The following is a 72,089-nucleotide window of genomic DNA, read 5'->3' as shown; positions in this document are numbered from 1 at the left end:
AACATCCTAGGCATAGTGATCATAATCCCAAGTACATTTACATGTCTATCTGCTCTACCATCATTGCATACGTGGAGCTTAATGCCATACATCTCTTTTGACTACATACACCTCAAGTATCATACATGGGTACCATAAGCATTGAAAAGGTGTCCAAAAGGGGTTAATCATCAGGAGTGGTGGTGAACATAGGAGGGATACCTATACCTACATATAAGTATCGGGCTCTAGATCACCAGGAGGTGGGCAATGTTCCCCGCGGGCCTGGTTGTGCACCCCTTCAAGGTCTTAAGTAGTAAGGGAGGGTCAAGCTTACCACCTTGCATGGCATCAACCTTTTTCCTTAGCTAGAGTATACATGGTAGACATTTTTACTAAGCAAACAACATGAGATGCATTGGAAAGGAAACATTGGACCGTTTCATGAGATGCAAGGATGAACAAGAGCTTGGATAAGGATTACCTTGGCAATCTAGTGACTCACTAGTTACTACTTACCCCTTTTTACGGACTTATTACTCACTTGGGATTAATATAAAGAACACAAGATCAAGCAAGCGTTTATGTCAATAAATGCAATTGATTTAGGAGTAGTTATGATGCATTGGAAAGCAAATGGGACATGGATTTTAGTGGCCCATACATACAATGAAGGATTGAACTAGTAAAGCCTATGCAATTGTAATCTGCCCAATAAAAGTAATTAAGATCATCAATTGGATTAATATGAGATATTAAGATCGGATCCACATACCTCTTCAGTGTTTGGGGAAGATAGTTGAAGCATGATCCGCCACGATGCCAATTTCTCCATCAAGCAAGTCTAACTGATTAGAGTACTCCAATGGATGTGCCCACAAGAAATCCCTACATGTTGAGGTCCATGTCTTTAATCCAAGTAAGAGAGGTCAAGAATGGCTGAAGGAGCTCTTGAGGGTTGATATTTCAAAGGTAGAAATGCTTGAGCTTAGCTTTAATGGTGGCTGAGATAGCTCTAGGTGAAGAATCCATGGCTACCCAAACTGTCCAGCTGTTGTTGCTGTCCATCTTCCAAGGTTTGCTTTAAGGCCAAGAATGCTAGGAGGGGAAGGAAGAGAGTGCTAAAGGAGTGCCCAAGGATGGCCAAAATCTCTAGTGGTCAGTAGGAGAGCAACAAGAGGGCTGGGGTAGGCAGGAGCAGCTAGCGTAAAATGTGTCAAAAATTGTAGGGGCTGCCTTGTAGGCCTCAAGAGGTAGCAAACCAACCACTCCACTCCTTAATCTTAACCCAAAGTACAAGGGATGGAGTTCCAATGCTAGATGATGGTTTGGGGTAGGCTAGAGTAAGTTTTTGGAGATTACAGGGGCTAGTAGCCATGGCAGCTTGCAAGACAAGAGAGAGAAGGAGGAGTGAGATAAAAAGTAACTGATATTTTGCTCTCTTCTAACACTTGAGTCTCTAACCTTGGTCCTAAAACCCCTAAAATTTGCATGAAAAGGAGTGAAGAACTACTAAATTAGCCATTTTACCTCCAGATATGTTTGAATCTCTAGTCATAGCTCCCGCTTGCTCCAAAAAGCTAAAATTAACTATGGTCCTTCCTGCTATAGCGGTACCTATGACTTGAGTAATCAGGGTTTCAGATTTGAAAAGGGACTAGATGGAGAAAGAGAAAAGAAGAAAATGACCAAAGCATGATGCTCTGATACTGCTTGAAATGAATGAAGTTGAGAGGAGAGAGGAGAATGAGTTGAAGAGAGAGAAAGAGACAAGGAAGAAGAGAAAGAAATATTAGAAGAGGAGAGAGAAAGGCAAAAAAGAGGGGAGAAAGGAGGAGGAAGCCATGGAAGCTTGAGACGAAGGTGAAGAGTATGTCCTTGATAATAAACTAGATGCCCTAAACTTGTACTCTTACACCTAATATACCCCGATCAATGTGACTGGGTGTCTAACCCTCCTAGTTCCCATGTATTCCACTCGATACATTTTTGGATGATAGAGATGTGAGCATGAATATACTTGATGTTGTGAATATTGATGTTTGGAGGCCTATGTAGAATATATCTCCTAGTGTAGTAAATATTTTATCATATTTATTAATAATTTCTCAAAAAACTATGGGTATATTTCATGAAGGAAAGAGTGATGTATTTGAGCACTTCAAAGCTTTCAAGGCTGCTATTGAAATAGAAACATGCTTGAAAGTTAAGTGCTTGAGGTCAAATGGGGGGGGAGAGTACCTCTCTAATGAGTTTAGTGACTTCTTTTAAAGTCTCATGGGATAAAGAGATAGTTTACTTGTAGGTATACCCCACAATAAAATGGGGTTTCAAAAAGAAAAAATAGACATATTGTAGGAGTTGCATAGGCATTGATGCTTGAAAAGAATTTTCCATAACAATTTTTTTTTGAAGCTACTCATACTACTTTCTATATTATGAATAGAACTCCCACAACTGCAATGGATTATAGGTAAGAAGCCCCATATGTCACACTTGAAAGTGTTTGATTATATTGCATATGTTCATGTGCCAAATAAGTTGCGAAAGAATCTTGATCCAAAGGTTGAAAAATGTATTTTTCTTCTTCAGAGCAAAAAAGGATATCATTGTTATAGCCCTATCATACGTGAGTTCAAAGTGAGTAGGGATGCTATTTTTTATGGGACGAGCAGTTGATATGCATGTAGTGGTGATGTATTGGATGATGATGATGATCATGATAGTTATATGAAAAAAGAAAAACAAGAATCATGGAGTCTTAGTGGACCAAAAACATTATCTAGTACTACATCTATATTTAGCTCTTGGCCTATGAGATTGACTAGCCCCACATCTTCAAGTGCATCTACAAGTATTGCAAACAAAGACAAAGGGAATAAGAAAATGCCATATGGTAATAATGCATCTACTATAGCCATTTAGGGTTTGATAAGGTTCCAGTGGTTTAGAGAGTTTGGATGATGAGCTTGGTATTCCTTTATTTAGGACACCATGTATACAAAGAGTACATAGTAATGTTAAGGCTCCATTGAGTGATCCAGTGGTACTCAAGTCTAGTAGGGTCGAATACCTTTTTAAAGATTTGGTTTAAAGGTTATGTAGCTCACCATTATGCTTATATGGTAAAGGTGGCTGAGGATGTTGAGCACACTTTCTTTGAGGATGTTATTGGTCATACTCATTGGGATGCAACAATGGATAAGGAGATGATTGCATTAGAAACCAATAAGACTTGGGATCTAGTACCATTGCCTAAGGGAAAGAAAGCTATTGGCTGTAAGTGAATCTATAAAGTCAAGTATAATGAAGATGGTTCTGTTAGTAGGTATAAGGTTAGGTCAGTTGCAAAAGGCTATACTCAAACATATAGCATAGATTATAAAGAGACATTGAGTCTAGTTGCTAGGATGGCAACTATTAGATGTGTGATTGCTTTGGTAGTAGCTACAAGTTGGAGTTTGTAGCAAATGGAGGTCAAGAATTCCTTATTGCATGGTGAATTGCTAGAAGAAGTATATATGGAGCAGATAGCAGGTTATGAGGATTTAGAGCATCCCACTTATGTGTGCAAGTTAAAGAAGGTGCTCTATAGGGCGCTAAAGCAAGCACTTAGAGCATGGTCTGATAAGATCGGAGAGTATCTTGTAAATTTTGGCTTTTATATTTTGGATGTTGTTGATCACTCACTTTATGTGAGAAAGTGAGATGCAGGTTTGGCTATCATAGTCATCTATGTGGATAACTTGATCATTATAGGTTATAGTGACAATGGAATCAGAGAAGTCAAGAACCATTTAAAGAAGAAGTTTGAGATGAAGGACTTGGGTGAGCTAAGGTACTTTCTTGGTATTGAGGTGATCAAATGTGATTATGGTATAGGTCTATCCCAAAGGCAATATGGCTTTCGGATATGGATTGGAGCAAAAAGTGAAGTTGAGTATTGATGTTGAGGATGAGATAGAAGACCCTACTATGTTCATAAGGATAGTAGAGAGTTTGATTTACATGACTATCACAAGGCCAGACTTGAGTTATGTTGTTGGTCTTCTTGGTCATCTTATGCAGATGCCTACAAAGCATTATTTGGATGTATTTAGACACATATTAAGGTATACCAAGTCCATTTTGCATTATGAACTTTTTAATTAGGTAGGTAAGGATATATCGGTGTTTGAATACATAGATGTAGATTGGTAACATGTCCGTGATAGAAGATCTACCAATGATTTTGTGTTTTTCCTTGATAGTGCAATAGTTTCATGGAGCAATAAAAAGCAACCTAGAGTTATTTTATCAAGTACAGAGGGCTAAGTATATAGGTGTTGCTATGGTAGTATATGAGATGTTATGGCTATAAAAGTTATTGGATTTTGGATGTGTAGGAAGATGGTCTAGTTTTCATTCACTGAGACAACATGATCAGTATACAGTTAGTTAGGAATCAAGCATTTCATACTAGGACAAAATATATTGAGATGCACTACCACTTTGTGAGAGAGGATATACTTGCACGTGAGATTGACTTAGTATATGTTAGCACACAAGATTAGATAGTTGACATATTCACAAAGGCATTGGGTGCAAAGAAGATTAAGAAATTTTCAAGCTTAGTTGGAGTTGCAAAGATACAATTGAGCTTGAGGGAGAGTGTTGAGATGACAAGCTCAACATTTGTAGAAATTGATGATGGACTGCTTGGTTAGATGGGTCTGCATGTCTACACTTAGAATGTCAATGGTCATTATAATCTTCACATGGCCCACTAAATTATCACTTATTATATTTAGTTTATTGCACCTACCTACAGTTGGTATAGTTATAGCCACAAGTTGATTAGTATAATTAGTTATGCACTGTCTGACTTAGTAGGCAACTTTTCCTTATGTCGTATCTTATCTATACTTTGTGTACATTGGATTGTGTGTGAAAGAAGAAGAAGAAACCAATAAGGAAATGCTTTGGTCTCCATCTCTCTTCTTATGTTATTGAGTGAGTTTCCTCTTGTGTATATGGTGTGTGTTTGGTGCAACAACTCAAGCAAGTCCCCCCATCACGTGATTCTTGACAATGTTCATAAAGGAAGCCTCTAGAAAATGCTTTAGTATCCTTCATACTATAATTTCTAGGAGGTTCTTGGTACATTGGCGTGGAAAAGTATAGAAATTGGGCAAGAAATCCTTCGTTACTAACTGCACTTCATATCGCTCCCTCTCTTGGTGATTTCAACAAAGATAGTAATCTAAGTTTCATCATTGAAGTTGTCCTCAATGAGCATCTTGGGATATATACCAATGTCATTGAGGCTATATACCTCATAGACCTTGTGTTTAGTTATGCAAAAGTGTAACATGACCTCTGTCCAAGCACATTTTTAGTGGTCCAGTCTAAGTGATGCCGCATGGCACTCCCATGCAATGCCATAAGTTTTGTTGCCTAGGGTTTTCCGAGTCCGCCTCACAATGGAATGCTCACGGTTGAACCCACTAGGATCAACATGAAGCTTGGATCTCTAGTGATCAAGGTCTCCTATCAGCATTCTAATATCGGGTCATGGACATTCTACTTTGCGCAAAGATACCCAAGCTTGAAGCAGACCCATGCCATACTTGGTTCAAAGAGAATGGGAAACAAGAGGGATGCGCCGCTCAACATCTCTGCCCGTAGGGCATAGTCTCATTCTAGTCCCCTAAAATAGCATGAATTGGGTTCTAACCTACCAATTTCTAAAGGGTCAAATGACCTTATGAGAAGCCTTCTAGTTCTTTGGCACCACCCTACCAACCCGTTGGGATTCTACCCAATGGCTTTCCTTGATAGCTTTAGTTTTCTAATTAGGTCCTATCATAATTATGTTTGACATTTAAAATCAACTTTGTGAATTAAGCCTTTTAGGGAACAGGGTTCGTTCACGTAATTTATAGCACTAACGCGAAAATAAAGCAAGCAGTCTTTTTTTCAAACAAGTTATTTAACTTATCTTCAAGTTATCTTCGTCTCCTACCCATATAGGAGAAATTATAAGTTCCCTTTTGCCCTACAAAAGTACCTTGTCCAAATCACATGGCACCATAATTTCCATCCTTTATCTAGAATAGGATCTTCCAATGCCATAATCATTAGGCTCATAGCAGTCTTCAACTCCATTTCAGACTAGGCAAGGGGTGTCTAGAGCTCCACTTGACCCCAAGTGACCTAGGAGTGAGACATGACTTCCATGGTTGGCCTTTTCACCACTCGACCTTCGGCCTGTGAATCGAGCGCAATACCCTTCTCGCGTTGAAATGTGGCGCGACCTTGGAGAGGATCCACCGGCACAAAAATATCCTTTCATTAATTAATCCTATTAAGAATCAAGCACAATCAAGACAATCAGTCTAATATCATTTTCCAAGAAAACATTCCTTTACCCTCATGGCAATTTGTCATTACAGACCCTTGCCATGAAATTTTTTACAATCACAAGCACTTAGAATAATAATCCAAACGAAAATCCAACAACTGCTGAATGTAAAAGTATGTTTGAACAACCAACAAAACCAATTGTATTTCCAAACAATGCAAGAATAAACATGATAACATTTTCATCGCCTATTCGCTCTCCCCCTGGGGATCAAGGAGCGATTCTATGTAAAATTTACTTAACCCTCTCTTCCTTCGGCTAAGGCATTTGTTAAGGTTTCAAACATTATACAAGACATAAGTTCTATTAATCACTTACATTGAGTTGATAACCCAACCCTCTTTCCAACAAATACAAAAGTATTGGTCTTTACTTTGTCTCGGGGTTTCTTAATCCTTGAGCTCTCCACTTTCCATCGAGGCCTGGAGTTGTTGTTCGTGTCTGCTGCTCTGACCCCGAATTGGCTTGATGAAAATAGTAGTTATCAAACGGATCTCAGGACATCTTAGTTTTAATCTTTATGATTAATTTCTTGTACTAGCTCTTAGTCAAGCCATAAAGCAAACATGAAATTATTCCCATATATCAAGCATGTTATAGACATAACGTGTAAACACTTGTAAGATAAGTGCTAGATGATCTCAAGTAACTAGACTCCAATAGGCCTTGCATTGAGCTAGAATCTAGGTTTTCTTAATATTTCGTCTCTTGGACTAAGTACTTTTGAAGTATCCAAACTTTAAATTAGGACTTTCTATTCACGATTCTTAATGTTATATTCTTTTGGCAATTATGCTATTTGTAACCCTTGACTATGCTTTAACCTAGCACTTGTATGCACAATATTTTAATGTCATTCTTTTAATGACTATACCATTCATAATGCTCGACTAATTCTTCCTTGTAATTGTGCTATCAGCACATAAGCCGTATGCAACTAAGTTGGGTTAAAAGGAACAATCAAAATGCCAAATCATAACAATAGGAATAAATTCAAGCTACTCCTTTACATGAATTCATGTGCATGTCAAAGTGATATAGTCTATGCCTCACGAATAGAGAAGAAGGTAATTAGTACCTAAATATTCGGATAGGAATTATCCATAACATTGTATTTGTATTAGCAATAATACCCTAGCCGGTGACTCCATGGTTGGATGCAGGATTACTGTTGGTGCGTATCTCCCTCCGTTTGGGAGCCATATCTTTAGCTTATAAATCTCTCTCTCTCTCTCTCTCTCTCTCTCTCTCTCTGTCTCTCTCTTTCTCTCTCTCTCTTTTTCGTACAAAATCTCTCTCTCTCTCTCTCTCTCTCTTTCTCATCGAAGAGAATAGTGTGTCGGGGTGACTCTCTTCTATTGCGAAGGGGGAGGGGGGAGATAAACTCACGGAGATGAGACTAAGAGTAATTGCATGTGGTCAACCTCTAAGGAGGGGAAGAGAAGGATATCCTTAGAATATTCCTCCTTTCTCTCTCTCTCTCTCCCTCCCTCATAGCATGCCGTTCATCCATGCGTCTCCCTCCTTATTGTTGCTGCATGTGTTCTCTACCTTGCTCGCTAGCTACTTGGGCATCAAGGCCTCTCCATTCCCCCTCCCTTACGATGGGGAGGGGGGGTTTTATATAATGGGGGGTGGTGGATTATTACGGGGGGGGGGGGGGGGGGGGATGTGGAGAAAAGGTGGAGTGGTGGTGGCTGTGACCACTACCTATTTTGCATGGCGTCGAGGGCCCAATTTGGGTGTGAGTTGGGCATGCTGACCAAGGTAGAAGGACTGGTCGTTAAGTTCAAGGGGGAGGGGATGGTAGGCCACGTGGCCTCCCCCCTCTCGATCGTCATCATCTCTATCATTGCAGTCCTTGCCTTTTTCCTCCTCGTCACGTCATCTGTGTCGTCATCGTTGACTCCTTTCCCCCTTGACAGTGTCGTCATCTTCCTCTTCTTTCCTCCCCGCCACCTATCGGAGATGATAGTGGGGGGGAAAGGGTAAAAAAAATTGAAATTATTTAATTTATAAAAGGGGGGAATTCCTACACGGCGGGGATGTTACATCCTCTTCCCCTTAGAGAACTCGAGATGTCCTCATCTCGGAAGGAATGGGGAAGACAAGCATTAAAGGGGCTTAAGGTCTGTGGGTTTAGGACCCCCACAATGCATCCGCTACACTACTCTAATCACTCATAGGCATGCAGTCTTTTGAAACAAGAACTTATTGTATTAGATATAACCGAGTCGAGATTACAAGAAAAGAGTTTATTGTAGTTACATCTCATGGGTATCTTCTAGGTTGTTCCTAAGTATCGTATTATTTCTTGTAGGTTCTAGATTACTGAAGCTTGTACAACTTCATTTCTTATAAGCTCAAGTTCCCTTTTGAGTCCTATTGGGACAATTAACGTGGATATGTCTAATGTTGTGGCACTCGAAGTATCGGTGTTTAGGGTGCTTTGGACATTCCCTTTTGAAATGACCTAGCTCCTTGCAATAGAAACAACATGAAGCTTTATCACTTGGGTTCACAAGATTCTTGGTTGGCTTTGGTAGGATTTTCTTCTTTAGACCAAATTTCTTTAGGATCCTTTCAACAGACTGAATTGGTCCTTTATCGTAGAAACTCTGTTTCTGAATTATCCTATTCTTTTATCTAGGCTGAGGTCCATAGCCAATCAAGTTTACTTGTAATGTTAAGGAATACTCACAATCTTCCACATTCTGGAAAGACCCAATCTATATTAGTCAAGAAGAACACTTCAAAGAAATTCATGCAAGTTATAACTATCATGCCTTGCTAAATTATCTTTGATCACTAGGAAGTTCTATGCTCAAAATCGATGCAACTCATATTACTCCGGTTAACTATAGTTACAAGAGTAAAGGTTATTGTAATACAAGTTGTATTACATGTTGCTAATATTTCTAGGTTTTGTTTAATTGTCCTGAAGAGGTGTAGTGTGTTCTAAGTCTCCATCTTCATCTGATCCCTCTATATATCCATAGACTGTGCTTGTGTAGCTTCGTTTTCTTGGAGGCTCAATATCTTCTGGACTTAAGTCTCGACTTAAGTCTGGATAGGGCAGTATGCTTGGATGTGCCCTAGCTCATTGCAGGGAAAGCATCGATGGATGGGACATCTCCTACGGATATGCCCTATCTTTCCACATGTGTGGCATCTCTTGCCCTGATTCGGAAATCATCTTTGTCACACTTGCCCAGTTAAAGTTCTTGGAAGATTGGCTTCACTCAAAGTAATGAATCTTGCAAGTCCATTGGGCACATTGCTTTAAGTCGATGGTTTAGAGGAGTGCTCAAGACATGGAAAAACTTGGATACTTGTTGCGCAATATCCATAGGGGGTGCATATTTTAGTAGGGTTATAAACTTTAAGTAGTAAGCTTCCAAGGTCAATTCCAACTACTTTAGCTTGAAGACTTTATTCATCTTCAAAGTTTGGCAGGTTGATGAAAGGTATCACCCATGTATATCATCTTTCAGATGTTCCCAAGTGACAGCGACTTAAAAATACCTTGATCTTTACACCATTGCTTCCACCATATCTGAGCTTGGCCAACTAACTTAAGTTTGGCTATCATTGCTTGATTAGCAGAAGTAGTTCTCGCAGCAGCAGAGAAATAATCATTCATCGACTCAATCCATATCTCCGCCTCCGCTACGACGTCTATTCCTTCTCCACCAAACTCGAGTGCCTAAACTTGCTTGAGAAGGAATTTCTTCTCTTGCATGCCAGCACTTGTGGGTGTAGAAGGTGTCTGAAAATCAAGCTATACCACTTAGGTTATTCTATTTAAGATATGTCTACGAGCCATACATTAAGCAATCACATATCATTATATAGTTTTACTCTGATAACAATTGTAACATGCCCACCTATCGGCTGTCCAGACCACTTTTAGCCATCCATCGAGAGATGAGTCTAACCGATGCTGCCCGGAACTCCCATGGAATGTCACGGGTTTGTCGCGTAGGGTTTCCCATTGCAAAGGCCGCCTGGCAATGGAACGTTCGTGGTTGAACCCACTAAGATTAACTTGAAACTTGGGTCTCTAGGATCGAGGTCTCCTATCAACATTCTAGCGTCAGGTCTCGGACATCCTACTTTATGCAAAGATACCCAAGCTGAAGTAGACCCATGCTGCACTTGGTTCAAAGAGAATGGGAAACAAGAGGGATGCACCACTCAAGTTCTTTTCCCATAGGATATAGTCCCATTTTGGTCCCCTAAAACGACATGAATCGGTTCTAAACCTACCAATTTCTAAGGGTCGAATGACCTTGTGAGAAGCCTCCCGATTCTCTAGGACGTCTCTGCCATAGGAGGGATCCATTGGGGCCCACCACTTCCCTTGATAGCTTTATTTTTCTAATTAGGTCCTACCACAATTATGTGTACCATTTAAAATCAGATTCCTTAATTAAGCCTTTTAGGAAACATCGTTCATTCATGTAATTTATAGCACTAACATGAAAATAGAGCAAGCAATCTTTTTGTCAAACAAGTTCCTTATCTTATCTTCAAGTTAATCTTTGTCTCCTGTCCATACAGGAGAAATTATATGTTCCCTTCGGCCCTATAGAAGTACCTGGTCCAAATCACATGGCACCATAATTTCCATCCTTTATCTAGAATACGATCTTCCAACACCATAGACGTTGGGCTCACGGCAGTCTTCAACTCCATCCTAGACTAGGCAAGGGTGTCTAGAGCTTCAGAGACCCCAAGTGACCTAGGAGTGAGACACAACCTCCGTGGTTGGCCTTTTCACCACTCAACCTTTGGCGCGTGAATCGAGCAATGCCCTTCTCGGGTTGAAATGCGGTGTGACCTTGGAGATGATTCACCTACACAAAAATATCATTTCCTTAATTAATCCAGTTAAAAATCAAGCACAATCAAGGCAATCAGTCTAATATCATTTTCCAAGAAAACATTCCTCTACCCTCATGGCAATTTGTCATTACAGACCCTTGCCATGAATTTTTTTACAAAATCACAAGCACTTGGAATAATCATCCAAATGAAAATCCAACAACTGTTAAATGTAAAAGCATGTTTGAACAACCAACAAAACCAATTGTATTTCCAAACAATGCAAGAATAAACATGATAACATTTTCATCACCTATTCGCTCTCCCCCTGGGGATCAAGGAGCAATTCTATGTAAAATTTACTTAACACTTCCTTCCTTTGGCTAAGGCATATTTTAAGGTTTCAAACATTTTACAAAACATAAGTTCTATTAATCACTTACATTGGGTTGATAACCCAACCCTCTTTCCAACAAGTACAAAAGTATTGGTCTTTACTTTGTCTTGGGGTTTCCTAATCCTTGAGCTCTCTACTTTCCACCGAGGCATGTAGTTGTTATTCATGTCTGCTCTGACCCCGAATTGGCTTGATGGAAGTAGTAGTTATCAAACGGATCTCAGGACATCTTAGTTTTAATATTTATGATTAATTTTTTGTACTAGCTCTTAGTCAAGCCATAAAGCAAACATGAAATTATTCCCATATATCAAGCATGTTATAGACATAACGTGTAAACACTTGTAAGATAAGTGCTAGATGATCTCAAGTAACTAGATGTGAGGTGCCCCGCCCATCGGCTTTCCAAGCACACTTTTAGCGGTCTATCGAGAAATGAATCTAAGCATCGTTGCCCAGCACTCCCAGGGAATGTTTCGAGTTTTGCCGCCTACTAGGGTTTCTCGAATCCGCCTTGCAACGGAACGTTCATGACCAAACCCACTAGGATCGACTTGAAATTCGGATTCCTAGTTGTCAAGGTCTCCCGTTAGCCTTCTAGCGTCAGGTTTTGGACATCCTACTTTATGCAGAGATACCCAATCCGAAGCAGACCCATGCCGCACTTGGTTCAAAGAGAATGGGAAACGAGAGGGATGCGCTGCTCAACCTCTCTGCCCATAGAGCATAGTCCCATTCCGGTCCCCTAAAACGGCATGAATCGGGTTCTAACCTAACAATACCTAAAGATCAAATGACGATAAAAACTTGTGAGAAGCCTCCCAGTTCTTTGGGACCACCCTGCCGTAGGATGGACCCGTCGAGGGTTTCGCCCATCCGCTTGCCTTAATGGCTTTAGTTTTCTAATTAGATCCTACCACATTTATGTGTGACACTTAAAGTTAGCTTTATTAATTAAGCCTTTTAGGGAACAAAGTTCATTCACATAACTTATAGCACAGACACAAAAACAGAGCAAAGCAATCTATTGGCAAACAAGTTAAAACAAGTTCCTTAACTTATCTTCAAGTTAGTCTTTGTCTCCCGCCCATACAATTGAAATTATGTATTGCTTTTGTCCAACAGAAGTATCCCTTCTGCCCTGCAGAAGTAATTGGTCAAATTCACATGGCACCACAAAATCAATCCTTTATCTAGAATAGGATCTCCCAACATGCCCAGATGTTGGGGGCCACGGAGGTCTTCAACTCCATTCTAGACCTGGCAAGGGGTGTCCAGAGCTCCAACTGACCCGTAAGCTGTCTAGGAGCGAAACATCATTCCCGTGGTTGGCCTTTTCACCACTCGAACTTCGGCTGATGAATCGAGTAGTGCCCTCTCGGGTTAATCCGCTGTGCGATCATGGAGGTGATCCACCCGTGCAAATTATCCTTCCTTAATTAAATCCTTTAAGAATCAAGCACAACCAAGGCATTCAGCCCTAATATCATTTTCCAAGAAAACATTCCTTTATTCCCATGGCGACTTGTCATCACAGACCCTTGCCATGCATTTACTATAAATCACAAGCACTTGGAAATAATCATTCAAACAACAACTAACAACCAGTTGAATGTAAAAGCATTTAGGATGTTGTTCGATCAATCAACAAAACCAATTGCATTCTTTCCAACCAATGCAAGAATAGACGATATAACATTTCCATCGTATATTTGCTCTCCCCCTTGGGATCTAAGAGTAATACTATGCAAAAATGTTTCTTAACACTTCCTTCCTTCGGCTAGGGCATATATTAAGGGTTCAAACACCTTTCATGATGTAAGGTCTATAGGTCACTTACCTTGATTGATAACCTAACCCTGGATTTGGATTGGCAAGAGTCATCGTTATCCAATGGATCTCAAGACATCTTAGTTTTAACCCTTGTGATTAATTTATTGTACTAGCTCTTAGTCAAGTCATGAGGAAACTAGAAAATTATCCTCATATATCAAACATGTTATAGGCATAACGTGTGAATACTTAATAAGATAAGTGCGAGATGATCTCAAGTAATTAGACTCCAATAGGCCTTGCATTGAGCTAGAATCTAGTTTTTTTAAATATTTGGGTTCTTAGGCTAAGTACTTTTGAAGTATCTAAACTTTAAACTAGTACTTTCTATTCATGATTCTCAATGTCAAATTCTTTTAGTAATTATGCTATTTGTAACCCTTGACTATACTTTAATCTAGCACTTGTATGCACAATCTTTTAATGTCGTTCTTTTGACGACTATGCCATTCATAACACTTGACTAATTCTTCCTTGTAATTGCTCTACTAGTAGATAAGTCATATGTAACTAGGTACAATTATCTTCCCTTGATATATGTACTTCACAAACTCCATCTTTCGAGTAGGTGAGATGAAATTTATCCTTTCCGATGGCCTATACTCGTGCATCATAGTATGGGACCTAACGTATCTCATACAAGAATCAAAACAAGCATCTATCAATTTAAAAATACATTACTTACGACCCGAACCGCAATTGGATTGACAGTGATGCCTTTGCCCTTCAGCCTTGTTGTTGGTTGCAAGATTGTCATCCGCACGCGACATTCTTCGCTTGGAGACCATCATCCGTAGGTAGACTCAAGAGATTAAGAAGGTGGAATAGATTCAAGATGGGAGAGCGTAAGTGAAGATGGTTAAGTCGAGGATCGAGATAGAGGGAATTGAGGTAATTCTCTTCCTTGTAGCCTCTCGAGGCGACTCTTCTCTCTCTCTCTCTCTCTCTCTCTCTCTCTCAAGATCTCTTTCAAGCTCTTCCTCACAATCTCTTGGAGGGGTATCCTTCTCTCTATATCTCTCTACCTCTCTCTCTCGCAGCCTCTCGGGGTCTCCTTATGCTTCCTTATGCCTCTCCTATGCCTCATATTTATAGTGAATTAGAGAAGAGGGCTTGTGGTTGAGAAGTGGAGCTCTTTGTGGAGGGGGATCTTGGAAAGATCAGTGATCTGATGCTCAGATCATAAATCTGATGGTTCCATTGGCTCTGAAAGGGGGGTAAAACCCCAAGACACTTTCTTAGAAAGCTCTTAGTTCACTCCTCCTTCTTTTCTCTGTTCGAAGTGCTGTCCACTGCATATGTACTACGATTGTGGCACGCACGAATTTGCACATCCTCTCTTTATTTTTTTCTTTTTATAAAATCTCCAAAATAACTAAAATGTCACTTGTCTTTTCTTTTAAATGACATCCAGTTCTAAAAATCTCCATATCTTTTTTTAGAATAATATCTAAAATATACTAGTTTTGCCCAAAATCTAATATTTTTGGACCATCCAAACTATACACATTAACCTATTGACTAATATAACTCATAATTCTCGTTCATGTTGTAATTTACGTGAAGGGTGGCTATGGTCCTTTTCAATACGAGAGAAATATCGAATTTATGACTCTCAAATTTTCTAAATAAAATATTTTTAATTAAATAAAAATCCTTAATTATTAATGTTAATTAGTTTTTACCTTAATTAGTCTTTAGTTAGTAACCTTACTAACTTATTAATTGACTAACTAACTTTCGAACTAACCAACTAACTTTTATTGTGTAGAGATATTACATCCTCCTCCCCTTAGAGAAATCGAGATGTCCTTATCTTGAGAGAAATTGGGGGTATCATTTTGGAATATGTGGGTTATGGTCCCACCATGCTTTCTTTGTGTTACTCTGATCACTCACAGATATGCGGTTTTTTGAAAAAAAAAACAGCCTATTGTATTTGATATATCTGAGTCTTGATTACAAGAGAAAATTTATTGTAATTATATCTCATGGATATCTTCTAGGTTTTCTCTAAGCACTTGGTATATTCTAGATCACTAGAGCTTGTACAACTTCTTTTCCTATAAGCTCAAGTTCTCTTCGAGTTTTGTTTTGGGACAATTGGTATAGTTATGTCCAATTTTGGACATCCTACTTTACGCAAAGATACCCAATCTGAAGCATACCCATGTTGTACTTGGTTCAAAGAGAATGGGAAACAACAGGGATGTGTTGCTCAACCTCTCTACCCATAGGGCATAGTCCCATTCCGGTCCCCTAAAATGGCATGAATCGAGTTCTAACCTAACAATACCTAAAGGTCGAATGACTATAAAAACTTGTGAGAAGCCTCCCAGTTCTTTGGGACCACCCTGCCATAGGATGGACCTGTCGGGGTTTCTGCCCACCCGCTTCCCTTAATGGCTTTAGTTTTCTAATTAGGTCCTACCACATTTATGTGTTACACTTAAAGTCAGCTTTATTAATTAATCCTTTTAGGGAACATAGTTCGTTCACATAACTTATAGCACAGACACAAAAACAGAGCAAAGCAATCTATTGGCAAACAAGTTCCTTAACTTATCTTCAAGTTAATCTTTGTCTCTCGCCCATATAGGAGAAATTATGTATCGCTTCTCTCCAACAGAAGTATCCCTTCTGCCCTGCAGAAGTAACTGGTCCAATTCACATGGCACCACAAACTCAGTCCTTTATCTAAAATAGGATCTCCCAACATGCCCAGATGTTGGGGGCCACGGAGGTCTTCAACTCCATTCTAGACCTAGCAAGGGGTGATCGGATCTTCAACTGACCCACAAGCTGTCTAGGAGCGAAACATCATTCCCGTGGTTGGCCTTTTCACCACTCGACCTTCGGCCCACGAATCGAGTAATGCCCTCTCGGGTTAATCCGCGATGCGATCATGGAGGTGATCCACCCGTACAATATATCCTACCTTAATTAAATCCTTTAAGAATCAAGCACAAACAAGGCATTCAGCCCTAATATCATTTTCCAAGAAAACATTCCTTTATTCCCATGGTGACTTGTCATCACAAACCCTTGCTATGCATTTACCATAAATCACAAGCACTTGGAATAATCATCCGAACAACAACTAACAACTAGTTGAATGTAAAAGCATTTAGGATGTTGTTCGATTAATCAACAAAACCAATTGCATTCTTTCCAACCAATGCAAGAATAGACGATATAACATTTCCATCGTATATTTGCTCTCCCCCTTGGGATCTAAGAGCAATACTATGCAAAAATGTTTCTTAACACTTTCTTCCTTCGGCTAGGGCATATGTTAAGGGTTTAAACACCTTTCATGATGTAAGCTCTATAGGCCACTTACCTTGATTGATAACCCAACCCTGGATTTGGATTAGCAAGAGTCATTGTTATCCAATGGATCTCAAGACATCTTAGTTTTAACCCTTATGATTAATTTCTTGTACTAGCTCTTAGTCAAGTCATGAGGAAACTAGAAAATTATCCTCATATATCAAATATGTTATAGGCATAACGTGTGAATATTTAATAAGATAAGTGCAAGATGATATCAAGTAATTAGACTCCAATAGGCCTTGCATTGAGCTAGAATCTAGTTTTTTTTAATATTTGGGTTCTTAGGCTAAGTACTTTTGAAGTATCTAAACTTTAAACTACTACTTTCTATTCATGATTCTCAATGTCAAATTCTTTTAGTAATTATGCTATTTGTAACCCTTGACTATACTTTAATCTAGCACTTGTATGCACAATCTTTTAATGTCATTCTTTTGACGACTATGCTATTCATAACGCTTGACTAATTCTTCCTTGTAATTGCTCTACTAGCAGATAAGTCATATGTAACTAGGTACAATTATCTTCCCTTGATATATGTACTTCACAAACTCCATCTTTCGAGTAGGTGAGATGAAATTTATCATTTCCGATGGCCTATACTCATGCATCATAGTATGGGGCCTAACGTATCTCATACGAGAATCAAAACAAGCATCTATCAATTTGAAAATACATTACTTACGACCCGAACCGCAGTTGGATTGACAGTGATGCCTTTGCCCGAAGCCTTGTTGTTGGTTGTAGGATTGTCATCTGCATGCGACATTCTTCACTTGGAGGCCATCGTCCGTAGGTAGACTCAAGAGATTAAGAAGGTGAGATAGAGGGAATTGAGCTAATTCTCTTCCTTGCAGCCTCTCGAGGTAACTCTTCTCTCTCTCCCTCTCTCTCAAGCTCTCTTTCAAGCTCTTCCTCACAATCTCTTGGAGGGTTATCCTTCTCTCTACCTCTCTCTCGCAGCCTCTCGGGGTCCATGCCTCATATTTATAGTGAATTAGAGAAGAGGGCTTGTGGTTGAGAAGTGGAGCTCTTTGTGGAGGGGGATATTGGAAAGATCAACGATCTGATGCTCAGATCATAAATCTGATGGTTCCATTGGCTCCAAAAGGGGGGTAAAACTCCAAGACACTTGCTTAGAAAGCTCTTAGTTCACTCCTCCTTCTTTTCTCTGTTCAAAGTGATGTCCACTGTGTGTATACTGTGATCGCAGCGTGCGTGATTTCGCAACTCCTCTCTTTATTTTTCTCTTTTTATAAAATCTCCAAACTAACTAAAATATCACTTGTCTTTTCTTTTAAATGACATCTAGTTCTAAAAATCTCCATATCTTTTTTTAGGATAATATCTAAAATATACTAGTTTTGCCCGAAATCTAATATTTTTGGACCATCCAAACTATACACATTAACCTAGTGATTAATATAACTCATAAGTCTCGTTCATGTTGTAATTTACGTGAAGGGTGGCTATGGTACTTTTCAATACGAGAAAAAAATCAAATTTATGACTCTTGAATTTTCTAAATAAAATATTTTAATTAAATAAAGATCCTTAATTATTAATGTTAATTAGTTTTTACCTTACTTAGTCTTTAGTTAGTAACCTTACTAAGTTATTTATTGACTAACTAACTTTCGAACTAACCAACTAACTTTTATTGTGCGGAGATATTACACTAGACTCCAACAGGCCTTGCATTGAGCTAGAATCTAGGTTTTCTTAATATTTCAGCTCTTGGGCTAAGTACTTTTGAAGTATCCAAACTTTAAATTAGGACTTTCTATTCACGATTCTTAATGTTATATTCTTTTGGAAATTATGCTATTTGTAACCCTTGACTATGCTTTAACCTAGCACTTGTATGCAGAATCTTTTAATGTCGTTCTTTTAATGACTATACCATTCATAACCCTCGACTAATTCTTCCTTGTAATTTCTCCATCAGCACAGAGTCATATGCAACTAATTTGGGTGAAAAGGAACAATCAAAATGCCAAATCATAACAATAGGAATAAATTCAAGCTACTCCTTTACATGAATTCATGTGCATATCGAAGTGATATAGCCTATGACTCACGAATAGAGAAGATGGTAATTAGTACCTGGATATTTTGATAGGAATTATCCATACCTGACATTGTATTTGTATTAGCAATAACACCCTAGCCGATGGCTCCATGGTTGGATGTGGGATTACCATTGGTGTGTATCTCCCTCCGTTTGGGAGCCAAACCTTTAACTTATAAATCTCTCTCTCTCTCTCTCTCTCTCTCTCTCTCTCTCTCTCTCTCTCTCTCTCATCAGAGAGAATAACATGTCGAGGTGACTCTCTTCTATTGGGAAGGAGGGAGGGGGATAAAGTCGTCATGGAGATGAGCCTAAGAGTAATCGCGTGTGATCACCCTCTAAGGAGGGGAAGAGAAGGAGATCCTTAGAATATTCATAGTTTCTCTCTCTCTCTCTCTCTCACACACACACACAGAGTGTTTTGCTCATCTAGGCATCTCCCTCTTTATTGTTGCTTCATGCGCTCTCTACCTTGCCCACTAGCTGCCTAGGCATCAAGGTCTCTCCATTCCCCCTCCCTTAAGATGGGGAGGAAGGGGGTTTATATAATGGGGAGTGGTGGGTTATTATTTTATTATTGGTGGTGGGGGGGGGGGGGGGGGGGGAACGTGGAGAAAAGGTGGAGTGGTGGTGGCTGTGACCACTGCCTATTTTGCATGGCGTGACGGGGGCCCAATTTGGGTGTGAGTTGGGCATGCTAGCCAAGGGGGAAGGACTATCGTTAAGTTCAAGGGGGAGGGGGTGGCAGGCCATGTGGCCTCCCCTCTCTCCATCATCATCATCTTTGTCATCGCTGTCGTTGCCTTTTTCCTCCCCCTCACGGCATCTGTGTCGTCATCGTTGCCTCCTTCTCTCCCCCTCGATAGTGTCATCATCTTCCTCTTCTTCTCCCCCCCGTCACTTGTCAGCGATGACAAGGGGGGGAGGGTAAAAAAAATTGATATTATTTAATTTATAAAAAAGAGGGGGGGAATTCCTACGCAATGGGGATGTTACAAAAAGACACACTCTCTCAAAGGTAATGCAAAGAGGTTGGTATCGAGAAATCTTCTTCAAGGAAGTTAGTGTGCTTATTAAGAGTTTGATAGATAAGGGATTAACCATTATGATGGTGATGAGCTTATAGACTAGATGCTACTTTATGGAATTTTTTTCCTACCTTTGAACTTGCCTCCACCAAAATTTAAGACCAAACCCTAATTCACTATCTACCTCTATTGCATGTTCTACTATGTCATAGCATTGCTTGAAGGTGTTTTTCCTGGAGGATGGGGGGTTGTTTTAGGGGGTGGATATTTCATCAACAATGTAATAAGAAATAATGCATAAGCTTCTAGAGTTTCTCATTCTAAGTTTCCCATGGCTTGATTTGATCATTCATAGGATTCTCATCTTTGAAGATAATATGTTCTTTCTCCTTAGGTGTACTTTACTCCCATAACCATCGATCCCCCATGAAATTCTTAATCTTGAGTTTTCAAGATTATGAATTGTTCTTACAATCAATCTTCTCAATGATCAATTGAGACAAGTTTCAATCATATTTCATAACATAGCAATCACCAGGATGCAAACCACAAAAAATGTAAGCTCAATAAAACTCTAGTTTATATCAAGTAGAACAATAAGACGTCTTAGTCAAGATACTAAACAACTATGCTAGTCCAATAAATGTGAAGCTAGGTAACCATACCTTGGCCTCTTGACTTCTTACTAGCTTCTTAAATTATCAATTATTTCTTACCTTTGATATCAAGTCTTGAGTTTTATTTCATACCTTTGGATGAGCCCATAATAACATTAAAAGATATTAAAACTTGGCACATGACAAAACTAAAATTTAGAATATGATTAAGCCATTGCCTTATTAGAACTTATGATTATTTCTTTAAACTAATCAAGAGATTAGCCTAAGTAATTTTAACCAATTCTTTTGGTCTTATTAAAATTTACAAGGACATCAATGTGAGCTAATCTCAAGAAGAAGAAGGAGAAGAATGTCCTCTTAGTAAATGATGCTTATCTTTATGTTTGTGGCCTTAAATATTTGACCAAAAGTTGCCAAATACTCAATGCATAAATTAGGCCCAATGTGCCCTTGAATTCTATTTTAGGGTGCATATTGTGATTCATGTTGAAGTTTCTCTTTTGAAGGTCTTCAAGGGCTGTAAAAGAAAGGTCAAGAATGTTGAATGTTGATATATTAACTTTTAACCACCAAGTCCATGAATAAAGCATGTATGTACAATACATGATAATTGTTTTTTAATTTTCTAAACCAAATCCATGCATGGCAAGTATAGTCAAGCACTTGCTAAGAAATTATACAAATATTGCAAAAATGAAAAATTTTCCCCTTAATGATCCATTAAATGTAGGGAATTGTACCCCTTTACTGTTAACTAGTCCACAAACATACATCTCCCAACTTATGCTGTAATTTTTTATCTGAGCCTATTTAAAGCAATTGTATGAATATGAGTAAATGAATAGTGACTAATTCATGCACCCTTCCTTCATCAAGGACATGATAAATTTCAACATGCGTGATAGTAAAATCTTATAACTCATACAGAAAGTTCCTATATTTGAAGAACTATATAATTGTAATATTCTTTATCCCATATGTGTTTTGGGTTTTAGCAAGTTAAATAGTAGGTAATAAGTATTGTAGTAGGTGAAGTGACTTCTTTTTCATTGATTTTAAAAGAATCTCACACCTTCATAAGGAACATTGAAGTAAGTGTATTCTTATGGCCATAACTAAAAATCTAGTGGGCTACACACATGCCAAACATAAACTTGATGAAAAGCTCCTCATTTTGAAACATAACTTTATTCAAAGACATCAAAAGGTTAAAGAATCATTACCCCTTTGATCATGTTAAGATTGAATAAACCTGTTGGACTCTTGGTTTTCTTAAACCACACTTATAATGTTCTTTAGCTCTCAAACCTAGCATAAACATTCTTTTTCTACTTATAATGTAAAACCAACTATCTTATCACACCTTAAGAATGGCATAACAAGGAACACAACTTGTTGTTTATCATATATAAAACTTCAACTCCAAGAAGCCATTATATGACCTTTACATATATGGAATGATATTCAATTATTATTTATTCTATTTCAAAGCAAAAAGTGATTGTTTCTAAGGAATTATTTCTGATCCAAATTATTTTAGACAAATGCTATGCATATGCGACAAGATTCCAAACATGGAGGTATGATTGTATATGTCATATCATTGTAAATTAAGCTAAAATTCAAATTTGGGGTTAACAATCATCTCGTTGATTGTAGATGATGTGGATGGAAAAATATGTCAACCAGTTAGGTCTCCGACAAAGATCACTCATAATCCAAAATTTCTAATTGCACATCCAATCTTATCTTGAAAAAAGTATATAATGATAGCTTTTATGTGTAATCCAAGACATTTTGTTGTTTCATTTGATAGAGCTACTTCAATGTCCAAAGAACTAGTAGACACCCACATTCTCGAAAGGGCCTCTCTTGTATATTTCCAACAAGTCACACCAACTACCAATGCAAGCTTACAAAGCCCTACATAGAGGTACTAACTGCACCTACCACCTGTTTGACTATTGGTGGCACCACTAATGATGTCTCACTTTAGCATGTACTATGATGAGACTAAAAGAACATAAATGTAGCATGCTAAAAAACTTTACAAAATACTTAAGGTCTTGAGGATATCAAGGAATGTGTTCTTCATGTTCAAATCACTCAAAAAAAGCGTTTCAATGTGACAATGAGTTCAATATAACATCTTTAGAAATAAAGGTCATGCAAAAAGAAAGCACATCCACAAGCTTTCAAAGTTTACTTATTGATGCATATACTCATGTACATAAAAGGAAGTATTTGTTGTATGAAAGTTACCAACTACTTTGCATTTATTTTTCCTTGGAAAGATTGAGGATGACACACATGTTTGACATTCAGGTACTATAGTTTTTTATTTGCACATCCTTTTCTACTCACCAAGAGAGACATTAGTAATTTTACCATACAATCATGAGGCTCTTACAGATTTATTAAAGCCTTAATTCATGTTTACAAATATTATTTCTTCATTACTTTTTGAATCCCTTGATTCACAATGCAAGGACAAAAAGCATCATGAGTGTTTTGCCATAAAGAATACATAATGTTTATTTGGTTCAACGTTCAAAAGTTATGTACAAAAAGTTGAATTATTGTTTAAGAAACCTTCATGTTAATTAACTATTAAAAAACATATATAGTTCCTTTTGAGGACAATCCAACACATATTCCTGGCTAGCCTCATTAGCACCATGCCACAACTCCATTTTCCCATTCATTAGTAAAGTTTGGACTCATAAAGAAGTGATGCAAGGGCCTATCTTTCTCTTCAACAAATCTTAAAAGAAATGTGATAAGTGACTTTCTAACCTCAAGGGGAGAAAGGTAGTCCTTTTATCACTTTTTACTCCTACGCTTTAAATTTTTGCATTCCTTAAATTTGGATATAAAAAGTATGATTATTCATTTGAAGGACTATAACCACACTAAGGGTATTATCATTTTGAGCTAAATGATACATAGTTTATAGCTCTTCCCATAGCAACATGAGTCTCCAATTCACTCAATCTTTTACTAATACATTCAAAAATATCTAGTTTCAAATGTAGGTAGAAAACACAATGGAAAACAACATGGATAAGGTTTTGGCATGCCTCAACAAGGCCTTAGGGATATAATTGTTTTTTTACCATAAAAATTTTCTCAAATTTTGAGAATTTCTTGTTAAAAAGAAAATTCATATTAGAAATAATGATTGAGATGCTAGCCCTTTATTTGTAGGCCACCCAGGATCATAAAGAGGACACATGTCCTTCATTGACTTGCCACCTATGCTTATGCTAGGAGCTCCATATTGGGAGCACCCATGGTCTAGGGTTAAGGAAGAGCACTCACCCTCAAGGTTTGTAACCCTATTTTTCTTTCTCTTATTAATATGTTTTTTGTTGCCCTATCCTTTCTTTCTCATGACCTTTTTTCATTGTCATTCCAATGATAGAGTTCCTCATCCCAATGATCATTTTGGCTCCTCTCGTGAAACCCTCTCTACGATGATTAAAGGGGCATCTTTTCTTGATGTGTGGGTTGATGGCTACATCACTTGACAAAGTGTTTTCTAGAGCACCATCACGTTTGGTGGCCTTTGGGTGTGGGAGTACATTAAGAATGCCCTCGTTTGATGGTCTTTGGGTGTGGGAGTACATTAAGAATGCCATGGTTTGATGGATGTGGATGGGATTTTCTTTTTGATCCAATTTATGTCTATTTCTTATTTTGATTTTGATGTAGTGTGTCTTGTACTATTACTTTATGTCAACATACTCTTTGGTCTTGTTGGACTTTTGCACAATGGTAGGACTTTGGAGAAACTCTTATTGTTTCAAGAGCCTCCCTTCTATTTTGGTATTAAGATCTCTCTCACACAACTTGCTTGTACTCTAGTTTCAAATTGTCTATGTTCTCTCCTCTCAATCCCATGAAAGTAAGAAAGTAAAGAAATCTCTCTCACACAACTTGCTTGTACTCTAGTTTCAAATAGTCTATGTTCTCACCTCTCAATCCCATGAAAGCAAGAAAGTAAAGAAATCTCAAATTTTGTAGTACACTCATCTTTCTTCTTATAACCATTTTGCTGAAAGAGAGCTTGATGGCCTTGCAATCCATATGCCTACTCCTCTTGTGCTCTAGCCATTGGTCTAGTTCTCTCTCCAAATCATAGAGAAAAAGAACAAAGGAGGCAAAGGGGCTTGTGCCTCATGGTCTCTTACTCTCTCCCTCACTTTCTCACTCTCTTTCCCTCACACAAATGGACAATGGAGGTGTGGATACAATGCATGGTGTACAAGAGATGAGAACATGATGATGATGATGATGAGAATGGCTACAGTCTTCTCCCTCATGATCCCTCACTCGCCCTCCACATACATACACAAATACATACACATGCACACACAAGAAAACTATGGTGATAAAAAGAAGGTAGAGATGGAAGATTGAACTAAAAAATTGGATATGAAAAAATAAGACTTTCCATTCATTTTATGCATTGTATACATCGTGTTTTCTAGGTGGATAGTCTCAACCCTTGACATCTCTATCTCAATTATGGCCGTCTATTTTACATGCCTTTGGCTCTTTAATACAATGTATACAAGAGTGAGCCCGGTTCTAAAATTTTATTAACATATATTGTAGAAAATTAAATAAGATCTAGCAATTTATTTTAAATAATCTATATGTGGGATTTTGACACCAATACTTTTTAATAGTTTCCTCAAAATACATAGTCTTCATTTCTAGCATCCTTTTAAGCAAAATCCTCCTCTCTAGATGAGTGCCAATCCCATGGCATAGTGATTTGAGATAGCATTATGGGAAGCATCAAAGAATTCAACTCTAAGGTCATGAATGATAAGGAGGTAATGCTTTAGGTGGGAGCTATTGAAGGAAAGGAGGTGGATGTTGATGGTGATGGGTATATCTTTGAGGTACCTCAAACAAGACATGGTGCTCTTCTTGAGGCTAGTGCCTAATCTAAGTGTGCTTGGGTAGTTGTGTAGTGTGATTTGGAGATGGGTCTAGCACAAGGCACATCAAAACCTCCGAGATAATCTAGAAATGATAAGTGGTATGCATAATCCAATGTATAGTCATTGGTATGGCTCTTGTGCACAAATGGGCATGCTTTAGAATACATCTGCTAGCCTCAATGTGTATGGGGCTCATGGAATGAATGTTGGTCATATGAATGCTCCATTTCATGCTAGTCATGATATGAATATAGCTAATATACATTTATTGTAGTAAAAAATCATATTCAAGTGCTCACATCAATATATCCATGAGTGTTGTAACCACTGTTTCACAATCCAAAATGGAACCTCGATAGTTGTAATCCTTGATTGTGACTAGACCAATTAACTTTGCTAAGGAACAAGCCCTTGGTGCCCTAAGAAAATGGGATATAAGCACTAATTATAAAAGCACCATCAATTTATCTCTAGCTAAGAAATGCTCCTCTCAACCAAAACCCCTAGCAAAAAATCTTAAACTAATAAAAATATATATTATGAAAACAGAAAAAGAAAAGATGTAAAACAAGAACCAATCAGTAATGGAGTGCCACAAGGAACTTGTTAATAGAGTAATAAAGTTGTTTGCATATGTGGTTGTACATGGTGACATTGGCAATTTGGATGAGGAATATGAGAAGTTTCAAAAAGTTCTTGTATATTATTCTTCAAAAGGATACCTTGGTTGTTTTATTGAGGAATATTAGAAGTCCATAGGCCAAATGGTGATGTACCATAGCCCACAAAATTTACACAAATAAATAACATATTACCATTTTTGTATACAAATAAGTCTTTATAGAAAAAAATCCATACACATCACAAGAGTACTACTATGACTGCTTGGAAGCATTGTGACATTTTTTTGTACATGGGCGGAACCGACCCCAATGAATGAGTTGTTAATGACCTTAGCATTGATAAACGGTAAAAGTCTAAATCCACTTTTCCAATTTTTATTCTTTGGGACTCAATCACATATCTAGTAACTATTCAAGTTCTACTCATTGATTATTCCCATCAAAGTGTCCTCGTCGCATGAGGCTTTTTGGGACCCTCATCATGTGACTATTTTAGTGCATGTAGGAGAACTTTTATGGAACAATTGGGCCTTAAGAATTAGCTCTTCTTGCTTTATGGAAATCATCTACAAATCATCTTGGTTCAATGTAAAAGGGTGTCCCCACTTGAAATGATTTCTACCGCCTCGTGGCTTTTGTCATAAGGTTTGCCTCTCCACTTGATATTTAGCACCTCTTCCACTATATATTTTGTTACTATAGCAAGATGATCCACCATGCATTCTAGTGTATATATGTTGACAATATCAGCCTTTATTGTTATTTTATATGATTTCAAAAAATCCTACACATTCTTTTGTCGATGTCGCCTCCCAATAGAACTGCTTCATTAGAGAAGCTTAGGACTAAATTGGAAAATGTGCAATAAGGAAATAGATGAGGCCCCAAAGAAGAAGGTAAATGAGACAAAGAAACATAAACTTCAAGAAAAAGTAGTAGAAAAAAGTAAAGGTACCATATAAAGGTAAGATAGGATAGATAGAGAAGAGAAAGAGGAACTAAGGGCAATGTTAGAGAAATCAAGGAAAGAACAAGAGGTTGCTCTATCCACAAGGGATTCACTATATCTAAACTCTTACTATCGTGTGCATTCAAGGCCTAGCTCAAAACCCACATATCTATAAATTTATCCATGAAAATAACACACTCTTTTTTCTATCCATCATGTGAATATCCATATCAAATGGTACCCCCATATCTATAAATTTATCCATGAAAATAACAAACTCTTTTTCCATCCGTCATGTGAATATCCATATTAAATTATACCCTTCTATATCAAAAAAGGTGTAAACAATGGATTTTAATTTTTTCTTATATTGAAGCCACCTGATAGACTTATCTATTTATAAGTGATCCCCTCAAGGCCCCAAACCAAAGGCAAGAAGAGTAGGAGGACTATGCCCACACCATTAGAATATCTTTTGAAAAAAATAAACAGATATGAAAGAGCATCCATGTAGTAGGACTTTCAGGAGAGGTTGCAATGAGCCTAGGAGTAAGCATTAGGATGCATATGGAAGGGAAAGGAAAAAGCATCTAAGGATACATCATACCTTAGAAGTTTTTTCATATCATACATGGACAAGTAGCCCCAATTAAAAAATCAATAAAAGACACTACATTAGCTTCCATACCCAAAAGACGTTGACACGATGAAAAATCCACCAAGGCACCAAGAGTGGATGGTTCTCCTATTATTCTTGATGAAGTCTATCAAGAAGAAGGATGGAGCAATTGAGTAAAGGTATAAAGCACAAAGGCTGCTAGATGAAGATAAAACCTTACACCAAGAAAACAAGAAGAAAGTAGCCCATGAGGTCCTTGAGATAACTCAAGAAATCAATACCCTTAGAGAAACCTTGGAGAAACAAGAGTAGGGTAGTAGTCAACAAGAAGAGATTGCATGCCTACTAAGGGAGGAGTTAGAGAATCAACTAGCATGTTGAAGCTGATCTCCAAGTGCAGCTTGCTCAAGAAAAATTAAGGACTATGAGCTCACTACCAATCTAAAAAATCTCACATGATCCCATGAGAAGCTATAACGTCTAGTAAAGGATTCATAGGTGTTGAGAAATAAGGCATAGCCGAAGCCTTATCCTATGGTTGTATTAAGTAAGTGTGTGAGAGGCTATGTAAAGTGTCTATCTCTTTGAAAAAGATTTGGAAAAGTGGATTGTAGAGAAGAAAATATGAGGATGAAGAAGAAGAGAATGATGAAAGCTTGAGCCTCCATATCCGTGTCTCTACCACCTTGCGTTGTGGATTTCCGTCGAATCTCTCATCTATTATCACTTGGTATCAGAGCATAAACACAGGAATAAAAGATTGGAGCGAGGAGCTTGTCAAATCGAGGTCTACATCAGCTTGAATGCTTAATGTCCACCATGAAAACTAGGTACAAATCCCTATCTAAATCACCCGCAACAGGTCTATGGATTGGATGAGCTACTAAAGCTCGGATTTGGGGGCAATTGAAGTCCAGCACTATGGATGCATTTGATAAGTAAAATCAGGCTGGAAATGATGAGGAAGTGGAAACCTATCTCTTGATAGATGATAACATAGAGATCGAAACCATTAGCATTCTCCAATATTGCCAGAGGGGATGGCTTGGTTGGTGGACCAATCTTAAGAATAGCTCTCCACTTTGCAAAGCAAGCGCTTGCATTGTAGGACTGCTGGCATCTCTCGCCAAGGCCATCTAACCCTTGTGTGGTAGTCTTATAAGTGGTACCAGCCAAATCAACAATACCTTTATCTATCTTAATTTTAGAGATAATAAATTATAAGTAGTTGCGCCAGCAATCGAGGTCTGGCATGCATTAGCGCTAATGGTAAAGGCCTGTTGCTGCATGTGCTAATTTGAGTTGGCTGCTGCGCAGCTAACAACACGGTATTGTTGCATAGTAATTGATCATGGGATGATGAAGAGGATAGTGCCAGGGTCCGAGAGAAGCCGGAGAGGAGTAGCTGCTACTACTGCGCCTGCAGTATACAGGCCTGAAGCTGCTCCTCGTATAGTGGTTGATTACCACCAGATGCACGAACAAGCTTGGCAGAGGACAACAGCTCGCAGAGAGTAGCAGCAACGTGGATTGAGTCAAAACAATCAGCGCCATCAGTGGTCGATGTCAGCTCATGCTTATTTCCTTCTCCTTTTTGGATAAGCTTTATTAAGCCTGAAACACTAAGGCTTATAATTAATAATTATCTTGGGTTCACATTGGACAATTAAAACCGGCTATCTTCAGGAGATACATTCACACTGGAGTGTTCATGACCTAGTGATTCTCTAAACTGGTTCACAATTAGAGGTTTTACACTACTGCAGTGCTGGACTGGATGGTTGAAGGTCAAAAAGACAAGTTTCTATGTAACTTACAGGTATCATTTTGAAGGTAAAATAATTGCAGAAAAATTCCAAAAATTTTGTATAGCTTCAGCTTGACTAAGAATTCATTCCTAGTACAAAAACCTGTAGAAAAATAGTAAGGAAATTGGTCGATTTTAAGCTCGTAATTCGATGCTTTTTGTGTCATATGAGCACCGTTTGAGCTTTGTTTTGGATGTTTCTTGCTGGACAGCCAATGCGTGATGTACGGGCATCATGTATGGATGTATATGACAACATTTGAGCTTATGTATAGTAGCCATTATCTTGGAAGGGAATTTGCTTGAATTTTTGGGCTATTTCGGTGCATTTTTTGTCTTGGGTTGACCATTTGAGGCAGTGTGTTGATTCATGTTGCTAAATGCTTGATTGTGAACAACACATATTGTTGTTTTTTTTGAAATTGTAGCCATCAAAATGTCAAACACAACTCAAATTACCAAGATCGTTGGAGATAAATTGACCAAGGAGAACTATAGTGTCTGGTCATACTACAGAATGGAGAACTTTCTAATGGAAAGAGGTCATTGGGACCTCATTATAGGTGATGATGCATGTCCGGAGCTTCTTGAGGAGCCCATGGAAGAGAAAAAGAAGGCATAAAAGGATTGAATTGGAAAGAGCGGGAAAGTTTTGCATTGGATCTCTATTATGCATATCAGAGACTTTGTTTCCTCATATAAAAAAGGTAAACACTTGTAAAGAGGCATGGGAAATCATTGAGAAAATGTATGGGACATGTATGAAGGCAAGGAAGATACAACTTAAGCAAAGATTGCATGGAGCATGGAGAGGAAACCGCACTATCAGTGACTATGTTGCAGAGATCAAATAGGTTGCAGAAGATCTTGCATCTATAAATGCACCAATGGATGATGATGTCTTGGTTTCAGTCACACTTAATGGACTTGCACTACAAGGATTTGAGATGGTAGCGATGGCGATTAGCTACGGTGGGTAGCGGCGTCGCTATTGGCGTCGCAGATGCCAATAACGACGCAAATAGCGACGCTCCATAGGGAAAAAAGCGGGCCGAAACCGAGCACGGCTTTATTTCGCATTTGCACGTTTTGTGTTTTGAGAGCGAGAGCGAGGGAGAGAGCGACTGTCGTGAGAGAAGGAGAGGAAGAAGACTTGCCGCCGCCGCCATCGCCGTTGTTTGCGAAGGAGAGGAGGAGCCTTCATCGCAAAGAAGAGCCGCCCCACACTCGCCATATCTCATCGGTGAGTCTCCCTCTCTCTTTCTCTTGCTTGTTTAAGGTTTAAATCACTTTCTCTTTTGCTTGTTTAGGAGAGGAAATGAGAGAGAAAGAGAGGGAGAGGGAGAGAAAGAGAAAGAGAGGGAGAGGGAGAGGGAGGGAGAGTGCATTCTCTCTCTCCCTCTCCCTTTTGCTTGTTTAAGGTTTAAATCACTTTCTTTTTTGCTTGTTTAGAAGAGGAAATGAGAGAGAAAGAGAGAAAGAGAGGGAGAGGGAGAGGGAGAGGGAGAGGGAGGGGGAGAGAAAGAGAAAGAGAGGGAGAGGGAGAGGGAGTGCATTCTCTCTCTCCCTCTCCCTTTTGCTTGTTTAATGTTTAAATCACTTTCTTTTTTGCTTGTTTAGGAGAGGAAATGAGAGAGAAAGAGAGGGAGAGGGAGAGAGAGGGAGAGAAAGAGAAAGAGAAAGAGAGGGAGAGGGAGAGGGAGGGGGAGGAAATGAGAGAGGGAGAGAAAGTGAAAGAGAGGGAGAGGGAGAGGGAGGGAAAGTGCATTCTCTCTCTCCCTCTCCCTTTTGCTTATTAAAGGTTTAAATCACTTTCTTTTTTGCTTGTTTAGGAGAGGAAATGAGAGAGAAAGAGAGAAAGAGAGGGAGAGGGAGAGGGAGAGGGAGAGAGAGGGAACATGTAATCTTCTATCCAAACCCCCGACAACCTCGATGGTGGTATGTTATACCTTCAACTCCCCGAAGTGCGAGAGTATATGATCAAAGTGATGTTTCGAGCATAGATGAAGATAATATGCAAATAGAGGGGTTGATATTACAAGGGGTGGAGGCCATCGAAAGCTTGGAGCCCGCATCGGCTAACAATGATGGAAATACAGGAGTCCAAGAATTTTTTGAGAACGAGACGGACTCATTCTTTTGTGGTGACATGTCTATCGACCTTCCAGTGTATGCGGAGTTGTGTCAGGAGATTAACATGGGACCATAGGATACTTCATACTTGGAGCATTCACTTACTCAATTCGTTGTTTAGATCTCTTATAAAGGTACATAAGATATACATTTTAAGAGGTATTTTTAAAAAATGATTTATATTACTGTGCTTTGTATAATTTAAATTGATGTTTCTAACACCATTTTTTATCTGTGCAGGTGACATTTTCAAGATGAGTCGAGGGATGAGCGATGAGGAGTTGCAGGATATCTTCGCATGCATGTCTCTAGACCAGTCGAGAGATTCAGAGAGATGGCAGACCAGGAGATGTCTCGTTCTTCGTCAGGGCACTCTGCTAGATCTGCTTCAGTGCGATCGGATGCTTTAGCTTCGAGTAGACGATCTCGACGCTCACGACTTGGGCTAGAGGGAGGGACTGCATCGGGATCAGGGGGATGCTGCTATGGAGACACGGATGTGGTGTCTCCGTCTCGTCGTTCAGCTGGAGCTGTGTCACCTCCAGGATTTGTCACACCTGTGGGGACGTCTACTCTAGTTACTCCGGCTTTTGCACAGCCGTCAGTAGGTGGCACCCCTTTTGGTGCCACCCCTTTGGGTGCCACTCCGAGAGAGGTTACCCCCGTTGGTACACCGGATGTAGAGGGGTCTCCTAGATATGCCCAGGAGCATGGACGGAGATGGGAGATGACCCATCTTAGGCACACTCCTAGGGGTTATGGATATCTGGTCGATAGTAGGTCAGGAGCCATCATCATGAATGATGAGGGGAGGAGGGTGATGGCTCGCATGAGAGACTTGTGCCAACAAGTTTTTTGGCACAACGTCCTGGATCATTGGAAGAACATACCGGAGGGGAGCAAGGACTACATAGTAGCATCCTTGCACGAGGAATTTCCGGTGCCAGCTGCAGTAGATAGATTCTCTACGGGTTGGATGATGGATTGCATGCGTGCATACATGTCACATAGACGATCCGACGCACGCAAGGCAATCAAGAGTGGGGCTGCAAAGCCCGAGTGGCTAGATGCAGATGACTGGCGCCGACTGATGGAGGAGGCTACAGATTCTCCAGGACGTTGGAGTCAGCAGCGCGAGGCGATGAGGGCATGACTCGAGGCCGGAGTGGTCCATCATCTTGGGAGTGGCGGCCACATGACATATTTGGAGGACTTTGTAAGTTTCTCTTTTGTTTTGCTTGTTTGTTTTTTTGAAATATTCTTTGTATTGAAAATCATGTTTCTAACAGCTAGCATTTTGTTTTCTTTGCAGCACTCCATTACAAATCGTGATCCGCAAGGCCTTGAGACTCGATATGCAGAGAGGCACGGTCTCAATGCATTTATCGACCGATTGTATAGAACGCGGCGGCTCTGTAAGTCACTCATCTTTCTTGTCCGTAGTTACCATGAGATATTTGAATGCATTATTGTATGGTGGATTGATGTGTTGTTTCTTTTTCTGCAGAATCCGTTCGATGCTCCTTTGCGGCGGGACGAGGACGAGGATTTGTAGCTCGCCCTTGGATCCTTGGAGCTCACACACCTTTATTTTTTAGTCTCCTGATCTATGTAGACATTTTCTATGTATTAGTGATATCCTGTCATGATTGTACCAATCGCTTTTTATGCGATCATGTATTTATTTCATGTATCAGTTGTATGATTTCAGTATACATTCTTTTTGTTTGCAAGCGCTTTGTATACAATAGTGAAACTATTTTGTATGGCTCTCATGCTGCCCTGCCACAAAATTTTTTTAATCGCTGTTACCGTCGCTATTGGCGTTGCAAATTTACTGCTCGCATCGCTATATGCGTCACTATTAAGCGACGCCAATAGCGACAAATATAGCGACGCCAATAGCGACGACAATAGCGACATTTCTATGGCATCGTCAATAACGATGCTTTTTGCGACGATGGGGGCAAATTTTGTTGTTTGTATTTTCGTCGCTTTAAACGTCTGTATAAGGTCTATATCTTGTAGTGTTGGACTAGCATATAAATCTTTGGATACCTAAATTTCAGGTAAAGGAGGCTCTATGCCAGACTTTGAAGAATTTATTGCTTTGCTACTTATAAAATAAATTAATTTGGGTTTAAATGCATCTAGTAGCAGCAAGAATACAAGTGGAGATAGTGTATTTTATCATCAGAGAGGGCATGGCAGCCCATCTAGAGCTAGAGGCTCATCTTCTGGCTATGGAGGTGATAGTTTTTCACATGGTCGAGGTAGCTTTGGTCGTGGTGGTTTTATGCCTAGAGGCAGGGGAGAGCTTACTCTCGAGGTAGAGGACGATCTACTCCTCCACATAGAGATGGTGCATGCAATTATTGTGGGCATGGACACTTTGAAAGGGAATGCTATCATAAGAAAAATGCTATACCTAGGGGTCGGTGTTTTATGCCTAGAGGCAGGGGAGAGCTTACTCTCGAGGTAGAGGACGATCTACTCCTCCACATAGAGATGGTGCATGCAATTATTGTGGGCATGGACACTTTGAAAGGGAATGCTATCATAAGAAAAATGCTATACCTAGGGGTCGGTGAAGGACTCGATATAATCATTATGTAGGTGGCTATGGAGGCGTAGGTTACAGACCTAGAGGTGGCTTTGCTAGAGGCCATTAGGGAGCATGGCACAGCCTCGAATATGTGGCTATTGGGGATGATGCTTTGCATAAAATCACTCATATTGGTAGTGTGCCGATTGTCACTAGAGATGGAGTTGAAAATAAGCTTGGGGATGTACTTTATGTACCTACAATCACTAAGAACTTAGCATCTATTGGTCAAATGGAAGACCAAGGAATGCAGGTGAGATTCAATAGATATGGACATTTCATTGAGGAATTTAAAAATGGAAGGCCTAGAAGATTGATTGCAAAAGGGAAGAAAAAAGGAAGGTTATTTGCCTTAGATGTTGGTACTTCTATCATTCAGAACTCTATGTATGTTGAAAGTGGGCATGGTCAAGATAAGGGTGTTAAATTATGGCATATGAGAATTGGACATGTAAACCTACAAAGACTGAAACAAATGCAAACTAAACAGGTGGTTCGTGGTTTGCCCCATTTTGGTTATGTTAATTATGATCATGTATGCGAGGCCTATTAGTTTCGCAAGCAAGCTAGATTACCATTTCCAAACAAGGGGAGAGTTAGTAGTTATCCTTTGGAAATTGTGCATTCTAATATTCGGGGTTTATGTCAGAATGTCTCATTGAGTGGGAGATGCAGGTTTTATATCACTTTTATTGATGACTTTAGAAGAATGACTTGGGTGTATTTCACGTAGCATAAAAGTGAAGCCTTTGAAAGATATTTGGAGTTTAAAGCTATGGTTGAAATACAGTTTGGTTGTTACATAAAATGCTTGAGGTCTGATAATGGAGGAGAATACATGTCATATGAATTTTCAAAATTTTTGAGAGATCATGGAATCAAAAGGCAGGTGACATGCAGATACACACCTCAACAAAATGGTGTGGCAGAAAGGAAGAACCGTATCATTGTAGAGATTGCTAGGGCAATGATGAACCAAATGAATATACCATTGACATATTGGGCGAAAGCAGTGCATATTGTAGTACATATCATGAATAGGAAACCTATAGCATTGACTTATCATGTATCTCCATATGAAAAGATATATGGTAGGACACCCACGATTGCTTACTTCAGGATTTTTGGATGTGTTTGTTATGTTCATGTTCTTGATAATTTAAGGAAGAAGATGGAGCCAAAGGCTATAAAATGCATCTTTCTTGGATAGTTTGATGAGAAGAAGGGTTACAAATGCTATGATCCAGTGACTAAGGAAGTTTACGTTAGCAGGGATGCCAGATTCAATGAGTATGAATCATGGTACAAGCCCAAGATTGCAGTGGACTTGGGATTCCTATGAGAGCAGTGATGATGATGCTCATGAGAAAAAAAATTCAGCAAATAGTAAGCATGGAAATCAGCACTTAGAAGATATATCTGGACCTTAGGAGAATGCAGAAAGTAGTGGTAGCTATAGTCCATGGAGTGGTAGGTTTAGGAGTTCACAAAAGAGTGTAGAAATTGCAAAAGGCAAGAGGCCTAGTGGCTGAAAGTTTAGAGGATGAATCTATCGATGATGAGTATGGCATCCCTCATCTAAAAACTCTAGGTACTAGAAGTACAAGAAAATATGAGCCACCACATACAAGAACAGTTGTTGAGACTCCAAGTAGTGCACCTCAGTTGAGGAGATTAGAAAGGGTTAGATATCTTGTTGATATATTGACATATAATGGATTCATGAAGATGCATTATGTATATTGTTTCTTATGTACAGCATGTAGAACCTACTTTCTTTGAGGAAGTAGTGGAAACTAAAGAATGGAGACAAGCTATGGATGAGGACATGGATGCATTGAAGAATTACAAGACTTGGGATTTGGTGCAGTTACCTCATGGAAAGAAATCAATTGGTTGCAAATGGGTGTACAAATTCAAGTGCAAATTGGATGGTTCTCTAGAAAGGTATAAAGCAAGGTTGGTTGCAAAGGGATATGCACAAACATATGGATTGGATTATGAAGATACATTTAGTCTAGTGGCAAAGATGACTATAGTGAGATCAGTGATTGCTTTGGCTTCTATCTATGATTGGAAATTGTATCAAATGGATGTGAAAAATTCATTCTGGAATGGGAATTTAGAAGAGGAAGTGTACATGGATAAGCTTGAAGGGTATGTGAATCCTAAATATCCGCATTATGTATGCAAGTTGAGGAAGGCATTGTATAGATTGAAGCAAGCACCAAGAGCTTGGTGTGAGAGGATTAGCAGATTTTGGTGCAGCATGGGATTTTAGCAAAGTATGGCTAATTACTCACTCTATGTGAGACATACAGAGGATGGCATGGTTGTGGTTGTCATCTATGTTGATGCCCTCATTATTACAGGTACACTTGAGAAGGTGATTGGTTGAAGTTAAGCATGGTCTTCATAAGGAATTTGACATAAGGGAACTTGGTCTATTGAGAAAATTTTCAGGCATTGAGGTCATTGATACACCTCATGGTATTTGGTTGGTACAAAGACAGTATTCCTTGGAGATGTTGGAGAAGTATGGCATGACAAGATGTAAGCCAGTGGATACCCCTTTGGATCAGAACATTAAAATGATTTATGACAGGCAATATGTGGAAGATGTGACTATGTTTGGGAAGATGGTTGGTAGTCTTATATACTTAACCATTACAAGATCAGATTTGAGTTATGGGGCTAGATTGATTAGCCAATTTATGCAAATACCATGCAAATCACATTTGGATGCAGTGAGGAGAGTTCTAAGGTATGTGAAGAAGGCAGTTGGATTTGGCTTATTCTATGAGAAGGGAATAAAGCCTACATTGTTTGGGTATACTGATGCAGATTGGGCATGTAATATTATGGATAGGAGACACTAGTGAGATTATGCATTTTCATTTGGATCAACAATGGTAAGTTGGAGCATCAAATAGCAATCTACAGTTGCTTTATCAAGTACAGAAGAAGCTGAATATCGAGGTGTTGCATTGGAAACATGTGAGTAGACATGGCTGAGATTGTTCTTATGTGACATGGGGATTAAAAATGATGGTGGATTCATCATATATTGTGACAACATTAGCAGCATCATGTTGGCAACGAACCCAGTCTATCATGCCATGACAAAACACATAGAAGTGCACTATCATTTCATTAGAGAAAAGGTCATTGATGGAGAGGTTGACTTGGTCCATGTCAAAACAAATGACCAAGTTGCGGATATATTTACCAAAGCATTAGGTAAAGATAAGTTTGAGTATTTCAGGAGTGCTCTTGGAGTATTACCTTTGCAAGCTCATTTTCAGCCAAGCTCATTTTGAGCTTGAGGGGGAGTGTTGAGAAATAAGGCATAGCCTAAGCCTTATCCTATAGTTGTATTAAGTGTGTGAGAGGTTGTGTAAAGTGTCCTAAAGGTAAAAGTGTCTATCTCTTTGAAAAAGACTTGGAAAAGTGGATTCTAGAGAAGAAAGTATGAGGATGAAGAAGAAGATAATGAAGAAAGCTTGAGCCTCCATATTCATGTGTCTATCACCTTCCATTGTGCATTTTTGTCAAATCTCTCATTTATTATCAATAGGGACCTATTAGAATATCACTTATACATACTACCAAGACCCTAGAAATTGAGACTAGGTATTTATAGGAGAAGAGGAGAGCACTATGCAAAAGTTAGTCTTAGAATCGAATAAAGTAGCTCTAATAAGAGACTTATTGAAATAACAAAAGGCAATCATCAACCATCTCATGTTCATCAACAAGATATGTACCTAAAGGCTATAAAAACTATTATAAAGCCAATAGAGGAGGATTACTTGGAGACCTTAAGGATGAAACTACCCATAGCCAAAGCTCACCCAAAGCTACTCTTTAGTAAAATTTGGCACCACACTATCCAAGGTGGAAGAAAAATGTGCTAGAGAGGATTTGATCAAAATGTATAGGAATGCAAGCTACAATAGTTGGGAGATAAAACATAGGATTCATAGTGAAAATATGTTGGAAAATAGAGTGTGAGACTAGAATAGAGAAATTTAAAGTGATGGTATGTTGGACAATAGACTGTAATCTAGTACAACTCTACTACACTATTGTACCACGACATGAGTAGCTACCACATAGTGGTTTATATACAAGTGTAAGAGAGTGGTAGGTGAGATCCACAATCAATGGGTGGTAGGCAAGATTTATTATATGTGGTAGGTCACCACCTTATCTTTTAGTCAAGGAAGCAGTTGAGCCTATCAAAGCTTATCTATTTGGTGTTAAAATACGGGGGATCTAGAGTATGGCAGATGCGGAAGCTATGGAGGTTGAAAGAGGAAAAAGGAACTCATGAAGACATTGACATGACACTTTACTGGAAAGAAAAGAGTATTATCATTGCATTAGAAAAAGAGTGCGAGTACAATGCGTTATAGGAATTGAGTGGTGGTACTTTCTCCTACTGTGCATATGGGATTTTGGTCCTAAGCCCTCATTGCTCCTCACAAAGGGACTAAAGTAGGTGTGAATGCAAATATTTCAACACCCCTCCTCAATCACAACCAGAAGTACAAAGTATATAGAGGCTTTAGTGAAAGCAATACCTGCAAAGTGTGGGCACACCATAAACATGGCAAAACACCAGAGGCTATTGCAGAAAAGGCTAAGTGTGGGTACCACAAACATGATGGACATCTAGAGGCTGTAGCAGGGGCCTCACAAAGTGTACAGAGGCTGTAGTACAAGGATAACTGAGCAATTTTATAAGTTTATATTTGAGGCATTAGGGCTAGGAAATACTGGTGCGCAGATCGGTCGCTGTATGCTCACGTAGTGAATCCCGGAAGGTCCCCAAGAACAATGAACTCTACCTTTTTGCACAAAAAACAATGTAAAAGCATGAACGACAAGAAGCAAGAGGCCAATTGGGTTCAATCTCCCCCCATGCCTTGTGTGAGCGCTTCACAAAGCATGTATTTTATGTATATTTCCATCTTCATGCTCAATAATAGTCCAATTTACAAAAATATATCAAGCTTTTAGCTTTTGAGTTTGCCTTTTACAAAAATAGGAAATAAAGCTAATGGACGGTGCCCATAAAGTCTGGCACGCCCAATCTCAATGTTCAAATAGAAATAACATATCCGTGCGCATAGGCGCATACAAAATAATAATCAATAATCAATGCCTCAATAGACACAACAAAATATAGGCGTGGCGCCTATCAAAATATAATCCAAAGGTCGAATACTCGCTAGACTCCAATGCTTTCCTCCGCCACTGCTGCTATCTCTACACATCAACTGAAGCATTCACAATCATTAGTAAAATAATACAATTAAACCGACAAAAGTGAATACCTAGCAGTCTTCAGCTACATAAATAAATCAACTGGTTAGAAATAAATCCTAACCTTAATTTATTATGAGTGCGCACTCTAAACTCATAAACGTTTATCAATTTAATATGCATTTTGCGGAATCACCCGCTATGGAATCACCCATGTACACACTAAATTAATGAAACGCCCGAAAAGGACAGGCGTACCCATCAATTTCTCGCACAAAGAATCCACTTTGTGTATGAGCCCCGGTCATCTAAGTTTACGGAATCCACCGTAAAACCTCATGGAATCCACCGTGGAATATGCCTCCTGGCATCATACCCCCGGGGTGGGATAGCAATTGACCTCAATTGCTATTAGCTCAATGTGGAGCTAACAGAGTGGGGAAAGCATTTAAGTCTCTAGCGTGCATCCATTGTGCTTCCTCTACAGGATGGTTCTTAAATTTTACTAGATATCTAGAATACCTTCGGCCAGTTTTAGTGGTCATGTAGTCAGTGTTTATGATGGCTTCTGGTTCAAGTATTTCAGTCTCTTTCTCTAATAAAGGTGGGTTTTCATAAACAGGGTGGATAGGTAATTGGCCTCTAAATGGTCTCAATAAACTTATATGAAATGTATTGTGAATTTTCCAATGAGATGGTAATTCTAACTTGAATGCATTATCATTAATTTTATGAATGATTCTAAATGGTCCATAGAATCTAGGAGCTAATTTGACAACTGGATGTCTATCTACACTTTGCAGTCTACGTTTTTCTATTCTCAGCCAAACATAATCATCAACTTTGAAATTCATGGCTTGTCTTTTCTTGTTGGCTTGTTTGGTATATGATTGTTGGGCTTTAGCAATCATATCCTTAACCTCATCAAAAATACTGTTATGCATAGTAGCAATATCATCAGCACTCTGAATTCTATTAGACAAAGATGCAACAGGTGTAGATAATCTATATCCATAAATGACTTCAAAAGGTGCTTTCTTTGTAGATGTGTGGGGTGTATTGTTATATGCAAACTGTAATAAATGCAAATGAATATCCCATGTCTGAGGTTTAGAGATAGTATATGCACGTAAAAGATCTAGAATGGTGCTATTTGTGGCTTCTGTTTGTCCATTTATTTCTGGATGAAATGCAGATGAGAAATCAATCTTTGTGCCTAGATTAGCAAACAGTGTAATCCAGAAATTGTTACAAAATCTAGAATCACGATCTGAAATGATAACTTTTGGCAATCCATGGTTAGTAAAAACAGTTTTCAAAAATAACTGTGCTGCTTGTGATGCTGTTAAAGTTTTCTTACATGGAATGAAATATGCTTGCTTACTAAATCTATCTACAACTGTCCAAATCATATCATGGTTAGATTTAGTATTTGGTAAACCAGTAATGAAATCCATAGAAATATGTTCCCAAGGTTTAGATGGAATAGACAAAGGCATTAGTAATCCATACTGTTTACCATGATGTCTTTTTACTCTTTGACAAATCAAACATTCAGAAACAAAATTAGATACATCTGCATCCATATGCGGCCAATAAAAATCTTCAGTTAACATACGTAATGTAGATATGATACCTCTATGACCTTGATATGGGGGACAATGAATTTCATTCAAAACAAAAGATCGGAATGGAATAGTAACACACAGTCTCTTTTCATAAAACATAAATCCATCATTATATGATAATGAATCAATATGTATGAAATTATTTTGTACTAATTTATTCCAATCAGAATGAAAAGTAATATCTTGGTGATATGTATCTTTCATAGCAATCAAAGAATCAAAAGATATGACAGAAATATTATGAATTGCAGGTCTTCTACTCAATGCATCAGCAACTACATTTTCTTTTCCAGGTTGGTATTGAATGATAGGATGAAAACTTTGAATGAAGGAAGCCCATTTGATATGACGGTCAGAAATTTGGGGTTGGCTAAGTAAATCTCTAATGCTTTGTTGGTCGGTCTTTATCATGAATTCTGAACCCATTAAGTAGTGTTTCCACTGTCTTAATGCTTGTACAACTGTTAATAGTTCTTTGTCATAAGTGGAATATTTCAGCTCAGAGGGTTTCAGCTTACAACTAGAATATGCTATAGGATGATTGCCTTGCATTAGTACGGCTCCTATTCCTGATCCGCTAGCATTAGTCACAACTAGAAAGAATGGTCTATTAAAGTTAGGCAACTGTAGAACAGGGGCATTGGTTAATGCACGTTTCAGTAAGTCAAAGGATTTCTGCTGGTTTTCGGTCCATTGATAAACAATTCCTTTCTTGAGAAGTTTGGTTAATGGTAAAGCAAGTAATGAAAAATTACGTACAAACTTCCTATAGAAACTAGCAAGACCAAGGAATGAGCGTAACTCATGTACGTTTTTAGGAACAGGCCAATGCAATATTGCATCAATTTTCTTAGGATCAACTTTAATTCCTTCAGATGATACAATATGACCTAAATACTCAATTTCTGTCTTAAAGAATTCACTCTTTTCAGGATTTGCAAACAGTTGATTTTCTTTCAATAACTGAAAAACTAATGACAAATGCTCATAATGCTCTTTCTCATTTTGACTAAACACCAAAATATCATCAAAGAAAACAATCACACAGTACTGATATTTCAAAAAGATACGGTTCATCATTCTACTAAAGGTAGCAGGTGCATTAGTCAATCCGAATGGCATAACTAAGAATTCGTAATGACCAAACTGTGTTCTGAATGCAGTCTTGAATATGTTAGATTTATCTAGCCTCACCTGATGATATCCAGACTTAAGGTCAATTTAACTAAATATAGAAGATCCTTGCAGTTTGTCCATAAGGTCATCAACTCTAGGTATAGGATACCTATTCTTTACAGTGATCTTATTTAAAGCTCGGTAGTCAATACACATACGATAGGTATTATTCTTTTTCTTGACTAAGAGTATAGGTGCACCGAATGGAGAACTGCTAGGTCGAATCAAACCTCTATTTAGTAATTCTTCAACTTGACTCTGGATTTCTTTTTGCTCTATTTGATTGTGCCTATATGGTGCTTTGCAAGGTGGTTGTGTGCCAGGGATTAAATCAATCTTATGGTCTTCTGGACGTGAAGGAGGTAAACCTGGTGGTAGGTCTTCTGCAAAACAATCCTTAAAATATGCAAGAAATTCCTTATGCCTAGGGTGCATATGATTTTCCTTTGCGTGTAATTCATTCACCCAAATGAGATATGATTTAGTACTTTTGCGTAATGCATGTTTTGCTTGAGTATGCGAAAGCAGTGGAAAAACATTAGATGCATGCATACCATATAATGTAATAGATTTTCCTTGAAAATTAATATTCATTGTGTGTGTGGAATAATCTATATCTGGGTTATGTTGGTGTCGCCAAGGCATTCCTAAAATAATGTCACTCGACTGTAATGGAACAACTAATAAATTTCTTCTTTCAGTGTATGAACCAATTTGAATCTCTAAATCTTGTACTTCACCATTATACCTAGTGCCTAAAAATGCAGCTTTTATGCGATAATGCGTAGGTACAGTCTGTAATTTCAATTCCTTTACCAATGTTGCTGAAATAAAATCATGAGTACTACCGTCATCATGCAAAATAGTCTTTTCCTTTCCATGCACCAAACATTTCATAGTCAATAATGAATGTGGAGTAGGCATACCTGGTAAAGTGTCGGAAGTAGTAGTAGTGTCATCCTCATCTTCAGTGAAATCAGGCATATCCTCATGCTCGTCTTCGTCCATGGCTCCAAGATAGTTGATATGAGCTGGTGGCTTCTTTGAATGACAATTTGCTGCGAGATGTCTAGGCTGGTGGCATTTATAGCATACTATTGGCTTGGCTTTGGTTACATTATTTGCAATGGCGAGAAGTCTAGGTACATTTGGATTTGCTTGTGGAATAGGCTTAGGATTTGGATTGACATTGGATGGTAATGCAGGTGGTTTAGCCCAATTCTTGCGGAAAGATAATGAAGAGAAACGACCTAGATTAAATCTTCTAAAATTGGAATTGAATTTTTTAGATCCATAATTACCATTGGCTTGGAATTGATGTGGTCGTCTGTCTCTACCGCGTAACTTATCTTCAGTGTCGTGAGCTAGTGAGACGGTGTCTTCAAGGGTAGCAGGCTTGAACATGTTCACTTCAGCGTAGTAATGTCCAAGAAGTCCAGACATATACTTCCGCTTATGTGTCGTCTCTGGTACGTCTTCAAGCATGCCTAGCTGTAGGAGTGCATTCCAAAAACGCTCTGTATACTGTGGTATAGGCTCACGATCCCGTTGTTGAAGTAAATCCCATTGCTTGATAGCCTTCTCATGAAATTGCGGTGGAAGGAAATTCTGCATGAACTTCTTCTTGAAATCTTCCCAAGTAGCAGGACAGTCTATGCTCTTGCGTACTACAGTCCACCAAAGTGATGCTCTGTCTACCAAATGATTAGTAACACACTTGATTTTATATTTTTCTGGATAAGTTTCCTCATGGAAATAGTCATCAAACTGACTAATGAATGATAAAACAGTCTTTCCTTCTCGTATGCCATTGAAAGTGCGAAATTTGAAACTTCGTTTACTTATCTTTGATTCCTTACGAATGGTTTGAGCTTCAAGAGTGGCGTCAATGGTACGTCGAATCAAATCTTCAGCTTGAGGTTCTTCTTTGTCGGTAGACGCTCTTTGTATTTTTGCCAATTGCGCTTGCAATGCTTGCCTAGCCCTTCGTTCTTCTTCCAATTGCATCATGATTAAGTTCAACTTTTGTTCCATGGTAGGCTCAGGTAGGTCATCTTTAGCCATAGGATCATCCATATGTGGGGTCGTCATCCTATAAAACTCAAAAGACCTTTCTCACTCAAAATCAGGTTAGCGGGATGAGCGTAGCTCAAGTTCGGGGTTACAAGGCTATGTATTTTTATGTATTTCTTTCTCAATTTTCAGAAAATCTGCAATATTTCCTTCTTCGTATGCTGAAAATACTTCAGCGGATCTGCGTATAGGTAGAATACTTTGCCACGAACAACTTTGTAGTTCAGAGTTTCTGCGCAGGAACAACCCTTCTAGGAGTTTTGAGCACTAGTCAGTTCTGACTCCAATTGACTAGTCTGACTTGCAGAGTTGCAGACTTAGCCGGCTTGCAGAGTTGCAGACTTGCAGAACTTAGTGAACTTGCAGAACTTGATTCCAGTCGACTTGCAGAACTTGACTTCAGAAGTGCAAGACCTGAAGTTTATGAACTTGATTGTTTTGTGTGACTTGCAGGAAGCTTAAAAGCTTTGATTGACTTAATGGATTAAGAAGCTTTTAGCTTCTTAATCCGTCGTGGATTTAGGACAAGAGGATGTCCACGGCGGAATTCGCGGCCTTCAGAACAGCCCGCCGTCCTCAACGATTGATTCGTTTTTTATGAAGCTTTAATCAATGAGCTAAAGCTTTTGAAATTTTTAAAGGTGAAGCTTATTTAGCTATGAAAGATATAAGCTTATCTTTGGTTTTTTGACGACTTGATGAAGGAGATGGATGCGTGGTCCTCCGCCTGTACAGCCTAGTCCTTCGCGATCTGAGAGTAGAAACAAGGGTTCTTGATCGCCAGAAGTCTGCCTGTATCGACGGTTCGCGACGAGATTGACTGTAGAGCCCGATCGTTCCAGGAGCTCCGCCTTCGCACGAGATGGGTAGCGATTGGAAGCTCTTGATCTCAGCTCAGCTCAGATACCACTGGTGCGTAGATCGGTCGCTGTATGCTTACGTAGTGAATCCCGGAAGGTCCCCAAGAACAATGAACTCTACCTTTTTGCACAAAAAACAATGTAAAAGCATGAACGACAAGAAGCAAGAGACCAATTGGGTTCAATCTCTCCCCATGCCTTGTGTGAGCGCTTCACAAAGCATGTATTTTATGTATATTTCCATCTTCATGCTCAATAATAGCCCAATTTACAAAAATATATCAAGCTTTTAGCTTTTGAGTTTGCCTTTTACAAAAATAGGAAATAAAGCTAATGGACGGTGCCCATAAAGTCTGGCACGCCCAATCTCAATGTTCAAATAGAAATAACATATCCGTGCGCATAGGCGCATACAAAATAATAATCAATAATCAATGCCTCAATAGACACAACAAAATATAGGCGTGGCGCCTATCAAAATATAATCCAAAGGTCGAATACTCGCTAGACTCCAATGCTTTCCTCCGCCATTGCTGCTATCTCTACACATCAACTGAAGCATTCACAATCGTTAGTAAAATAATACAATTAAACCGACAAAAGTGAATACCTAGCAGTCTTCAGCTACATAAATAAATCAACTGGTTAGAAATAAATCCTAACCTTAATTTATTACGAGTGCGCACTCTAAACTCATAAACGTTTATTAATTTAATATGCATTTTGCGGAATCACCCGCTATGGAATCACCCATGTACACACTAAATTAATGAAACGCTCGAAAAGGACAGGCGTCCCCATCAACTTCTCGCATAAAGAATCCACTTTGTGTATGAGCCCCGGTCATCTAAGTTTACGGAATCCACCGTAAAACCTCACGGAATCCACCGTGGAATATGCCTCCTGGCATCAAATACAAAACTAAAAAAGTCTATTTGAATAGAAGGACTGATGAGGTTTGTCCTTCTCTTGGTGGTTTTCTTCTTCTTCTTCTTCTTCTTCTTCTTCTTCTTCTTCCTTTGCTTCATTTTCTTCTTCTTCTTTGACTGCATCAAGATAGGCCTTTTGGGACCTCTTTCTAGCATGGCAGAACTTCTCAGTGTGTCCGGTCCTTTTGCAAAAGTCACAAAAGAGCTGATCCTTCTTGCCTTTGTACTTGTTGCCAACATATAATGCATTGTACTTGTTCATCTCTAGAGATGCTTGGTTCTTCCTTAGTTTTTAGCTTCTTTTTCTCCTCTAACAGTGATGCTTGGATGTCAACAAGTTCAGGGTTTGGCATATTAATTAGAGTTGTTGATACATTATTATATTCAGGAGGCAAACTCTTAAGTAGAACACCGATGCAAACATCTTCTTCCATTTTAATATTGATTCCTGCAAGTTGGGTTAGAAGTCCTTCCATGTAATTTAGATGTGTGGCAAGTGATGTGCTAGACTTTATTTCAAGCCTGAAAAACTCTATCAGGAGACCATACTTTGATGATTTAGACTGTGCACCGAACAAAGTGTCAAGTCTCTTCCATGTATCCTATGAGGTTTCACAGTTATCCACATGGTGGATATAGCTGTCGTCTAGCTCCAGTTTGATAATGGCCTGAGCCTTATCATCGTTCTTTTGTCAACTGACAGCAAGATCTGCACCACGAGGCTTCTTTTCTTTTTCAGTGGTAATGGCCCAGAGGCTCTTCTTCATCAAGATGAGTTTGATGCAGGTCTGCCAGGTATGAAACCCGACTTCTTTGAAACGGATATTTGGAGAATCTTTGCCCATGTTAAACTTGCGGGAACAACAATAAATCAGCTTCAAAGTTATAAGATTTAAGCAGTAGAAGAGTTGATTGGGATGTGTCAAAAAACACAAGTGCTTAGAGAACTAAAATGAGTGTCAATAGACACTATGTTTCTTCCTTAAATATTCCAAATCTGCAAAAAACACAATATTAGTGAGTTTGGGAATCTCCCAATTCCCATTTTTTGAGTACTAAAAAGGTGACACATGGATAACATTCCCATAAGTTTCTCAAAACCATATGATGTGACCTATCATTGGAAAGCACTTGAAAAAATGAATCTGTTGAGCTATAGAGTATTCGATTTGGAGTTATAGTGTTCAAGTTATGACAAATCCAAAGATTTGACTATGTGTCCCAAACTTATGGAAAATTCCCATATTCCCCAATATGGTGTTAAAATCCTTCAAGATCTTTCAAATTCAAATCTTCCCCTTCTTGATTTGATGTTGGAACCTTCAAATCTGAGTGACAATGGGTTGTTCCAGGTGGCAGGAGAGAGAAAGTAATGATATTTTTGAGCTCGATGAAGTTTGGCTATGGCTTCCTGGATTAGGGTTTTGACCTAGCCCTGGTTTTTTCCTGATTGTGAGAGCTATACTTGATCATTTTAAAAAAAAGTATATGAGGATGAAGCTTACTTCAAGGGCTATCATTGTTCTATGATGACGTTGAAATCACGCTCCGCAGAGATGGATTAGAGCCTTCGATCAGCACGAGCACAGATTTTGACAATGTGACGAATCTTCAGCAATGCTGAAGCATAGACGGTCCAATGTCATAGCGTGATGTGCCACAGAGGAGCACTTGATGTTGAGGAAGATTTGTCTAGAAGAAGGTTCATGAAGATATGCTCTATATTTAGTGATCCAGTCCTGCAAGCCAGAGACTGAGGTTATGGCAGCAACTGACAGAAGTGACAATGTTGAGCTCCAAGTAGGGCAATGTCAGGATCTTATGTGATACAGAGAACCATTAGTAGCAGGGGAACACTTCTCCCGAAGGAAGCTTAGTAAGATTTGGCCGGTAGATGAAGTTACGAGAGCTTCTAACAGGCAGGGTACTGCTGGCTATGGTTGCCACAAGGTCAAGTGGAAGAGAAGGAGTGGGAGATGAGGTCTTGGACTTGTCCTGAGTTGGACTAAGCTCAAGTTGAGCTAGATGAGAGTAGAATGAAGGTGGAGGAGTAGTGCCATGCCCGATTGAGCTCTGATACCATGTTAAAATACGTGGGATCTATAGTGGCAGATGCGGAAGCTATAGAGGTTGAAACAGGAAAAAGGAACTCATGAAGACATTGAACTTGACAAGGACAAATTGTTACACAAGTGAATTAGGTTCCAAGATTGAGACTTGGACTCATAAACACAATCTTGTGTATTAACAGTGACATGACACTATATTGGAAAGGAAAGAGTACTATCATTGCATTAGAAAAAGAGTGCGAGTACAATGATTTATAGGAATTGAGTGGTGGTACTTTCTCCTACTGTGCATATGGGATTCTGGTCCTAAGCCCTCACTGCTCCTCACAAAGGGACTAAAGTAGGTGCGATTGTAAATATTTCAACATTTGGTAGGTGTTCGAACTACCATCCAACATCCCCCCTTAAGCTAAAGAGAGTAAAACTAACATAGAAAAATTTCAAGGGGAACACACTATTTTTCTAGTAATACATCCCCCCGTAGGAAAAAAAAAGGATTCACGTTAACTATGAAAGATAGCCTTTCTACCAATGTTCTTGAGCATGCAAGGGACCATCAGGATAATAGCAAGGTAGGATATTGATGTTGTTGGAAATCCATGTGAACATTTGTTGCTTGATCTTATGAAAACAATGTAGAACCCATGGAAATGAAGCTTAGTGAACAAGTTATTAAACATTCATTGGAGAGCGGTACACTTGATGATCACATTAAATAGCTCATGTTGTAGATGAGTATATGTCTATTCTTTGTTTGAAGGGAGGTTCTGAATCAATGACCAAAGAAAAGTTTCCCCCACCCTCCCTTGACAGTATCAAAATAGATAGCTCTTTGAGGATTTACCAATGATAGAGTGTCAATGATAAGGTATTTTGGAGACATTTCAAGTCTACGTAGATGCCTAGTGTTAAAACCAATATATGACTTGGAGTGTTGTTCAATTGGAGTTTGGCGGGATAGCTTGATGTAGAGGAAGTGAAGGATGAGCTCAGAACTTGTGAAAAAACCTTCTTATTGATGTAGAGACTTTGTTGTTGCTTGAGAAAAATCCTTCTTGAAGTACTTGATGTGGAAATAACTTTTTTGATGATTTAAACCTCTAAAAAATGTGATGCAAATTCAATGAGTGAAAATCAAAATGTCAAGAAATAAATAAGATGAGATCCAAGCTACATGCAAGAGCAAGGTCTCATCTCATTATATTGACAAAACCATCTCAATATCTTATTCAGACTAGGGTCATAAGAATGAATCTCTCTTCACCCACCAACACAATGGGAGTGTAGTATTTCCTTGGCCATGCCAATTATTATTGATGCTTTATGTAGAACTATGATACCATTGTCCAACCAGTCTACAAGTTGCTAATCACCTAGGCTTTGGATGGAGGAATGCCAAGCTTCGTACAAAGCATTGAAAAAGACTCTTATGACTGTCCCTATATGAGGTCTATGTGACCCGATGGCAAAAAGGTGACCTTTGTGGATCTAGCCGTTGGGTTAGATAGATTAGTTATGTTGGTAGCAACTCAACAGTAAAGAAAATGTATCCTAGGATATTTCTTGGCCGACATAGGTAAGGTTCATAATATGGTTGGACATGCCGACTAGACTACCTTCCTGGGCTATAAATGGAAGACTCCTCCACAACCATTGTCAATATATCTTTCACCCAACCCAGAGTTCTTCCAGAGCTACCCTTAAGCTCTTCACCTATTATTTGTCTAGATAGCCATCTAAGCTTCACAATGGAAGTGTAATGGTAAGATAGAGCCATCTTTGTATGAATTTGTTTGAAATTAAAGCAATTTCTGTTCTTTCTCATATTTGTTGTGTGTTCTCTACTCCTTGCTCAAATTTTGTCCAATGTGCCATATAATTTCTATATAGTATCAGAGCCTCGAGGGCTCTGAGGAGTGAAGAGAAGTGTCATCTGTGCTACATCAAGTAATGGTGCTAGCGCATCAGATGGTGCCATTGTGATACCCACAATTCAAACACTAAGGATTTCTCCACTAACCTTGAACAAAGGCAAGTCAAATGATACAAACTACACTTTGTAAAAGTTTAAAATTACAACTATCCTTGATTCTTATGAGCTTCTAGAGATGGTGTTGGGAATTGACCCAAAACCACAATCCACCCTTGACCCATCAAAATTGAATGTTATGATTCCTCCAAATGAAGATATTCTACGAGCTTGGAAATGAAGGAATCCAAATGCAGCGTGTTCCTTAGTTACAAGTTATTCTGAAACTTAATTTAGCATACAACCAGGGCATCAAAGGCTTGGAATGTAGGACAAGGTATAATAGCATTGCATTGAAATGGTAATCAAGTATATATCTTTGTAGTTCCATGATGGCAGCACTCTTCCTCACTATGCCTATGGGATTTAGGCACCTTTTCCGAGTTGCTTGCATTTCCCTTCCCAAGATGTGCCATACAAAAAGGCATACAAATGGGTGTGATTGTCTAACTCTCAACACCCCTCCTCAATCACAACCAAGAGGGCACAAAATGTGTAGAGGCTTTAGTGAATAACCACCTACACAGTGTGGGCACACCATAAACATGAGGATCAACCAAAGGCTGTTGCAAATAATGCTAAGTGTGGGAACCAAAAACATTGTGGACATCCAGAGGCTATAATAAGGGCTTCACAAAGTGTACAAAGATTGTAGTGTTAAAAGTTACATGACGAGTTTTACAAAGTTTATGAAAGGAGCACTAAGGCAAGTTCATACAAGACTTAAAAGAGTCGATTAGAGTAGTGGGAATAGAAGGACTGGTGATGCTTGTCCTTCTCTTGATGGTCTTCTTCTTCTTCTTCTTCTTCTTCTTCTTCTTCTTCATTTCCATGGTCTTCTTCGTCCTTCATAGTTGCAAGGTAGGCCTTCTAAGACCTTTTTCAGGCATGACAAAACTTCTTAGTGTGTCTAGTTCTTTTGCAGAAGTCACAAACCAAGTGGTCTTTCTTTCCCTTGTACTTATTGTTTACATATAGCAATTGTTCATCTTTTGAAGTACTTGGCTCTTCTTTTCTTCTTCTTCTAACAAAGAGGCCTTAATGTCAACCAATTTATGGTTTGGCATGTTAATTAATGTAGTAGAAACATTACGATATTCAGGAGGAAGATTTTTCAACAAAACACCAATGCATACATCCTCATCCATCTTTATTTTAATTCCTATAAGTTGAGTTAAAATAATTTTCATGTAATTTAAGGGAGTTTCCAAAGAGGTAGTGCTCTTCATATCAAGTTTGAAGAATTCAATTAACTACCCATATATTTAGAGGATTTGGATTGAGCTCCAAACAAGGTTTGTAGCCGGTGGTCCCATGTGTCATGAGAGGTTTCACAAGTATCCACATGATGGATGTAGCTATCATCCAAATCAAGATTTATGATGGCTTGAGATTTTTCATTGCTCTTATATCAAGCTATTGCAAGAGCAACATCTCGAGGCTTCTTCTCCTGACCATTAATGATTTCCCATAATCCCTTCTTCATTAGGATAGGTTTTATCCTTGTTTGCCAAGTGTGAAACCCGACTCCCTTGAAGCAGTAGGATGGTGAGTCTTTGCACATGTTGAATGACTAGAACAATAGCAAATCAACACCAAAATTCTCATATTTAGACTAGCAATGAGCTGATTGTGTCAAAGGACACAAGTACCAAGATCCACTAGATGAGTGTCAATAGACACTATGCTTGTTTGAGCTTGAATCTTCTTGAGTTGAGCTTGACTCTTCTAGATCTTCCCCTCTTTGCTGATTTGATGTGCAAACATAGCTGGAACTTTAGTGAATTAGTGAATTAGAGTGGCAATGACTTGGCTTGAGGAAAATGGGATAAGAGAATAAAGTGGGAAAGAAGTTTGTGGCAAAAATAGCTATGGAGTCTTCTGCTAGGGTTTAGCAGGCCATCTAGTTTTTTCTTGCTTATAGCATGAAGAGTGGACCATTCAAGCTGAGAATCAAGTGGAAGGTAGCCTATGTAGTGTGATTTGATTGCCCTATGTTCGCAGGGTAAATGGCGAACTATTCGAGCATAATCAATCATACAACATTTGACAGCACAAATCAAGCAATGACCACAAATTTGTGCAATACTGAGCTAGATGGTCATCAATGTCTGGGTTTAAGGTGATAGGAGGGAGTGCCTTAGCAAAAGAGGAGGTCCATAGAAGAAATTGTGAGCTAATATGGCTTATTCCAAGAGATCTAGGAGCTCCAAGAAGACATGGTGCTATTGGCTATGGTAGACATGAAGCATAAAGTGGAGATACAATGAAGAGATGAAGTCAATTTCTTGACTTGAGCTATGGACTGAGGCTATGGAAATTTGAAGGAAGGATTTGCAGAGCTAGGCCATGCTCACCATGGCTATGATACCATGTTGTGAAACGAGGATCTAGAGCATGGCTAGGATATGGAGGTTGAAGTTCACGAACAAGAAGTGTGATGGATATGGATTAGATAAGAAGCATGAGAGCTGAGACTAACCACAATCTTGAGATGATATGGATATGGATTAGACAAGAAGCATGAGAGCTGAGACTAACCACAATCTTGAGATGATAAAGAGACGAGTGAAAGAACAAGGTACAATAGCATTGCATTGAAATGATAGTCAAGTACATTGCTTTATAGTTCCATGATGGTAGCACTCTTCCTCATTGTGCTTATGGGATTCATGCACCTTTTCTTTGTTGCTTGCATTTCCCTTGCCCAAATGCTCCATACAAAGAGGCATACAAATGGTTGTGATTGCAATAACTCTCAACAAAAGGCTTACAAATTGTATAACCAAGAGGAAAAGAAGATCATAGTGAGCCATAATGTGGTGTCTAAGGAGCAACCACATAGAGTGGAGGAGGAAAATATAAGTTCTTCCACTTTATCATCAAACAAAGAAGTAGTCCACTATGAACCTATCCCAAGAGTTGTCCCTACTCTTAAGGAGAAGGAAGCATCATCTTTGGATGATAAGGGAAATTTTCACCATCTTGCAATCATGCCACTGGAAAAGCCATTGCTAGGATGGGTGAAGCACCTCTATGATTGCAGTAATCCTATGCCTACTATAGTTGGGAAAAGGGAAGATAGATCAAGGAGATCTTTGAGAATGGAGAAGCAAAGAATGGCTTCTGCTCACATAGTCAATACGATTTTATGGTGGCAGAGATTACGAGAGAAGTAAAGAAACTAGTAGACTTAGAAGAAGAACTTGTTGATCCAACATGGAGAGAAACTATGCAAGCTGAGTATGACAACATAATGAAGAATGATACTTGGGAGCTAGTGGGTTGGCTAGAAATCATGAATATTATTGGTACTAGGTGGGTTTGGAAGGTAAAGTACAAGGTTGATGGTAGCTTAGAAAAATACAAAGCCAGGTTAGTTGCACATGGATTTTCATAGGTTGAAGGATTTGATTTTCAAGAATCATTTGCTCCAACTTCTAGAAGGTTAGTTGCACATGGATTTTCATAGGTTGAAGGATTTGATTTTCAAGAATCATTTGCTCCAACTTCTAGAAGGTTAGTTGCACATGGATTTTCATAGGTTGAAGAATTTGATTTTCAAGAATCATTTGCTCCAACTTTTAGAATGATCACTATTCGCATAGTACTTGTAATGGCTGCTCATAAGAAGTGGCCAATTTACCAAATGGATATTAACTTAGAATTCTTGAATGGTGACCTCAAGGAGGAGGTGTACGTGGCTCATCCACCAAGGTTTGAGGCCTCCCATTGAAGAAGGCATTGTATGGGCTAAAGCAAGCCCCTAGAGCATGGTATAGTGGATAGATAAATTTTTCTTAGACTTTAATTTTAGAATATGTGCCTCAGATGCTAACTTCAAATACTTGAAGGGAACTCTTGACTATGGTATCACATATAGTTTTGAAAGTGCTCTTATGGAAAATTGTAACTCAGATTGGGCAGGAAACAATGATTCTAGAAAATTAGTTTTTGGATATATTTTTTCTTTTGGTTCAAGAATATTCTCTTGGATTAGTAAGAAGCAACCAAATGTGGCATTGTCTTTTACGGAAGTAGAGTATAAGGCAGCTTGCTTTACTGCATTTGAAGTAGTACGGTTAAGATGGATCATATGGCATATGGGAGTACAGGATGAAGATTCGACAGTACTAACATGTGACAATCAAAGTTGCATCGTCATTGCCAAAAACCTAATTTTTCATGCATGCACCAAACACATTGAGATTTAGTATCACTATGTATGTGACTTGATTAAGGATGGGATAGTAGGTCTAGTCTAGTATCCAATGGAGGAGAATGGAGCATATATGTTCATCAAAGATCTTATGAAGGATCTTCCTCAAATTCATCTTCAAAGACTTGGCATTACAAGGATATAGTTCACTTATGAGTGGACATTGAAGGGGAGTGTTAGATATGCTCAATGCCCCACCCTCATAAGGTGCCACCAATGATCCATGGTGCTCTAAGTTGTAAGGCCCCCATTATAAGGAGAAGCCATGTATGAGCATAGATATTAGTTGGGTCTTGACTTGTATGTCAGATGAGGTCTATGTGATTGGATGTCAATCAAGTGACTTTTGTGGATCTAGACTTTGGGTTAGATAGAATAGTTATACTAGTAGAAACTCAATGGTAAAGAGAATATTTCCTCGAATATTCCTTGTTTGCTGACTAGGGAATGTTCATAATATGGTCGGAGAGGTTGGCTAGACTACTTTCAGTTAGAGTTCTTCCAAATACCCTTAAGCTCTTCTCCTGGATCAGCATCTAAACTTCACAATGGATGTGTACAGGTGGACAGAGCCATCTTTGTATTAGTTCATTTGAAATTAAAACAATTTATATTCTTCTCATATTTGTTGTGTGTTCTCTACTCCTTGCTTAGATTCTGTCCACCACTGATGTACTATGTAATTTCTACAATAGTGACTAAGATCTAATAGGTTATTGTAAATGATTAGGTAGCAGTATTCATATACTTCAATATTATCAATCAATGTTACATAATACTCATCAATCTTTGTTATATACAATCACAAGATTGTATAAATGTGTTGAAAAAGGCCTTGCAAGAATAGAAAAATAAAGTGTAGAAGCTCAAAGAAGAATTAAAGTAGTTGAAAGATAAGGAACAAGATATGACAAAGGACACATAAAGAAATTTTACGTTGAATGAGGAGAATGCTTCATTGTACTCACTTCTATTGCAGATGGAGAAGAATAAGAAGATTGTAGAGGCACGAGGCTATATACAACATGATGGAAAATGCACTAGCTTGTAGCAAGATAAAACATATGGTCTTACCTCATCCATTCCAACTTAGATCAATGCAACAAGCACAAAATGCTCCAATCATGGCAAGGGTGAACCATCCAAAATTTCTTGTATCCTGGAGGCTCTTCTTATGTCTTTGGCCAAGGTCATGTGTGACAATGAGAGAGAAGACTGTATCAAATAAATTTGAAGGGAAGAGGCCATAGAAAGATGATGATGACAATAACTCCACCAATGAGACCTATGTGCCATCCAATTAGGGTGGAGAGATAAAGTATCTATATATAGAGGAGAGCAATAACCAATATAGTGGTGGGGATAAGGAGGATGGGGATAGAGACAATGATTGTGAGAAATATTAGAAGCAAAATTCTAGGAATGAGAAAACACACTTAGATATGGAGCATAGAGATAAAGAAAACCTCATTACCATGGTAAAGGGGTTATGGGGATGCTTCAAATTGAAGGTCTCCTAGTTGCACAACAATCCCTTGGCCTTCCCACACTAGAGCAGTAATCTCCCCCCTCATGTGCACTCGGCCCATTGGTTGCACAAGTAGCATAACCTTACCAAGGGGGCTATAGAACAAAACCTCCTTTAGCATGAATACCAAGGTTATGGATATGAAGAAGTAAATACCTCATAAAGGCATCGAGCGAGATCATGAAGTGTTAAAATAGCACAGAGCTATTGATCTGTAATGCATCATTTGCTCAAACATTTGAAGAGATCTTGTGGAACTATAGAGATGACAAACAAATGAAAAATGCATAGGTTTGGAGACCCTACAAGAGGGAATAAAGGCTTACTTAGTTAGCCTATTTGAATACATGTATCTTTGTGTCATCCACGCAAAGCATGTAACAATCATACATAGAGATATACAACTAGCTAGGAGAGGAAAATAGAACTAAGGTCTCTAGTTTTGTAAATACTTTGTAGTAATATTTTTTTTCATTATATATCAATGTAATTAAGCATGTTTGGTAATTCTTTTTTTAGAGCAATCCACTTTCATGTCAATGCAATTGAGTTTTATATACCAATCCATCTAGTCTTGGACTTGTTTTGGAGAGTGGTTTGTGATTTACATATTTTTAAATGTGTGAATTGCATGTTTTTATGATCATTGTATATAAAGTCTCCATGATGATTATTGTGCTATTACATATTTTCTTTAACAAATATTATGTTTCATTAAAAATACTTGTTTTATCATATCAATAATTCAAATAAATATCTATATGCACTAGCCAAACAATAGTGACATTTGGCCATTTCATGTGCCATAGTATCTATTTTTTAAATTATGCTCTTAATGGTATATGCAACACACATAGAAGCCTCTCTAGGCACTTTACAATGCCATTCTTGTAACAAACATCAAGATCAATGGTAAAATTTTAGTCAATTATATTTGTTGGCCTAAATTGAAATACTATTTAGATATTATGGACATCCATGACTACCATAAACAAATAACATCACATATTCATAGTTCCCAATATGAGTTGAATAGAAACATCCATGACTACCATTAATAGATAACATAATGTATTTCCACTTGCTTATACATGTCAAATAGAAACAAGATCAAGACACGATATTTACAAATACAAGTCATGTTAAAATAGAGAAGTATATTGCTTGTTTTTTTTTTTTTTTTTTTGCATTGGATGACTTTTTAGCTAGGCACTAGTGTAGAGATATGATGGGAGTAAAAGGTAATCATTCGCTTCGAAGGGGCAACTTCTTTATGGCTTCAACTACTCGTTTGCACCATCTCTTTACTATTAACAATGTCCATTGCACCATGCTAGTCATGATCTCCACTCTTGGAGTGTCAAAAGTGTTTCCCAAAGCCACCAAATCTCCCATGTAGGTGTGTGCCAAAAATGTGTCTCACCAACTCCTCAATAAGGATGATGATATGTTGGCATTTAGGGTGATAGTCAAGACACATAGCACCTTCAAAAGTGCTTTAATAATCACAAGTTGGCCATGAGTGGTGGGAGTGAGCTTAGTGTGGATGACAACAACTTATCAAGGGGGATCTATATTATAGCCAAGGAGGCATCTCTTTCAAATGCATAGAAACCCCCTATCTACTAGCAAACTCATATATATCCAACATAGCCTACAATTATAAGAAAAACTATTAGTGCAATTTCATTAAGCTAGAAAAATATACACATTTAAATAAAATTTCCTATTAGGCTTTATTAGCCTCAACCTTGTCCTCTGTGATAAGGTCCACACTAGATTTCAATTCATTTATTGTGTTGAGTGGTGTACTTGAGATGCAATAGTGGGGTGTCTCATCACATCCACCCTAGTATAGGTGGCCTCGAATTCTTCTATCCCAGTTGCAAATTACTTGGAGGTATCAATTATGGCCACCAAGGTGTTACTTGCACTCTCAATCTCTTCAAGATTTTGGGGGATGACGTGGGAGTTGATAATGCTAGCATGATGTCCAAAGAAAACTCATATATTGTTGCCAACATGGAGAGTATCTCTTCCTCTCATATATCAAATATCTTCTCCACATCATGGAGAAAGAAAAATTCTATAAGGAAAAAAAGATTTTGGCCAACTTGGACACCCTCAAGTCCCCATCTACACTCTTATCCACCTCATCTTAAGATGTGGAGCAGACTATGGGCACTCTTTGTAGGGAGGATCCCTCAAAGGCCCTTTCCTCTTTCTCTTCATGTGCTTCATTCTAGCAAACTATGTCAATCTTTTTCATTGTCCTCCTCTTCATGTACTTTATTCACTGGCTGTGGATTGGAACCTATAAAAACTCTCGAGAAGCCACCAACTTGACTCTCTTCATTAATCTAGACAATGAGGTATTTTCTTGCTCATTGAGTAGGATAACAAATGTGGCTATCCATGAGAGAAATTGGCAACCAAATGTTTCAATCCCAAGTATCATGGCCTCTCACATGGTAAGTTTTCTATAGAAGGTAGAAGTTACTAGGTTCTTCGTGTATCTAGAGAGCCACTTTTCAAAGGCATCATAATAATTGATGTAGATCAGGATGTCAAGAGGAACCAATCCTCTCGAGATGCCTCAAAAGATACCACGTATTGTTGAACATTGGGTATTCATGTATTCAATGGGGCCTTTGAGGCTTGCAAGAGTATTGTATCATAGAAAGTGATGTAATAATCTACAATTTGCAAGAGGTATTTGCAACCTCTAGACATTAAGTTGCTTAATTGGGATTCCTCTATACTTATGTGCTATCTAAGTGAAGAGATCAGGACATGGGTCACAAGGTGAGAGTGAGGTAGAAAGCAATTTGTGAAATACAAGAATGAGAGACTCACAAACTAGTGTATATAGCCTAAGAAAATATCATTAAAAAAAAGGAGATACTACTATTAAAAACCAAAAAATTTAGAAAAGAAAATGCTTACAAAACAAACAAACTAGTGTACCAAAGAAATATAGCATGTCATTCTTTTGATTTCAATTCCATCATCAAATTGTACATGGATCTCAATCCATGCAAAGCCATACATACCGTGAGGGTCTTCTCTATTATTTTTCCCACCTAGAAAAGAAATCAAAACCATTATGCAAGTATCAAAACATATGATTGTAGAATAACCCAAATAGATGCATATTTTTGCATCCAACTCAAAAACTAAAATGATCAGTACCACACTTTCCATCAAAGTTAGATCTTCGTGCATATTTAATAAGATCCAATACTTGTTCACTAAGACCTTCTCTGTACTAAGCAATCTAGTATACAAATTTCAATGTTAAAGGTTTATCTCCATTTTCATCGGACTTTAAAGGGATCAAACTGCCCCCCTTAACTCTCATAAACTATTGATAACGGAAGTGCATATACAATGAATAACAAGCAATCAAGTGACAAAATGTAATGTTAGTGCTAGGCATCCTACATGAGCATACATCACCTCTATGTATACCACCTCTGTCCAACATCATGATCCTACACTATAGGCAAACATAGGCCACTACATCATGATCCTACAATATAAGCAGACCTAGGCCACTACATCATGAATAGCTTTAGGTTGTTTAACAAGGGCTAGCTATATGGTAACAAGAGTCTCCTTTTCTGAAAGATCAACCTATGCACCTCAATCATTGGCTCTAGTTGCTTATGTATCTTACTCTCATGAGATATAATATCATGGTTGCAAATAACCTTCCAAGCCTAGACATCCCAAAGGTAATAGCCCATCTCACATGTATCACCATATCCAAGAAAGTTCATTTGATAGACTTTGGATCTAGCTTGTTGCATTTATCTTTGGGAATATGGTAGAATACCTCACATCCAAAGACTCGCAAATGGGATATGAGGGAGGTTTACTAGACATACCTGCTCTGCAACTCTACCACCAAGTTTAGTACATGGGGATCTTTTAATCAAGTGAATGGAATTAGTAATTACCTCAACCCAAAATGTATGTGGTAAGCTTACCTAACTAAGCATGCTATAAACTCTTTCTTGAATAGTCTTATTCATGTACTTTGCAATACCATTCTGGGGTGGGGTGTAAGGGGGAGTCAAATAATGCTTAATACACATCTCATCACAAAATTTCTCAAAAGCATGTGAGACATATTCAACTCCATTGTCAAATTTTAGGCATCTCACCCTATGCCCAAATACTAATTCTCAATCACGGTAAAAAAGTGTTGAAAGGTAGGCAAAACTTCTAACTTTTTCTTTATAGGATAGGCCCAAAATTTATGCAAATAATCATCAATGAATGTTATGAAAATCTTTGCACCACCCAAGGATTGACAATGCATGGGACCACAAACATCTAAGTGAATAAGAGCCAAAGACTCACATGTGTACATAGTGCTAGACTTTTATGTGTGTTACAAGTCTCCCTACCATATAAACAATGATCACATATATCAAAACATAAAAAATCCAAGGATGAGAGATACTACAAATGAATCAAGATTCTCATTCCAATTAGGGACATATCCTAAGATGATCATGCCAAAGAGATACATGTGGAAGATTAATCATAGCCAAAACATGATCGATAGTGCATGATACAAGGTATAAAGAATGTAGTCTTGGAACCTCTAGCCAAAATAAGGTTATCATGAGTGATTTTCCATGCAAAGTTACCAAAAGAGGCATGATAATAAGCGTCATCTAACTATCTTACAAAGATAAGGCTTTTAGTCAAAGCCGGCACTTGGCATATATCTCGCAACACAAATGAAGTACCAGTAGCAAACTACAAATGAACATCCTTGATGCCAACAACATAATAAATATGATCATGCTCCAATCTCACAAAACCTATCATAGGATGATATGTATAAAACCCAACACAATGCAGGGTCACATGAAAGAAAGCCGTCAAATCAAGCAACCAATACTAAGAGAAAGATGATAGAGTATCAATGAACTAGACATTAGGGGAAGAAGTAGCCAAAATGTACTCATCAGAACTATACTACAATGCATTTATCTCCTCAAACTTGGCAATAGACTCTTTGATGCAGCTAGCTGAAAATAGAATGAAACTTATTCAAATGAGAGGATATAGTAGTGCCTTTCTACATATGAAGATCCATGAATTTCCTAAGTAAATATAATTGCAAAGCAAGGCTTTGTTATCATAAAGATTATATATTTTCTCCCATAACTCCCACGCACCACCCTCAATCTCAATTACATTAAAGTAAACATGCTTTGACAAAGACAAGATAATAATAGACTTGCATAACTCATCAAGATCAACCCAAGTATCTATATCATACTCTTTGGGATTCATCCCTTTAGTCTTAAATGGTCTAATTTGTTTCTTTTGAACCAAAACTTACAATATACGGGTCTTTCAATAGTTGAAGTTGTTGCCATCCGACTTGTTTATATTGAAAAGGATGCTATCCCTAGAAGCACTTGAAGCAAATGCCATTATGACTGCAAAGTAAAGAGTAAATGGGTTTTGTAATAACAATAAATGAGCCAAAAATAAATGCAAGAGGTGGGATGCAATACAATAATATAAGGTTATGCACATAATAAGTGCACTAAAGTGCTCAAACTAAGTGCTTACTCTCAAAAGACTAACTCAAAAGTGAATTTCAGCATGGGTGTCCATAAAATTGCAATAAAAGAGTATGTAAGTATGGGAAAAAGACTAACAATACAAATCTCCGACTATCAAGGAAGTTTGGGGTAGCAACCCAGTTGAAAATGCAACTAGCAATGTATACGAATGAGCATAAACCTCTATGTACCAAGTACTATTAGAGAACCAAATTATGAAAATTTCAAATACACAACATAAAGTTTGGAAGTACTCCTTCACATGCTCTTAATATTACTAGACTAATTAGTAGAACCATTGATAAGTATGATAGCAATGGAAGGTAGAAAATTAAAAAGATGCATGGCCTCCATCATAGGTGAAGAGAGTGAAACTATATCCATACTTGTTGCTTGACTTTTACCATTTTCCAAAAGTTCACGAAAAGAATAGAGTTACATGAAATGGCCTCTTAAACTTACCATAGGAAGGGGACGTTTTCAAAAGATTTGCAATGTTCACCTCTTGAATTCATAGTGGAAAGGCCCTCTTAACAAGCCTCAATTGTGAAGATTACACTTCAAGGGTCTTTTAACTTTATGCTTCACCATAATAGTAGAGATGGTACTTGATTTTTGAAAGGAGGATGGTCAAACGAAAATCTTCTTAAGACTTTGATAATGATAGTCAAAGTGAAATTTTCCTTCTACAACCCTCCCCAAAACCTACATTTGCTTATATGGAAAGAAGCGCTACATGGGGTGGCATAACATGTACGGTTGTGGGATATGATGAACACATGTGAGCTTAGGTAATATGGAAAGAAGTGCCACTTAGGCTGGTATAAGATGTAAGGTTGTGCAAGATATTGATGAACACATGTGAGCTTAGGTAGTATGGAAAGAAGTGCTACGTAGGGTGGCATAACATGTATGGTTGTGCAATGTATTGATGAATACATGAGAGAGACAGAGACAGAGACAGAGAGAGAGAGAGAGAGAGAGAGAGAGAAGGCTGGCATAACATGTGTCTATGTAATATGATGAATATATGAGAGACAGAGAGAGAGGGGGAGGGGGAGGGGGAGGGGGACGAAAACGTCTGGTAGATCACGTCAAGTCTTGTCGTGTCTAATCTGTGCTCTTTCTTTGTGATGGGAGGTTTGCAGTAGTGTGGTGCATGTTGGGTATGGCAGAGACACAATCCTCCTCCCCCGCCGCCTCCTCTCCTCCTTACAACTTACTACTCAACAGCTAGCAGCTCGGCTGTCCAGCAACAGCAGCAGCAGCAGCAGCAGCCTTGCGTGCAGAGGCCATGTGTGCCCCCTGAGTGTGTGGGGAGTCCTTTACTAATGCGGAAGAGTGTGTGGGGAGTCTTTTATTAATGCGGAATATGGATGATCGTCGTATATCAAATCGACATGACAGACAACCGAGCGACGAGCGAGTGCGCTTCTCTCACCAATGATACCGGAAAATGTAGGGCTGCACGCACACACACACCCACCAATGATACCGGAAAATGTAGGGCTGGAGTCCACACACACACACACACACACACACTCTCTCTCTCTCTCTGTGTGTGTGTGTCTGTGTGCAGGAATCTCATCATAAAGCGCGATAAGAGAGGCATCCGTCAATCTTGTCATGCGCAGATTCAAAAACATTCTCCTTCCCACTTCGCCTGCCTTCCACTTCTGCAACAAAACATAGCCATCCCTGTTATTCTCCGCGCTCTCTCTCTCTCTCTCATTCATTCGTCGCTCAATCTTGTCACCTGAGATCACCTGTTATTCTGCGCGCTCTCTCTCTCTCTCTCTCTCATTCATTCGTCACTCAATCTTGTCACCTGAGATCAGCAAAAGAGAGCTCTAGACACATACAATATGATAAGCTCCATATTGTATGTGTCTAGAGCTCTACACACATACAACATGACAAGCTGCAGCTAGCCTCTATTCAACACGGCCTCATCTCCTCTCAAGTAGTTGTCCAAAAGCCAAAGATCCTTCAATCAAGGCCTAACTTTGACACTCGTAGCCTTGTTTTTCACTATTTTGCTAGTAAGTAACATTAATTTGTAACTAACTTGTATTAAGCTTGATTTGTATTTGTCAAAGGACATATCGAGTAAAGATGTTACACGTCACTTCTCATTAATATTGTGTTGTGTCCCTAGACAATCTAAGGCTTAATCTAGAATCTAGAAAATGAAGGGTACTTCAAAAAACAAATAGAATGTTGGGCATCCTATCAAACTTAGGCCGAGGACCTTTCCATGTGTAGAGATAGAAAAGACTAACATATAAAGATAGAAAAGGGCATCCAAAAGCCAAATATCCTTCTATATAAAGAGATAGAAAAGGGTAGATGATAGTTTTCAAAAGGGTCCCACCTATACTTAACCCTCCAAAAGCCAAATGTCCTTCCACATGCAGAGATGGAAAAGAGGAAAGGATAGTTTTCAATAGGGTCCCACCTATTTTGAAGGGCTACCAATTACAAGCAAAGTGGAAAAAGAATGATCCCTAAATAGGGTCCTTGGTCTCTCTATGATTTGCTCCACTTTAGAGTCTAACGCATGCCTCTTGGTTGGGTTGGGCTCTATGCTTTAACCATTGCACCATGCAAGCACCAAAGGAAAATCTCCTTTTTAAAAAATGCTAGAAATTTTATGCTTAGATTCTCCCAACACTTTATACTAGTGTTCTCTCGCTCCTTTGCATCAAGGTTTAAATGCGCATTTTATGTAGCAAGAGGGTTAACAATCTTTTAAAAATAAAGCTTCTAATGAATACGCAAGCTTATGCTCTATACAATTGAGTAGGTAAAAGCACTATTAGATATATATAATCCACACATGCGCTTATTATTCTATCTTTTGCGGCACATGCATAATATCACATTTCACCTATAATGCTTCATCTTTTATCATAGTACATTGATCCATCTCTTTAATCATAATAGAAAATACTAGCTCTTACACTAAATCTATTATATGGCTAGCATGTTAAAGCACACAAATGCTATCAAATGAAATCGTATGTGTATTATCGTGCTTTTCACATTAATTTTATTAAATTATACAAAATCTATTAGAATAAACCACAAGTATAATACCATGATTTTTACAATGATCTCATTAAGACATACTAAATTAGACAATAGCTATTAGAAGAAACCATATATGTAATGCCATGCATTTTGCATTAATTTCAATCAAGCATCAAGAAGTTTTTGCATCATATACACAATCCTTCATATAAACATGAAGAAAGTATGTATGAATGTAAAGAATGGTTTCATATACTTATATTTTAAATCATATATGAAAGTGTCTATCTTAGAAACTTAGATTTTGATTTTTAAGCTACATCTCAATAAAGTTTTTCACTCCTATTATTTAGTACAAATCTCATTATACAAAAACCAAGGTGTACACTTTGGTATATGTATAACACACTCAAAAAAAAATCAAATGCACTTCTCACTATGCATTAAAGACACCCTAAACTATTCCTATGCTAAGAAAACTTAGTGTTTTTCCAATATAATAATAGGTTGTATCTACAAAGAGCTTTATAATTTAATCTTCCAAAACCATTGTTAAGCCATAATCAAGATAAAGATAAATTTGTAGTAGAATACAAAACATATCTCTAAGCATAGGGATCGACACCTCAAATAAAGGAAAAGAAAAATTTCAAAAAGGATTATATAGCTATAGAAGAATAACATAATCTCTAATCTCTAGTTTCCATAATCTCTAATCTCTAGTTTCTTTGTCCAAAATCCCAAAGTTCAAGATGTAATATTCTAAGACTTAACATTAATCACCCATGTGAAGAGGGACTTGAGAAGGAAAACAAGACCTTAAAAAATATTAAAGAAAAAGAGTTACTTTTTTCAAAAGCTTTGTCATCATCATTAGTAACATCTCCATGATAAAAATCAAGGAAGAGGAGATGGCTAAGATTTTACCACCATGAAAAATGAGAGAGAGAGAGAGAGAGAGAGAGAGAGAGAGAGAGAGAGAGAGAGAGAGAGAGAGAGAGAGAGAGAGAGAGAGAATAGCCATCACCATGTAAAGGAAAAGTGGAAGTAGTTGAAGAAAAGAGAGAGTTCAGTTTATCATAAGCAAAAGAGTTAAACATCATCACATCCTCATTTTCTTTATGACTATCGCTCACCATTATCATTATTGTAATCATCATCATCTTGTTGAATTGACCTATCCAACTTTCATATGAGAGGGAGAAGGATTGCAATTTGATCATCGCCATGATAGCCACCATAGATGAAAGTCATAGAGAGAGGGAGTCGAGAACTACTCAACCCAAACGACCACCATCAAATATATCTCCACCTTTACCATCATCATAATTATCTTCATCAAAATCATCGACTGCTTCATCACAATCATCACATGGGTTAAGAAAAGGGCCACCATGCACTATCAGTTCAAATTACCATTGCTATTTACAAGAAAGAAGAGGGATGGCTACCACCTTAAGCTTATAAAAACCATGGTATAATAGGTTTTGGGGAGTGCCAAAGCATAGAACTACTCGAGCTAGACACATTCAAAGATATTTGGACTCACTTTTTTGGGTCTCGTAAGATTTGTCATATCATCATCCTATTTAAAAAAGGAGACCCACGAATAACTATATCCATTACATCTCAAAAATCATGTAAAATATCATTGGAAATGTCTTGATGAGAGGATTCTAATATACCAATATATTATAAATTAGGGGTAAGTTATGGCCTCATGCCCAAAAAATAACCTCAAAAGTATCGTACTAGTAGCCTCACAATCATTTATTCTTATGGAATATTCTACAATATCCCAAAGATATTAAAAGACCTAAAAGTAAGTCCAAATCTATCCTAATGAGAGATTACATGCACTAATAACATCACTCACTACAAGGATTTAAGCCTATAGCGATGGCGGGTAGCGACATGGGTACCGACGTCGCAATTTTGTGACGCAAATAGCGACGCTCCACAGGGAAAAAAAATAGGCCGAAACCGAGCGCGGATTTATTTCGTGTTTTTGCATCTTATGTTTTGAGAGTGAGAGCGAGAGAGAGAGCGACCGTCGTGAGAGAGGGAGAGGAAGAAGGCTTGCCACCGCCGCTACCGCCGTTGTTCGCGAAGGAGAGGAGGAGCCTTCATCGCGAAGAGGAGCCGCCCCATAGTCGCCATATCTCATCGGTGAGTCTCCCTCTCTCCTTCTTTTGCTTGTTTAGGAGAGGAAATGAGAGAGAAAGAGAGGGAGAGGGAGAGGGAGGGAGAGAAAGAGAAAGAGAAAGAGAAAGAGAAAGAGAAAGAGAAAGAGAGGGAGGGGGAGGAAATGAGAGAGGGAGAGAAAGAGAAAGAGAGGGAGAGTGAGAGGGAGGGAGAGTGCATTCTCTCTCTCCCTCTCCCTTTTGCTTTTGGAGTGTTATGATATATTGTGAGAGGGAGAGGGAGGGGGAGGAAATGAGAGAGGGAGAGAAAGAGAAAGAGAGGGAGAGGGAGAGGGAGAGGGAGGGAGAGTGCATTCTCTCTCTCCCTCTCCCTTTTGCTTTTGGAGAGTGTTAGGATATATTGTGAGAGGGAGAGGAAATGAGAGAGAAAGAGAGGGAGAGGGAGAGGGAGGGAGAGGGAGGAAATGGAAGAGGATGTGGGCAAAACCTTTGTGGTATGAAGGAGATGCTCTCAATAAAAGGCCATCTTTGTCTCTACTTTCTATATCAGTGCTATCCATGTCTTGACATCTAATTGAGCAAGGTCTATTTTTATGACTTGAATGCACTATTAACCACCATCATCTTTGTCTTCCAAAGGTTCACTATTGATCCTCTATGCATATAAAATGTTTGCAATGCATCCATGTGTCTTTAAAAGCCCTCAAGAGAGTCTGCAATCAATACCACATCATTTGCATACAATAAAATGGATATCAACATGCCTGTTAATTGGTCCCCCCGAGCCTATATGCCCCATGCTCTATTCTCATCTCTCTTTGCCCATGTTTTAAGCTCATATTTCTACTTAGGCACACTAACCGATTGTAATGATTTACTTTTGACATTTTACTATAACTAATTACAATTCAATTATGTTATTCTATATACAATTCTTGTGAAAAGAAAGTTTTGCTCTTCTACCAATGTGTTTTCTTTGTAATAATATTTTTAATTTGGTAAAAGTATAACATTCTACCTCTTGAGAATGTTGGGGTTTTGCACATAATTACTTAGTGCATCATTTGTACCAAACAAATATTATTGTATGTCTTCTTTTATGAACAAAGAGAAGTAGATGCATGATAATGCATGAGCAAGATGTAGACTCACAACTTCACAATAATACAAGTAGCCCCAACAAGTGCTACTAGGAGATCATCTAGTGTGTTTGTATCGTATACGTATACCCATTATTATGTTTATATAATGGCAAGTACCTTTGTCACTAAAAATTTCAAGGGCACTGAATGAGTTTTCGAGTTTGTCCACAAAAAATGGCATCAGATGAGTGTTGACAAGAAAGACTACTCCTCCATCGCTGCATTTGTCCTCTCCTTATGGATACATGTAGGGCAAAAGGGTAGGAGGTGACCTCCCTCAACACTTCAAATTCCAAGTCACTTAGGATGGTGAGAAATCGAAGCATATTCATATGCCACATAGGTAAAGGAAAAGAGTATTGATGTCGAAACTATTTGTAAGGCCCTCTTCTTTGATAGGAACCAAGAAGAAAGATGCAAAATTTTTAGGTAATCTAAAGCAAGCATTCTATGTCAATGGAAGCTTTATGCACTATTGAATTTTTTTCTACTTGATGGGGAAGGTGCTAATAGATCCAAGACAAAACATCAAGACAAGACATCAAACCATCCTACGACAGGGGTACTGCATCCAATGAGTATCAAGAGAGCATGTACATGTCACAATTAGTCCTATTGTCTCACTATAATATATCTAACAAATGGCTCACGTATCATCCAATGATAAGAGGCATGAAGTGTCTTAAATTAATGCTTGATGTGAGAAGTGACAGTCAAACTCAATGAGACTAAGCTTCAATCTCAATCCAAGTGCATTCTAGAACCTCCAATAAACAATGAGTGAAGGGTTTTCCCAAATTGTATTACAAGTCATTAAATTGTTTGTTGTAACATAGACAAGATGGAAAACGAAGAAGGTCTTGTTGTTCAAGATCACGAGGCATATCTTAATCACCGTGTCCCATGTCCTTGCTCTCAATGCACGTTGGCAATTAGACGAAAACACCGATTGTCTATAGAACACGTACGACGATTTAGCAAGTTTCAATCTGAGATCATTGATCAGGCGATTGCTGATTTTCAGCAAATGGTAATTTGAAGTTAATATCAATCATGCATTGTACTCGCAAGCTAATTGAATACCATATACAATAAGATTGGGTCTTGCCCTGGCAAATTTTCTATCCAGGGAGGTGATGTCTCATCCCAAGGGGGAGTGCACCCTTTGCGGCCAATTAGAAGAGTTCATGGGCGTGCGATGGATGGAGTGCAAGAGCCAATCCACCACTTGCAAGGCCAATCTATATCGTCAATGCCAGAGGAGATAGGCAACCTTCCAGACCTACCTACAATCTTGGAGCCTGAGATGGAGGCAATGATCGTTGCATTGATTCCCATGGATGTCAAGACTTCTGATCCGCTTAGAGAGGAAGCATCCATACTATTATATGATGGGTGCCAAGTATCTCGGCTGAAGACACTGCTTGCACTCTTAAGTGTGCAAGTAAAATACGGGTGGAGCGATATGAGTGTGACAGAGTTGTTCAGGTACCTTGTACATACGCATTATTGAATTTTTTTTCGGCACTATTATTACAAACATTTGTGCTTTTTCAAGGTGTTTTATGATTTTTTTAAGCTTATTGAAATATCATATATTATCACCTGCTAATACCATACCTGAGTCTCGTGATGATGCACGACATGTTTTACGGAAGCTTGGCATGGACTACAATAACATCCATGCATGTATCAACGATTACTGTCTGTTTCGAGGAGAATACGAGACTATGGAGACATGTCCAAAGTGTGGTGCTCACAAGTATCGACAGGACTTGCAAGGGCAAACCATCCCTCAAAAAGTTCTCAGACACTTTCCGCTCATCCCCCGCATAAACCACATGTTTCGTACATCCGCCATGGCGAGCTTGACAACGTGGCATGCACAGAATAGGTCCACGGATGGAGTTCAACGAATATCAGCGGATTCGTGTGCATGGAGCCACATTAACTCTACCTTCGTAGGCTTTGCCCGAGAGCCAAGGAATCTTCGGCTCTGTCTCGCAATGGATGGTGTGAACTCATTCGGTCTGCGCTCAACTTCTTACAGTGTGTGGCCTATAGTCCTTGTCAACTACAACATCCCTCCATGGCTTTCTACGAAGAAAGGACATCTCATCCTTAGCTTGCTCGTCCCAAGCCGCTATAAAGTAAAAAATATGGACGTGTATCTTCGTCCATTAGTCAATGAGCTTAAGATTTTGTGGGAGGAGGGGATCACTATGCAAGATATGAGCAGGCACGATGATCAGCGGCGGTCAGCCAATATTCGAGCCATTCTCATGTGGATGATGCACGACTTTCCGGGATTGGGAGAGTGCTCAAGTGAGCAAGCCTCCGTTCTCGTTGGTAATATCTATATTTTATCTCATTCAATCAAGTATTCACTAGGTCGTGGTGTTGGAACAGGTCTAGCTACCTCAGGTTATCATGCATATCCATTGTGCGGGCCACAATTAGACTTCCGAAGGTCACGAACCATGAAGAAGATGATATATCAAGGACACGCTGCTTTCTTCCCAGAGGATCATGAACTTAGGGAAGGTTTCCTTGGACGACCTCCAACACATATGAATGCCGCAAGCTGGTACGAGCTGAAAATGGTCCACGCGGAATCACATCCAAATGGAATGCGGCGGTTCTCAGTTTTCTACGAGTTGCCATATTGGACCCACTTACAGGTCAACCACTTGTTGGATCCCATGCATATTTTCAAGAATGTGGGTAGCTTGTTATGGGACCACATCACAGGAAAGAGAGACACTATAGGGGCACGAATGGATTTGAAGGAGGTAGGTAAGATGGAGGCTCTTTGGCTGCAGTCGAGTGCTGATGGTCATGTGCAGCTTTCTCGCGCTCCATGGGTTTTGTCCACTAAAGAAAAGTGTATTGTGAAGCAAGTAATCAAGTCTATCCGCACTCTGACGGGTATGATGCATTCTCTCAGGTTTGCATTTTCTAAAGACGACCAATTATCAGGGCTAAAATCCAATGACTGGCATAAGATATGTCAGGTTTGTACTACGAATGGATTGTAATTAGCATGGGCATTTTGCTGTTTGGAATGTAGCCATTATTCATAATGCTTTCTCATTTGTGGCAATTTGTACTACCAATCGCGATCGCAGGATGTCTTACTCTAGAAATTCACGGGGCCATTTACAAGTTGTCGACTTTGGTGCAATGGATCTCACAGAAGGAGATTAAGACGTCCTCTATTGAATCCGTGAGGCGGGGAGTAGTGGAGACGATCTGTCTCTTTGAGAAATACCTGCCTACCAGTATGCTCATGATACAAATACACCTTCTTGTGCATCTTGTGGATGAAGTGGAGATTGCTGGACCTATCCATATGCGATGGATGTTCTTCTTGGAGCACTTCATGAAAACCCTGAAAGGCTTTGTGTGACAACGAGCTCGGCTAGAAGGTAGCATGTCTGAAGTTTGGTTGGTGTTTGAGGCGCTAGTGCATATTTCACAATGGCTACCAACGATGGAACTAGATAATGAAATGCTATGGTTGCTGAAGGACGATGATAGACTGACTAGAGATGTGGTGGTTGGAAATGGGGTAGAAAAAAGAATGGATGCCTCAATGGAAGAGAAGGTGAATCACTTTTGTATGTTGCACCATGCCTCTATGGAGACGTGGCTCGCCAAGTACCAGATCACTAGGCAAGATTGAGAGGAAGCGCGAGCTAAATTCCGATGTAGTACGCGTCATCAACCGATTCGATATCCCGAAGGCATGGAGGAGATGCCACGGTTTATGTCAACGCGATGGTTGCATGGAGCCTTGACCACAACGTCTCGCGAAGGGACAGAGGTCTCAATGGAGGAGTGGGAATTCTTGAGGGGATGTAGTCCAAAGGTGATGAGGGATTTAGAATCTGTCGTATCTAAATTTTATATGCGACATCTAATTTGAGTGTTTCAATGTACATTACAAAATATATAGTGCAGCGTGGTCGCGCGGGCGATATTTTCGCGTGGAGCGTATTGACAAAATGCGCTCCAAAATGGACTGTGGTGTCATGGCAAGGTTCGAGCAAGAGAGCCGACGACGAGCAATGGATCCAAACACGGTTGTGAATGAGATGGAGTATTTTGAGAACTTGCAAAGTATTATTACGGTGGATTACTGTAGCTTCTCCATGATACTATTCGATGTGTAGTGGTTCAAAGTGGTACTTGGAGGAGCTGGAGCAA

This window comes from Lygodium microphyllum, chromosome 23 (assembly GCF_053477565.2).
Source record: "Lygodium microphyllum isolate KBCC chromosome 23, Lygodium_microphyllum_v1.1.10, whole genome shotgun sequence".
Taxonomy (NCBI): domain Eukaryota; kingdom Viridiplantae; phylum Streptophyta; class Polypodiopsida; order Schizaeales; family Lygodiaceae; genus Lygodium; species Lygodium microphyllum.
This window is presented reverse-complemented; position numbering follows the sequence as displayed.